General features: G+C 41.4%; 1 long non-coding RNA gene across 5 annotated transcripts; it reads right to left on the reverse strand.

Moving 5' to 3' along the window:
* Positions 1-13,262: 13,262 nt before the first annotated feature.
* On the reverse strand, positions 13,263-53,923 carry LOC308240057. Of its 5 annotated transcripts, none has more exons than XR_013959784.1 (6): positions 52,409-52,548; positions 37,677-37,765; positions 24,089-24,223; positions 19,211-19,419; positions 18,634-18,769; positions 13,263-17,685 (listed from the first exon to the last, which is right to left on the reverse strand). It is a non-coding gene; the product is annotated as an uncharacterized lncRNA (long non-coding RNA). The 5 variants fall into 5 exon arrangements; XR_013959785.1 differs by lacking the exon at positions 52,409-52,548 and adding an exon at positions 38,185-38,324; XR_013959786.1 differs by having other exon boundaries at positions 17,545-17,685; positions 52,289-53,923.
* Positions 53,924-72,089: the final 18,166 nt, after the last annotated feature.

The raw sequence follows: 72,089 nt of genomic DNA on the forward strand, positions 1-72,089 counted from the left end.
TCAAATTAACGTGTTTGGGGTCTCAGAAATGGGAGCATTTGGTTGATAACAGCATCCTCCTGTGCCTTGCTATCCTAAATACTGCTGCCATTTTTGTACCTTCCCTTTGAGTCTTATTTCCTCTAACACTGGCCATTCATCCAGCATATCTTATTCTATAGATGGAAAGTTAAAAAACCTCGATGGAGAAAAAAGTACACATGGATTGGCATTGGAAAGAGGGAGTTGAACACTGTCTCCGGCTCAATGTAAAAGACCCCAGAGAGCCCAGCTGGCGTGGTTCAGTGGTTGAGTGTCGACCTATGAACCAGGAGGTCACGGTTCAAATCCCAGTCAGGGCACATGCCCAGGTTTCGGGCTCAATCCCCAGTGTGGGGTATGCAGGAGGCAGCTGATCAATGATTCTCTCTCATCATTGATGTTTCTATCTCCCTCTCCCTCTCCCTTCCTCTCTGAAGTCAATAAACACACACACACACACACACACACACACACACACACACACACACACAAACACACACACACACACACTGGGGATCAAGCCAGAAACCCAGGCATGTGCCCTGACCAGGAATCAAACCCTGACTTCCTTGTTCATAGGTTGATACTCAACCACTGAACCATGCTGGCCGGGCCTGGCCAATTCTTTAGGAAAATGCTCACCACATGACTTCTAACCCCAAATCTCATAAGAAACCCATTTATAATGAGCCAGTGAGTCACCAAAAGGTAGTCTTGCCCAATTCAAGCACATAGCTAGAAAATATAAAATCTAGCATTAGCCCAGCCAGCATGGCTCAGTGCTTGAACATCGACCTATGAATCAGGTCACTGTTAGATTCCTGGTCAGGGCACATGGCTGAGTTGCTGGCTGGATCCCCAGTGTGGGGTGTGCAGGAGGAAGCCAAGCAATGATTCTTTCATCATTGATGTTTTTTTTTCTCTCTCTCTCACTCTCTCTGCCCCTTCCTTTCTGAAATCAATAATATATATATATATATATATATATATATATATATATATATATATTGAAATCTAGCATTAATTTGCTTACTGTTTGACACACACACCGTTGTGCTTACATGTATATTCTAATTTAAAGCCCACTACAACTCTATGAGATAGGCAACATCCCTATTTTACTGATGAAAAATAAAAACAAAGAGATTCAGTGAATTTGTATTAAGTGGCAATAGGAAAATATAAAATCAGTCAATGATTCCCAAGGCTGCTATTGCAATTACAATCCATGCCCTTGCACATTCCATAAGACTATATTTCCTGATAAGCATGATGATATGAAGTAGTCTCCTGAAGGTTAGCTATGATTAGGGAGAGTTATTCCCAACTAAAAACTACTCATAACTCACTCATTCCTGATAAGAATGTACCCCTTCTCATAAAAGAAACTATGTAGAGAATATATAGTAAGCAACAGTTTCGAAACTATGTGCTCTTACATCTGGGTTCACCTCAACAATGTTTATACTGACACTAAAGCAAGTCATGTTCTACAGATTTTAGGTGCCATATATACATCGTGTACATTTATATACAAAATTATGATTACCCTAATGAGAATTACATGGCTAACAACGTATGCACTAAAGCAAAATAAAGTCCAGTGGAATTTAACTGTAGTAAAGCCGAACTATGCTTGAGACTGCATAGTAATTGAAGATCAATTTCTTAACCTTCAGCACTATTGTCAAAAGTTTATTGAGTGTGGGGAGAGAGCACAATAGCTCATTGCCATAGATGCATTCCACACCTTTCTTTATTCTCATTATAACGCAGTTGGCCTTCCAGGGATATTGTCAAAATCAACTATGTGAAAATTTCAAAGAAAGGGGGAGAGGATTTATTTTAGGCCTGAGGGATATATCTAAATGGTTCTTATAGATTATAAAGTGAGGTTCTCACAACCCAACCTACCTTTAACATTCCTCTTCCACATATTTTTCTTCCCCAGTTTTTCATCCTACCTGCAAATTCTGCTTCCTCTCTGTTTCACAAAGTGACAAGAATCTACCTAAGTAGTAAACTATCTGCAAGTCCCATCAAATTCAAGTTCTTTTCCACCCTGCTTTGCATTGCCCTACTACTTTGATCTTCCCTTTTGCATTCAAATGATGAGAACTTTCACTCCAACCAAGTTATGATTTTGATTTAGAGTACACATGGAAAAGAAACCAGATTGGGTAAATGGAAAATCATTAGGAATGCTGGCAAGTGGGTGAAAGACTATGGCAAACCTAGGAACTATTGGCAATAAGAACCTGAAAGAATAAAACATTTTTTTCTTTTTCAAGCCCCGAGTAAAGAGCAGACAGAGCAAATAGTGCTCTGACAATGGGAACGGGACCCTTAAAGCTGTCCCAGGAAACAGCCCCAGACAGAGCAAATAGTGCTCTGACAGATAAGATATGAGATTACCAGATGGGACTGTTGACTGAAAACTTAAGCCCTGTCATTAAACATGTTATTAACGAGCCCTGTTGGAATTTCCTGGCGGCTTTGTCCTCTCTTCCTCCCTCACATGTGTGACCCCTCTCAATGTGTGATTTTTGCCTTTATAAGCCTGTAAAATTTTCTGCTCGGGGCTCGTCTTTGCTGCTCTAGTGTGAGTTACAAGTCGAGCCCCAGCGCACTGGAATAAATCCTCTTGCTGTTTGCATCAAGTGACGCCTCCTGCGGTTGATTGAGGTCGCTGTCCATCCGTGGGACAGAGTGAGGTTCTCCCTCCGGGGGTCTTTCATTTGGGGGCTCGTCTGGGATCTGACGGCCCCCCCTCATCTGCGGAGTCGACCTTGGAGGTAAGAAGGGGTACCCCGAGGTTGTCTGTCTTTGTCTTGTGTATTGTTAGTTGGTCTGGCTCTGTGTGCGCGCTTTCGGTTTTGCAGCCCTTCGGCGACTCGTGAGAGTGGCCGAACAGTGGTTGGTAGACGTGCCTGGAGGGCCACAGGTTGCAGCCCTGGGGGACGCCCCAAGGGTGGAGGAGAGCCAGGGACGCCTGGTAGTCTCCTACTGTAAGGGCGCTGATCGGGTTCTGTTGGATCAGAGATTGTCAAAATCGCGCCCATCTGATTCTGTTGCGTGTTTGTGGCGGACAAGGTGGAGTAAGTGGGTCCTCGTGTCTGTAATATTTTTGTTATTTGTGTTTCTGACGACGTACAAACTGACGATGGGACAGACTGTGACAACCCCTCTTAGTCTGACCTTAGACCATTGGACTGAAGTTAAGGGAAGAGGTCGCGACCTATCAGTTGAGATCAAGAAAGGTCCATGGCAGACCTTCTGCTCCTCAGAATGGCCTGCTTTTAATATAGGATGGCCAACAGAAGGAACCTTTGACCTATCTGTTATTTTTGCTGTTAAGGAGATTGTTTTTCAGAAAGAACCTGGAGCCCATCCGGATCAGCAGCCCTACATCGTGGTCTGGCAGGACCTGGTGCAAAATCCACCCCCCTGGGTTCGACCTTGGGTTGTAAAACCCAAGCCCCGGCCGGCCACTCAAGTTCTAGCCGTCCAATCTCCCAGTTCTGGGGAGAAATCCAGTCATTTGGACCCCCCCAAGAAGATTTATCCAGAAATCCAGTCTGACCTCCTTCTCCTTGACTCACCTCCCCCATATCCTCCTGCCCTGGTTCCCGTAGTGGGTCGGGAAGAGCCAGAAGCACCGCTGGCTCCTGCAGCTGCCCCCTCTGCTCCCCCTAACGAGTCTCTGCCGGGGCCTGCACAGGGCACCAGGAGCCGCTGCGGAATGACTCCCGACACCACCGTCGCCCTCCCCCTAAGGGCTTACGGGCCCCCGCTGGCGGCGACGGATGGTGGACTGGCTCCTCTTCAGCCCCTCCAGTACTGGCCTTTTTCCTCTGCAGACCTGTATAATTGGAAGACTAATCATCCTCCCTTTTCAGAGGACCCCCAGCGCTTAACCGGGCTGGTGGAGTCTTTGATGTTCTCTCATCAGCCCACCTGGGATGATTGCCAGCAGCTACTACAGACCCTTTTTCACTACTGAGGAGAGGGAGAGGATTTTATTGGAGGCAAGGAAGAATGTACCAGGAGCAGATGGACGACCCACCCAGCTCCCCAACATCATCGAGACTGCCTTCCCCCTCTCCAGGCCTGACTGGGATTTCAACACGGCAGAAGGTAGGGAGCGACTGACAGTCTATCGCCAGACTCTAGTGGCCGGCCTCCGTGGGGCAACGAGACGCCCCACTAATTTGGCTAAGGTAAGAGAGGTTATCCAGGGGGCCACGGAACCCCCGTCAGTATTTCTTGAACGCTTAATGGAAGCTTTCAGGCGCTACACCCCGTTTGACCCTACCTCTGAGGGGCAAAGGGCTTCCGTGGCCATGGCTTTCATAGGGCAGTCAGCAATAGATATTAAAAGAAAGTTGCAGAGAATAGAAGGGTTACAAGACTATACCCTGCAGGATTTAGTTAAGGAGGCAGAGAAAGTATATCATAAGAGGGAAACTGAGGAGGAAAAAGAACAAAGAAAAGAAAAGGAAACAGAGGAAAGAGAAAGCAAAAGGGATCGCAGGCAGGAGAAGAACCTGACACGGATTTTGGCTGCAGTAGTAGGTGAGAGAGGCCAGGAACAAACCCAGGGCAGGGCTAAAAAGTCAGGTAACCTGGGCAACCGCACCCCATTAGACAAAGACCAGTGTGCCTACTGCAAAGAAAAAGGTCACTGGGCTAGAGAGTGCCCTAAGAAGAAGAAGAAAGGGTCCTCCAAGAAAGTGTTAGCTCTGGAGGAAGAAGAAGACTAGCGGGGACGGGGCTCGGAACCCCTCCCCGAGCCTAGGGTAACACTAAAGGTGGAGGGGAAGCCAGTTGAGTTCCTAGTAGACACTGGGGCTCAACACTCGGTCCTACTCGAACCGTCTGGACCCGTCTCCCACAAGAAATCGTGGGTCATAGGAGCCACAGGGCACCAACAGTACTCATGGACTTAGGAACGGGACGGGTAACCCACTCGTTTCTAGTCATCCCTGAGTGCCCTGCGCCCCTACTTGGGAGAGATCTCCTCACCAAAATGGGAGCCCAGATTACCTTCACCCCTGATGGCCCGGAGGTGACCCAAAGCAAGAGAATGACTACCACCCTGACCATACTCCTAGATGATGAACACAGACTTTTTGAGGAACAGGGAGCAGAGAAAAGTCACATAAATGACTGGTTGAACAGGTATCCGGGAGCGTGGGCCGAGACAGCTGGAACAGGACTAGCTGCAGAAAGGCCGCCTGTGGTCATAGAGCTTAAGGCCACTTCGACTCCTGTGGCTGTACGCCAATACCCCATGACAAAGGAGGCCCGGGAAGGAATTAGGCCCCATATCCAGCGCCTCCTTCAGCAGGGCATCCTAGTGAAGTGTCAGTCGCCATGGAACACTCCCCTGTTACCTGTTAAGCCTGGCACAGGAGACTATCGCCCAGTACAGAACTTAAGGGAAGTGAACAAGCGGGTACAGGACATCCACCCCACTGTACCTAACCCTTACAGCTTGTTGAGCTCTCTCCCCCCGGATCATATTTGGTATACTGTCTTGGATTTAAAGGATGCTTTCTTCTGCCTACGACTACACCCTTCCAGCCAGAACATCTTTGCATTCGAGTGGAGGGACCCTGACTCTGGGACTACAGGACAACTGACTTGGACCCGGTTACCCCAGGGGTTCAAGAATTCTCCGACCCTCTTCGATGAAGCTCTTCACCAAGATTTAGCCCACATCCGTGCCAGCCATCCCCAGGTAACACTTCTGCAGTATGTAGATGACTTACTACTGGCCGGGGCCACAGAGGAAGAGTGCCAACGAGGCACGGGACTACTGCTAGAAGAACTTGCCCGCTTAGGATATCGGGCCTCCGCCAAGAAGGCCCAGATCTGCCAAAAGGAGGTAACGTACCTGGGGTACGCCCTCAAAGGGGGGCAGAGATGGCTAACGGAGGCCAGAAAACAAACTGTGACTCAGATACCCGTTCCTCGCTCACCCCGCCAGGTGCGAGAATTTTTAGGGACTGCGGGGTTTTGCCGCTTGTGGATCTCCAGGTTCGCTACCCTGGCAGCTCCCCTCTATCCTCTGACTAGAGAGGGTGCCCCGTTTGAGTGGGGTAACGGCCAACAGCAAGCCTTTGATGACATCAAGAAGGCATTACTGTCAGCCCCAGCCCTGGCATTGCCGGACGTAGCAAAGCCCTTCGTCCTATTTGTGGACGAGAGAAGGGCAGTAGCCCGAGGGGTGCTGACCCAGCCTCTAGGGCCATGGAAGAGGCCGGTAGCCTACCTCTCCAAGAAGCTAGATCCCGTTGCTAGTGGTTGGCCTGCCTGTCTGAGGTCCGTGGCGGCAGTGGCAGTATTAGTGAAAGATGCTGACAAATTAACTATGGGACAGAAGCTAACGGTCATTGCCCCCCACTCCTTGGAGAGCATCATCAGACAGCCCCCTGATCGGTGGCTGTCCAACACCTGCATGACACACTACCAGAGTCTCCTACTGAATGAAGACAGGATCCAGTTCAGGCCGCCTGCCATCCTCAACCCAGCTACCCTACTACCTGACACGTCCACCCAGGAGAGTGTGCTGCATACCTGTCAAGAGATACTGGCAGAAGAAACGGAGACCCGAAGGGACCTCCGAGACCAGCCCTTGCCAGACGCTCAGCTGACCTGGTTCACTGATGGAAGCAGCCTCATAATAGAAGGTAAAAGGGTGTCCAGGGCTGTGGTAGTGGATGATGAGCAAATTATCTGGGCAAGCAGCCTACCCAAAGGGACGTCGGCTCAGAAGGCCGAGTTACTAGCTCTGACTCAGGCTCTGCGATTGGCAGAAGGGAAGAAGATTAACATCTACACTGATAGCAGGTATGCCTATGCTACTGCCCATGTCCACGGGGCCATCTACCGGAGGCGGGGGCTACTAACCTCGGCAGGGAAGGAAATCAAAAATAAAGAAGAAATTCTAAGCCTGTTAGAGGCCGTTCACCTTCCTAAAAAAGTGGCCATTATTCACTGTCCTGGACATCAGAAAAGAGGGTCCAGGGTTGCCGGAGGGAACCAAAGGGCTGACAGAGAAGCCAAGCGGGCAGCTCAGGAACTCAACATCCTATCTTTGTCTGGGGAAAAACCGGGGTCTCACCCTGAGGATGCGGTATATCCCTCTATCAGGAACTTTGAATATTCAGAATCAGACCTTGAAAGAATGGACAGATTAGGATTTCGCCTGGTGACTCCAGAGGGGATCCGGGAAACTACAGAAGGAAAAAGAATCCTCCCTGCAAAGCAGGCTATCATTTTCCTCAGACACCTTCATAAATTAACTCATCTGGGCCCAAAACATTTAAAAACTATAGTCCAGTCTTCACCATATTATATCATGAAACTAGGGGAGCTCGCAGATACAACTGTAAAAGAATGCAAGCCTTGCCAGATGGTGAACGCCCAGCCCAGCAAGCTATCTCAGGGCAAGCGGCTCCGAGGAGACCGCCCTGGGAGTTACTGGGAGGTAGACTTCACTGAGGTAAAGCCAGCCAGGTATGGATACAGATACTTATTGGTATTCATAGATACATTTTCAGGATGGGTTGAAGCCTTCCCTACCAAGAGGGAGACTGCTCAGGTGATGGCCAAGAAAATACTAGAAGACATCTTCCCGAGATTCAGAGTGCCCAAGGTAATCGGGTCAGACAACGGCCCTGCGTTTGTTGCCCAAGTAAGTCAGGGACTGGCCAAAATCCTGGGGCTTGATTGGAAATTACATTGTGCTTATAGGCCCCAAAGCTCAGGACAGGTAGAGAGAATGAATAGAACTTTAAAAGAGGTCATGACTAAATTATCCTTAGAGACTGGCATAACAGACTGGACAGTCCTCCTTCCCTTTGCTTTGTTTCGGGTACGCAATACCCCTGGCTCCCTCAAGCTAACTCCTTTTGAAATTCTTTATGGGACTCACCCCCCACTCATTACCATCCAGCACCTCCCTTCCCCAGAATCTTACTCCTCTCAATCTCTGTACGCCAGATTGAAAGCCCTTGAGACTGTGCAGAGGGAGGTGTGGAATTGGTTGGCCGAGGCCTACAAGCCAGGAGACCTGCAAGTACCTCATCAGTTCCAGGTCGGAGACTCGGTGTACATTCGGCGCCACTGTGCGGCCAGCCTAGAACCGAGGTGGAAGGGACCATACATAGTGCTGCTCACAACTCTGACTGCAGTCAAGGTCGATGGCATCGCAGCCTGGATCCACACTTCGCATGTCAAGCCCGTGCCACCACCAGACCCAGAGTGGAAAGTGGAAAAAATGGACAATCCCCTCAAGCTCTGCATTCACCGTGTTCCTGCTCCTGTTGGCACACCTCCCACCGATAAGTGGTCCTAACCCTCATATCCACCCTGATGGGTCCCCTTATTATACTACTTTTAATTCTCACTTTGGGGCCCTGCATCTTAAATCGCCTAGTCACCTTCATCAGGGAAAGAATAAGTGCTATGCAGGTATTAGTGCTCAGACAGCACTACCAGTCCCTCCGACAGGGAGACAGCCTCGGAGAAGGGTACATAGAGACAGAAGTTCCATGATTAGAACTTACCAAAAAGCAAATGGGGGAATGAAAGAATAAAACATTTTTTCTTTTTCAAGCCCCGAGTAAAGAGCAGACAGAGCAAATAGTGCTCTGACAATGGGAACGAGACCCTTAAAGCTGTCCCAGGAAACAGCCCCAGACAGAGCAAATAGTGCTCTGACAGATAAGATATGAGATTACCAGATGGGACTGTTGACTGAAAACTTAAGCCCTGTCATTAAACATGTTATTAACGAGCCCTGTTGGAATTTCCTGGCGGCTTTGTCCTCTCTTCCTCCCTCACATGTGTGACCACTCCCAATGTGTGATTTTTGCCTTTATAAGCCTGTAAAATTTTCTGCTCAGGGCTCGTCTTTGCTGCTCTAGTGTGAGTTACAAGTCAAGCCCCAGCGCACTGGAATAAATCCTCTTGCTGTTTGCATCAAGTGACGCCTCCTGCGGTTGATTGGGGTCGCTGTCGATCCGTGGGACAGAGTGAGGGTCTCCCTCCGGGGGTCTTTCAAACCCTTCATGAGATTGCTTTTATCAACCTAAGGAAAGCAATACAACTGAGGTTGAAGGTGTGAGACCTAGTCATTTGGTTGCCAGGCCATGTAAATGTCTTGGTGCATCATTTGGTAGAATTCCTAGGAACTGTCTCAAGGTCCTTCAATTGTTTTTCCTGATCCCCTTCATTTTTTTTTAGAAGTTGCACCTATAACTATCAGCTTTACCACCCACTCATAGACAGCTAACAAAATGGCTGATTCAATATTAGAGCCAACCTATATTACACAACTTTCAAATTCAAATGGTGTTAGCTTGCCTAAGTCCAGTAGTCCCAAAGAAATCAGAGAAAAACTTCTCATGACCAAGAGCTGAGTAATAATCTGACTGGAGGCACAAATTAATCTGTGGGGGTGGCTTAGCATGGAAAAAATATAACTAGGAGCACTGATCACCCCATCTTTAACACATAGAAAATACAAAAGCTGAAAGAGTACTATCAAATACTTTATTTTCTAAATATTCCTGCTGTCCTTTTTAAAATTGCTGTCTGATCTTTCCTCACTAAACAAAAAAAAAATGGTGCTTGTCATTTCCTTTCCATTCCAGGATTACAACTAAATGAGCATTTTGAGGACCAAAGGTACCACAAACTAAACAGTAAGTATAAAATGATAAGACTGGAAGTCCACCCAAGGAAATAGAAGTTGCCAACAAAGGAATAGAAACTCTTGTCTATAAAAACTGCACTGAATCACATGACTATGAAGTCATCAATCTAACATTTGGGTCTTTAGTCACTCAGAATTCAAGGAACACCAATGATCCCTGTACCTACTGAGGCATTAGGCCTGTTCACTTTATTAAGTGATTTCCTTCCTGAATACATGCTACTTGTCACAAACTTACAAATAGTTTTTCATGCCCTAGTCCCATCCTGACCTTTCCTCAAAATGTCTTTGGGTCTCAGTTTATTGGGTTTGTGCTTCTTGGTATTCCTGAGCAAAGGAAATGAAATTAGAAATGAGACTGAAATAGAATGTGGGAACCAGCTAGTATTGTAAGAAATGTTAATCATGCTCTGTCAACCATTTTTTAAATGGCAAAGGCACTTCTACCCTGGCTGGAGCTGAACTGGAGTTGCAGCCCTTCCCCCTCCCTCAGTCCCATCCCCATTTGGAGCTGCCTATTATCATGGAAAAATTAACAAAGATTTGTTACAGAAACCAGAATGCCAGCCCTTTGAAGATCCCCAGCCCTTTCTGCATACCTGCAGGCCTTTGCAAACCTGCTTACCTGTTAACTGCCCATCTGGCACTCCCTTTGGCTATTTCCCCATGTAACCCCAGCCCTTGCATATCACTAAGCCCTTTAAAGACCCCTAGTCCTTTTGCATATCTGTAAATGGCCCTTTTGCCTACTTTTCCTTTGTGCTTTTCCTATATAAGCCGCTGACTTATGGTGAGCTGCAGAGCTGATTTTTGTGGCTAAGCTGCTGCTCTCCCACACTGCTGGTGCCAGCAGTTTTGGAATAAACACTCATATATGATTCAACCCTGTCTCTGCTTCACTGGCTTGAATAGACAGGCAGCACAGACCCATTATTTGTCTGGTTATAAGACCACAAATAATTTATTAATCACCCAAATTAGTAAAAGGGGGGGGGGAGGAAATAACATATGAAGAGACAATGAGGCAGAACTTGTCACATCAAAATAGTTTTCAAACATTAGCTTTTATTTGACATTAGAAAAAATACTCCCCAATTTATCTCAGTTGTGTTATGTGATGGCTTTATTTTGCTTTTTGATGTCACTCATGCTGAGCAAGATTTGTCAATTTTCAAATCACCCAAGGCTGAGATTCTCATTTCACATCTGTTCACAAGTCAAAGTGTTTCTTTCATTTAATGGAGCATTTTGGCATATATTCCCTTTGAGGTAGAAGGGTGGAGATAAAACCATCCTTACAAAAATGGATGTTTACTACTTTATTTATGCCCTCAAAAAATCAGATGATGGTAGTATGTTCTCTTATTCTTGTTTTATCAGTAGTGGTAGTCTCAGGATGCCAGAAACTGCAAAAGGAAGGCTTGTAGTTACTTTCTTCTTTGCACTTTCCAAAAATGAAGACCCACCCTCAACTGAAGAAAGCAGTGTTACTGAGTCCAGTTTATACCACATATTAAAAGTCAACATTACAGATGTACCTGATGGCAAAATTAAAATGTACAAAGCAAAAATCAGAAAATCATCCCAAATTCTCAAATGTGCTACCTCCACATTTATTTTCTTCTCCACTTATGCATGTTATTGATAGCTTGCCATATAAACTCAAGTATATATTGTTTTAAAGTATTATAAACTACATTGAACTATAAAGTTCTCTTCCTTTACAGTGAACTTTGCTTTTAGATTTAACACTACTTTATGATGGAGGCCAAATTGATTTAATTGATTAATCACATTAATTATCTAACCCAAGACTTAGTTGATAATATAATTCAGCCAAAAGAGTGTTTCTCAAAAACTTAAAGACCAATCCAAAAATAGGCAGGCTGCCCTTAGAAACAGGTTTGACCTTTTCTTTCACTCTTCCTCCTATCCCACCCTCTGTGAGTGATTTAAAAATAGAAAAGGTCAAAGCCCTGTGGGGCCTGGATTTAAAGGTTTGGGTTTTTAATTTTTTGTTTGGTATTTTTCCCTCCAATTTTTGCCAATTATTTCTCATTTTTATTACTCTTAAAATTTAAGCATGGTAAATTGTTAAGCCACTTTCATTCACTGACCATATTCCACCATACATAAGTCCTTTCATGACCAGGTTTTGATACTGAGAGGCGATTTCTAAAGTTTAAGACAAAATCTGTTGTTAAAGAGAAATCATGTCTCCATCTCCAATCTTGATATGTACTATCTGAGGATTGTTCCTCAGATCTATTTAGGCAGTGTATATTTGTCAGAATGTAAAGGATAAAGAACTGAAAATAGACAAAACTGTTAAATGTTTTAAAACCAATTGTGGCTTGAGTATGAATGGTTCTCCAACGCTGGTACCATTGACACTGAGGTTTGGGAATTAGTTGTCATCCCTCCTTCTATCCAACAGTAGCCAATCATTTTTCATGAGCTAGGAAAAATGAAGTGTCTAAAGAGGGTTCCTGGAACTTAAGGAGCTATTTCAGTGGAAAACCCTGCTTATTGTAGTGGCCAGAGTAATAGAAGAAATATGGAGTAGGAATTAAACCACACAATGTTACTCAGGGTCTAAGTCAACCCCTAACAAGAAAACAACCCCAAAGCAAAGTTTTTAAAATTTTTCTGGGAAAGCATACATTTTTCATGTCTCTTGGGCCAAGTGAGAATCTAACAAATTACTTTATATAAAATAGGCACTCAAATATACCTGTAGAATGAATGAATAAATGAAAAAAAGCGAATGAAAAGTAACCTTTTATATTCTAGTCTCCAAGCTAGTTAAAAACAACTGTCTTTTAGTTAAGAACTTTTTGTTTTCTGTCTAGAAATTAGCACAATGCCTTGAAATAGATACTTCTGTTTGTTTTATCCCATTCCTTGTTTTTTATTGCATCTCCAAGATAAAATGCCTTTTGTACCATATCTATTTCTTTTAGCATCATCTTCTTCAATGTTTGTCTGAATGAATAAATTAGAAGCTCTCTCATTCCCACTCTACAAAACATGTCAAAGAGAAGGCGATCTATTTAATCATTCCTTCTCAGTGTCTTCATATCACAGCTGCTCAATGAAAGACCTGCAGTAATAAAATTTGTTCTTGGTGTTTCAACCATAAGCTAGTGAAATGACAGTGCAGTTTGGTCTTTGGAATCTCTTAACTCTCCTCAGCACGTAAGGATAGCACTTTATTCAGAGTGAATAAATGTTTACAGAAAAAATTGTTTTTATTGCTCAAGTGGCTTCCTGACTCTAAGCTAGGCCAATGAGCAAATATTTTTAAAACCAGTTGTTTCATCTTAATTCTTGTCTTAAAACTATAATAAAAGCAGAAACTTAAATTAATGAATTAAAGGAGAAATCCTGAGCCCTTTTAACAGTCTACTGGCTTTGATTTAGGTCACTGAGCATGTGAAGTTGAGACTATCCAGAACTAGGGAAAATATCATATTAAAAGGACCATGACTTTTTTCTTCTTCTTCTTCTTTTTAATCTCCAAGGCAAGTCAATGGGATTTCTGAGCCATACCTACTAGACTCATTAAATGAGCATAGTACTTCCCAGAAAACAGGCACTCAAATATTTACTAAAAAATCAAAAAAGTTTTCAGATCCGCAGCTATGATCTGTGTTCAATCTAAAGACCTTTGGACTAGGCCCATTTCACTACTCTTATGCTCAGGACCTAGAATGATTTATTGCACATAAAATATGCTATGCTTATCAAATGAAATCTAAATGCACTGCTGAGCCATTTATTTTTACTTCTTAAATGTCTTTAAGCCAGGCCAAGGTGGAGCTCATTCACCTCCATCTTTATCATTCAGCATTTAAAAAACTGATGGAGAACAAGAACACCGTGCTTTAAAAAAAAAAAAATCCATCTCTTCAATTAGGCAAGGGAGCAAGTAGTTTTCTGGTCTGGATTGTATCTTTCCATGTAGCTCAGCATTTAGCATACTGCTTTGCACAGTTCTATTTTCCTGATGTTTTTATCATTAAATAAGCCTAGCAGTAGTTAAGTACTTTTTAGTCTGGAGCTCATACTTATTACATTATTTCCTTCTATTAGCATCCCATAAGGATGAAATCATATTTATATATTAGGGCATGTGTAGTTTTAAGCCTCATAAAAAGTAATCATTCATCATTCATTAAGCCAACAGTTAATTCCTTATATCTATATAGAACACTTGGATTTCTAAATTTACACATAGATCTCTGTTACAAGTTCAATAATAAGGGTGATGAATTTTTACCTCACTAGTTGTTATCTCTGGGGATGAGAGTAAATAATCAATATTCATACAACAGATATTGCTTACATATGTATGGCAGTTCAAGACTTATAAATTGACTTCATACATTATGTTCAGCTATCAAGGACACAATAAATATGTTTTATCTTCAGGTCCTCAATGCCTAGCAAAAAGACTGGCACATAATAGACAATTATTATCCAGTCTTGCATTCATCATAAATTTAATCTTTTACATATTATATTCAGAGTGTTCAATAGTTAATACTTGAAATTTTTATCGTACTTTGCACCAAGTGAGAAAAATCAATAGTGACATTTATATGGTGGCTTTAGAGTTCACAAAATACTAACATGTATTGCCTTATTCTGAACTGTAGGCACAATAAAATTATAAATGTGTGTATCTCTTTAGTGCCTGTAACAGTGGATTCACATAGTAGGCAACTGATACTCTTTTATTTAACAAGTATTCAAACCCTCAAGTTTGTATAACTATTTATACTACCTCTCTCATAGTGGGTGAATTTTATAAACAATGTTTATCTCACGAAAAGTTTTATTCACAGAGAAAATGCCTAATGTCGTATTTATACAGCACTTTATAATTTAGAAAGCTCAATGTCATTCATTACATTTTCCTGTTATCAGTTAATAACATGATATTACTGTAAAGTCTTGCTTGATTGATTAAAATAAGCATTATCTAATTTCCTTACAATATAAACCTCCCTCTTATTACTTGGGAAGTATTACCTTAGATTTCACAGAACCCAAAACAATAGTTGGCACATAAAAGGCAGTTAATATTCATTCATTCATTCATAACATTTAGCCCATTGATATTTAGTGCTTTAGTTTACAAACCACTTTAAAATGCATTTCTTATTTGAAAATTTTACTTCTATATTGAGATTGTGGGTTTTTTTCTGTTATCCGTAGTGTCTAGCATGTTATCTGGCCCATTGTAAGTCATCAAAATAGCTTAATCCCTTCTGTTTGCTGTATATTTTACAGTTTAAAAGCAGTTTCTATGTGTTTTCTTTTCTGCTACTTGGAATACTGTATTTACTCAAAATCACCAAAGCAGCAAAAACACAATGGCTATAAATATATGAAATTTTCATTGATCAATAACTTAATTCCTAATATCTGCATAGTATTACATACTGTTGATATGTAATCAATATTTACCAGCTCTGAAACTTATAAGTCTTTAAGCACTTTCATAGTTTAAAAGCATATTCACATATTTTTATTTAGGTCACCTGAATGTGATGATAAATAATCATTGAGTCCTTAGTGCCTAGAACAGGGACAGACTCATACAAGGAAATTAATATTATTCAGCATTTACATCAGGGGCAACTATGGCCCACAGACCAAATTCACTTGGCTAATGAGATAAGAATAGTTTTCCTTTTTAAAGATTGGGGGTGGGTGAAGAAGCAAAATGTAGAGACCATAGGCCTGCAAAGACTAAAATATTTACCATTTCACCCTTTACAGAAAGAGTGTGATGATCCCTGATGTACAAAATGCTTCAAAACTGACAATACACTATTAATGAAAACACCTTATTTTCATATATATCTCAATTATTTAAATTATCTTTCCTCATGATAAGGGGGAGAAAATCAAGTAAAGATTAAAACCTAATTACTTCCAAATTCTGTCACCTTTAAGCCCAGAGGTTGATATTAAAGCTTAGGGCAGGGTTGGTTCAGTCTATCAAATTATTAGGCCACTACTATGAGCAGGGAGTTCAGGCTGTCTCCTTGGGGCATCACTCTGTTCCAGGACTACTCATTCTTTTTTCTAACAATCACTAGGAATCCCAAATTCCAGGAATCTTGTTCATCCAAGCTCAAAGAAATCATATGTTACTGGCTGGTGCTTCTCAGCAGGCTGGCACATCTGTGTATTTTCTATCTAAATGTTCATATTGGCCTGGAGAATCTCTTCACATTTTCTCTACATAGCCTGACACTTTCCTCTTCTCATCAGCCTAGAGCTTCTGAGGAAAAGGGAGGACTGAAATACAATCTCACCGATATGTCTCTCTCAAACGGAGTGGAGATGAAAAAATAAATGAAGTTTAAAAAAAATACCTAAAACTTAATAAATGACTCAAAACTATAATAAAAACCTTACACTGGTCCAGGCATAATATTGCTAATCTCAAGATATCTCTTCAAGGTAATAACAACATCAAAAAGGATATCACAAAATTAGTGGGCTTAAATGGAGATATAAAAACTGGAAAGGAAGAACTGAAAATGTTCAAGTGTAGGGAGGATAGTAGAATAGAGCTGAGGTTTAGGGTCCTCATATTGGAATTTCCTCTGGTCTTGGGGTTTCCAGCCTTCCTAGATTCAGGGTCATGGAACTCCAGCTTTCCACCTAATTTAGTCTTAAGATATCTGTCTCTCGTGTGTTTTCAAGTCCACATAGAAAGGCTTGACTCCTGGGTCTTTATGTGTGTGTGACACTTCTTATCCTTGGGTCTTCGGTGTTCAAGCTAAGTTTTTTTATCTCAGGTCTTGTGACTCAGGTCTCAGGCTTTTCATGTATCCCCACTCATAGGCTTTGTTCTTTCATCTTGGGTCTTCAGCCTTTTGTCTAACTCAAGACATGAGAACTTCCATCCAACTCAGTTGTCTGACAAGGGCCACCTTCTTTATGTACATAATGGCTCTAGGGCTTCTAATGGTCTCAAGGCTGAGGTTTCCATCTATCTTGGGACACAGGTTTTATACTTTAGTCCACAGGTCTCAATTCTGTCTTCTGTGTTGGGAATTATATCCATTATGGGCCTTCCACCTTCTGTACATCTTAGGTCTTTGGATCCTTGGGCCTTCTGCTAGTTTTGAATTATCTCACAGGACAGCCTGGCATAAGGAACAGCTCTGCAATGTTTATTTTGATAGCAGACACTCTGCACCTATTGGGAAGGGGTTATGAAGCCCCTTTGTCACAAACATGCACACATGGGTGTACACACACACACACACACACACACACATACAAAAAATATGCATGGAGAGAGGATTGCAGGAAATCAAAGGGGAGATACGCAGACTCATGAAGAGGCTGAAATACCCAAAGGTGGGTGGATGGAAAAAACAAAAGAACAAGAGAACAGAGAGAAGAAAGGTGAAATGGAAAGACACAAAGAACAAAGAAAACACACAGAGCAGGAAAAAGGAAAGAAAATGGCCCAAGAGAGGCAGAAAGGACATGTAGAAGAGAGAAATCCAAGATGAAGAGTAGAAACAGCAGAAAGGAGGCCAGAATCAGAAAAAGGTAAAATGTCAAACTAACAAAATAGGAGAGAATGATGAACAATCAACAGTTCACAAAGAGAGAAAAAAAAGAGGTGGACAAGACAAGGAATGAGCAAAAAGCATACAGCATGAGACTCGGAGACAATGGGAAGAACAGTGAAAAAAGAACAAGAGCTAGGAGAACAAAGACAATTAGTAACAAAATGAAAAAATGAGAGACATCTAAGACAACTCTTATGAACAAAAAAGAAAATGAGACAAAGATACACAGAAGAAATAAGCAAGAGAATCATAGAATTGGGTAAGACACTTGAGAGAACAAAGACCAAAGACATTAAAGGAAGAAATAGATAAGCAAAGAAATACACACTTATGAGTGAAAGAGATAAGGCAAGGCATTAGAAGTAGAAGAGACAAGATATAGTGAGGGGCACAACAGCCATGAGAAACATCACAAAGAGAACAAAAGAAAACCAAAAAGAACATTAATAACTACAATAAGCTATGATTAGTACCAATACTACTTACATCACTATCAACAATTATAGTAACAACAACATGAGTGGCAGAGGATTTAAACACAGAATATGTGCCTCTTAAATATTCTACTACAACTGTTTATAAGAAATTTCAAGAGCCAAATGAGATGCCACAGGTGAGTGAATATTATTATAAAGGGCCATTAGAGAGGTCCTAGTCAATGCCCTCATTTTTTATCTTCATCTTTCCCCACCCCTTTAGAAAACTAACTTGATTTTCCCACCCATCACAATTATAACACTGGCTTTTCCTTTAACACTACTGCAGATACATTCTCTCACAAGAGGATATAAGAAAAAGGGCCACCCTTCCAGCAACAAAACAAAAATGTTGTTTTAAGTTTCTATATATTTAGGCCTCTAAGAGTGGCAAAGAATTTATGCAGTAAAGATAAAGAACAGATAAGGTGAGACTAATCTTAACACAACTGGTATAGATTAATTAATCATTAAGTTGCTTCATTGAACCCAGTTGGCAATACAGGCATAACTTACCTCATTTTACTGCACTTGGCTTTATAGTGCTTCACAGATGTTGCATTTTTTACAACATCCTCTACCAGCAAAAAGCTTACAACTCACTTTATTGCTGTATTGTGGTTGTCTGAAACCAAATTGTAATATCTCAGAGGTAGGCCTTTGTAGGTTACTGGTCATTCTCCCATCTCACATTCAGGCCCCTCCTGCACAAAAACCACCATAGCCCATTGCACAAAAACATCCGACAAACAGCTATTAGCTCCAAACAGGTCCTCACATAATTACAACACCAACTTACTTTATTCTGCTATTCTAAAATGCTAGAGTGCCAGGCATGTTGATCTTCCTTTGGTGTGTTCAAATTTCTTGTTCTCTGGATTGCTTTTCAGAAGGATGAACGATTTGGTAGATACTATAAAGGGAATAAACAGGAGCTACAAAAAAGGGGAAAAATAACAAAGGAAACGATATATATGCCATAAAGAAGTATTAACTGAGTACTCACTAGAGTTATGGGAAGATTCAAATTATGAATTATAGAAACTATCTCTACAGAGTTTAGATCCTTAGAGGTAAAACTAATACAACTTCCTCACAGAATGGGAAACTATGGCATAAACAGGAAAATGTCTTGTCCTTTACAATCAGGATTTACTACACTTGGATCATCTCCCAACCTGCAGCCACCTAATCAGCCTCTGTCACACCACCATTTTCACCCATCTCTTACACAGTTGCTTCCCAGGAAGCTATTTTTACCAAAAGCAGACACAGTTCATAATGATCAAAATAATTTCAGTGGAAATCTAAATGCAATGTATACTGAAAAATTAAAGACAGTATCCTTATTGTGCTTTTAAGAACAGCTTACCCACCTCTGATGTGTGGAGGATGTCTTGAGACTTCACCTTCCTATCTGGGCCCAGGAAAGAATCTTGGTGGAACCTCCTGGCCTAGGGTTGTTGCCCAGTGGTAATGAGCTATTCCCCTGGAGGATCCTCATGCCCCATCTCCACCTAGGGATCCTCAAAGGGAACAGGTCACTAACACTGTAAAGCAACAAGCCTATTCTTCTGAGGAAGATCTGGAGAAGAGATAAAAGAAAAATAAATTACTGAAATGCAGTATACTGGGAAAGTCTATCTCAAAGAGCAACTAATAATTAGATTAAGTGATGTCTAACCTTTTTTTCCATGTGGATTGAGGGGTGGAGATTAAGAACTGTGGAGAGCTCTATATTCTAGCTACCAGCCTAGAGAAAAGCAAATGCTTCTACTACTCATTCCAGCTTTTCCCTTGAATTTCACCTCATCGCAAAGAGAAATTTAGAGGTGAATTATTACCAAAACTCTCATACTGTACTTTATTCTCTAGTTTCTACTAGTGAGCAGTCTTCTGTATTGTGGATTATTAATGTTCTAGTGTTCTCACCATAAAATAAAGTCAAGGGTCAAAAAATCAAGGGGTTGAAAATAGAAGGAACAGATAAAGCTTTCCCAACCAAAAGAGCTATCAAGCTACTTAGAAAAGCTCCAATATTGTTTAATCCTATGAGTTCTATAAGAACTCTTCTTCATATTGCCTCAGGTTTCTTTTATAAAGCACTCTTTTAATAACTGAACAATTTACCGCAAAGTGTCTCTCTCACCTACTTTTGTAGGATTCTTCTCTTTTAAAATATATTTTTAGCCCTAGCCAGTTTGGCTCAGTGGATAGAGCATCAGCCTGCAAACTTAAGGGTCCCAGGTTCGATTCCAGTCAAGGGCACATGCCTGGTTGTGGGCTCATTCCCCAGTAGGGGGTGTGCAGGAGGCAGCCGATCAATGATTCTCTCTCATCATTGATGCTTCTATCTCTCTCTCCCTCTCCCTTCCTCTCTGAAATCAATATAGATTGACGCTCAACCACTGAGCCATGCTGGTCGGGCAGGATTCCTCTTTTAATTCATGTTAGTCAGATGCTGGAGCACTGCCAATGGAAACAATTGTTTCTACTCAATCTACATGGGACATTTCTTGAACAGCTTACATAGATGGGACATGACCAGAGTCCCAAGATATTCAGAGAAACCAATAATCATTACAGTGATATAAAATCTCAGTTGTGCTGGTGTGGCTCAGTGGTTGAGCATCAATCTACCAACCAAGAGGTCACAGTTAGATTCCTGATCAAGGCATATGCCCAGGTTGTGGGCTCAATACCCAGTAGAGGGCATGCAGGAGGCAACCAATCAATGATTCTCATCATTGATGTTCTATTTCTCCCTCTCCTTTCCTCTCTGAAATCGATATATATCTACTAGTATATATACACACACACACATTATATATACACACACACACACACACACAATATATATACACACACTATATATACTATATATATATATACACATAATATATATATACACACGCACTATATATATAATATATATACATACATATATATATATATACATATATATATATATACACACACACACACACACACACAGACACACACACACATATACACACACTCAGTTATGACAGCTAAGGAAATCTACACAAAAGTAAAAACAAGGTGCAGAAGGCTAGGAATCTGGTAAATAGCTTAACACAGGCCCTTGAGTCTCTTATTCTACCAGGGGTCCTCAAACTTTTTAAACAGGGGACCAGTTCACTGTCCCTCAGACCACTGGAGGGCCGGACTATAGTTTAAAAAAAAAAAAAAAAGAACAAATTTCTATGCGCACTGCGGGCCTGGGACGAGTTGACTGCTAAGTAGGACAGGCAGTGGCACCCAGCGGGCCGGAAAAATGTCCTCGGCGGGCCATATGTGGCCCACGGGCCGTAGTTTGAGGACCCCTGTGACTACACCTTTTAGCAATTTCAAGTAACAAACCCTCAATTTATTAAAATAATAAGGGAATGATAGGGACAATGAAATTAGGTCTGCCAAAATAAGGCTATGACAGATCACGTTGGTACTCATTAAAAAATGCTTAGCACTTAGTACCAGTCTGCCAAAGGAAAGTAGAAATAATTTTTGAGGCCTGTTCATCAGAAGGCATAGGTTTGTTCTCTCTCCTAAGTAGCTCTGAGATTTCAAAGGAAGCAATTTATTGTTTTGCATCTCTAATTCTTTATTTATAAAATGGGGACCAAGTATGCTTGCTGTTATAGACCTCACTGGAGCCTACTTCTGAAGGATGGGCTCAAATTCATTCTGTAAATTCAAAATGTGTGTGTGTGTGTGTGTGCGCGCGCGTGTGTGTGTGTGTATATATATATATATATATATATATATATATATAATCTGTAGGATTTGAAACTGGCTCCTATTCTGTTTTAAAAAGGAGCTCTAGAGGATCCAAGATGGCGGCGTAGGTAAACACCTAAACTGCTGCCTCGCACAACAATTTCAAAACTACAACTAAAAGACTAAACGTCTGTCACCCAGAACCACAGGAAAGCTGGCTGAGTGGAAGTTCTACAACTAGAAGGAAAGAGTAAACAGCATTGAGAGATGCACGAGCGCTGAAAAGCTGAGGTACGGAGGCGTGCTAATTGGGCTGGCGACGGGCGACTGGGAGAGCTGCTTTTTTCAACCCGAAGGGAGACAAGCTCCCAATTACTCCAAACTCCAGTTTCTAGGGAGATGCGGGGTACCCAAACTCCTCTGGGGAGAAGCTGGACTGTCTGCCGTGGGGTCGGAAAGTGAGGGTGGCTTGCTTGCAGGGCTGCGCGCAGGAATAAAGGTTTACTGTGCTGGGGCGTTGGACACGGGGATGTGGTAGGAGACTCAGAGCCAGCTAACTGGCAGCCATCGCTGTTTGCCACGCCCTAGCCTAGTGACGCCCTGAGACCCGCCCCCGCACAACCTACAAACCCACTCAAGCTCCAAGCAGCGGCTTTAGCATATGAATGGCCTGCCCTATTGCAGCTTAACCTAGCAAACTTGCAGCCCGGGTCAGACAGCTCAAAAACCTCCAAACCCCAAGCAAAGAGGAGAAAACTGTAGTTCTCGCTGTAGCTCCTGCTGGGTGGCCTCAGACAGTAGCTGACCTGCACCCCATTGGAGATCCAGAAGCCAGTGTACTTAGTGGTCAGTGTGAGACACCAGATTTCAACTCCTCACATCCATAAGTGACACATTCAAGAGGCAGACTCAGTGAGCACCAAAGCCCCACTGAAACAAGTCCTGCACCATAAGCATGTCTCCAGCGCAGCAGTTCTTCCATTATAGACACAGTGGGTCCTCACAGCCAATTGGCCTGGGGGTCAATTCCTCCCAGTGTACCAACAGCAATCAAAGCTTAACTACACCAAGACTTTGCACTCAGCCCACAAAGGGGTGAACCAAGAGCGTCCACCTCAGGTGATTGGGGAGGCTGAGCTACTGGCCCCTATAGGTCACCTACCACAAAAAGCCACTCCATCAACACAGTGAAGCAGCAAAATGCGGAGACAAAGAAACATGTCACGAATAAAAGAAATGGAGGAAAGCAAACTACTGGACGACATAGAGTTCAGAACCACATTTATAAGGTTACTCAAGAATCTTCTAAAAACTGCTGAGGAACTTAGTGAGACCTTTAAGGATCTTAATGAGAATGCCAAAAAAAATGGAAAAGGACCAGTCAGAAATTAAGCATACACTGTCTGAAATAAAGAATATACAGAAATTCAACTGTAGATCAAAGGACCCCAAGGAGCAAACCAAAGATCTGAAATATGAGGAAACAAAAAACACCCAACCAGAAAAACAGAAAGAAAAAAGACTCCAAAAATATGAAGATAGTGTAAGGAGCCTCTGGGACAACTTTAAGCGTACCAACATCCAAATTTTTGGGGTGCCAGGAGAAGAGAGAAAGCAAAATATTGAAAACCTATTAGAAGAAATAATGACAGAAAACTTTCCCTACTTGGTGAAAGAAATAGACTTACAAGTTCAGGAAGCGCACAGAACCCCATACAAGAGGAATTCAAAGAGGACCACACCGAGACACATCATAATTAAAATGCCAAGGGCAAAAGACAAAGAGAGAATCTTGAAAGCAGCAAGAGAAAAACGGTTAGTTACCTACAAGGGAGCACCCATACGACTGTCAGCTGATTTCTCGGCAGAAACTATGCAGGCCAGAAGGGAGTGGCAAGAAATATTCAAAGTGATGAACAGCAAGAACCTACAACCAAGATTACTCTACCCAGCAAAGCTATCATTCAGAGTTGAAGGTCAGATAAAGAGCTTCACAGACAAGAAAAAGCTAAAGTTCATCACCACCAAACCAGGATTACATGAAATGCTTAAGGGTATTCTTTAAGAAGAGGAAGAAGAAAAAGGTAAAGATAAAAATTATGAACAACAAAATGACATCAAATACATACCTACCAACAAGTGAATCTAAAAATCAAGTGAATAAAAAATCTGAAGAACAGAATGGACTGGTGAATATAATAGAATCAGGGGCATAGAAAGGGAGTGGACTGACAATTCTCAGGGGGAAGGGGGTGTGAGGGGTGCGGGAAGAGATTGGACAAAAATTTTACAACTATGGATGAAGACAGTGGTGGGGGCTAAGTGCATGGGGTGGGGTGGGGAATCAGGTGGAGGGGAGCTATGGGGGGAAAAAAGAGGAACACCTGTAATAATCTGAACAATAAAGATTTATTTAAAAAACAAAAATAAAAATAAATAAAAAGGAGCTCTTGCAGGAAGTTAAAGTCCTTAAAACCAAAGACAGAATAACCACAACAAACTCCCCAAACTACCTTTTTCTTCAGATAGTCTGCAAGCCATCCTTAAATTAATTGGAGCTTGTCCAGATTCTCCAAAGGAAAGATGTAATGAATATGGAACTCCTTAGAGTTTCTTATAGTCCTCAGGTCTCACATGCCCAGAATGTCCTTGGAAAAAAACACACAAAAAACAGGGCTCAGTAGGATAGGATACCAAAATGGTTGAAAAAGTCTCAACAAAACATAAAAAAACCTAGGAAATATGAACCTGAATCATTAAATATAGGTGTGTCCTGTCTCTCATGTCTAGCCTGTCCAGTTTCCCTCAGGTCCTGTTAATGGCAAGCACTGGTAGTATCACTGAAGGTTAGGCAAGTGTAAAAAAAAGAACTAAATGAAAATATGGGTCAAAACAATACCCACCTTAAGGGTGACTAAATTTGTGGCTTAAAGGTCATGCTCTTGCTGTAAATACTTCAAGATGTAATGTAACGGAGAAATTGCTACTACTGCCTCAAGGTACAATTGCCTTAACTATTTTTAATACTTAGTAGCTGTCTTTACTAAAGGATAGGAGCTCACGGGGGCAGGTATAAGCCAGGTTTGCAATCTTGAAAGTATTTTGCATAGTGTGGAAAGAATCAAATACGGCTTCCAGATTTCTGATCAGGAATTGCCATGTTTATAAGGGACTTGATGTCAACATCAAACAAATTCTAATAATAAGTGAAAGATCACTTACTCAACTCTATATTCTCCAGATAAAATGTCCAGTAAATTCAAACTGGTACTCTATGATGAACAGAATATAAACTATGTTCTCAATATGAACAGAACAAGCTTCAAAATCTCTTAGCAAATCCTTTCCCATCCTTACATCCTTACTGTATTTAACCTAAGATTAGATACTTCATCCCCAAATACAGGTGTCCAGTTATACATTATACATATTTACTGTGTTCCTCCTGAAACCCCATCAATAATGGTAAATAGACACTCCATGTGAAAACATTTTTTCCTCAAAAAACTTAAATGGATCAAAACTCATATCTATTTATAATGTCTAGTTAAGATACCTAAAAGGAAACAACTTTTCTGGTCTCCCCAGATCTTCTGAGCTACCATAGACCATATTTACTAAGTATGGCTGCTTTAGCATCAAAGCCCTGCAGTGTTCTTATGTAATTAAAGTAATGACATATACAAGGATCATTTCCTTTCCCTTAAAGGGAATCTAAGGCCAGAGAAAGTAGTTACATTTTGGATCAGAATAATACATTTCATTATGGTTCAATATTCATTGGCAAGAATTTTTAGACTCTTGATCCACATCCCATAGCCCGACAAAAATGTCAAGGTACTTTAGACATGAAAACCAAAAGCCAACAGGAGCTGGTTCAAATTCTCCAACACTAGACAAATCACAGAATTGTCACAGTTAGGAAGAATTACAGCTGTGCTCACCCCCTGCCCCAACTGATGTAATCCAGTATTTTCATTCTCTATATAAAGAAACTGGGAGACCAGTAAATGTTATACAGTGTTATATAACTAGTGGGTGGTGGAGTGATAATTAAACCCAGGTCTTCTCTCAACTCAAAGGTATTTTCACTCTGGGGTCTGGGCACGGATTCTCAGGGCTACAAGAGCTTTCTACAAAATTTTTACCATACTTATATTTCACCATAATGATAGTCCGGGTCAGCTAGATGACTGCCTCATAATGGAGGACAGCATTGCCAGATTGGTGGCAAATGGTATTAGTTTTGTTGTCTGGAGCGAAAGAACAGAGGAAAACAATATATAAATATGTTTTGTGCCAAATAAGACAAAAAGTGTTGAAATGTGCTGTAATAACAAGATTTTGTAGCAGTTTGAAAAGAGCAATTTGGTTAAGTACATTATCACAGCATGTGACAGTAGAGACATCCTATTCTGCAAAGAGGGAACACCTTAATAGTAGTACTATTTTTACATTTTAATAGCAATTTATTCACTACTATTCTGTACACTTGCTCTGTTTTATAGTTTTATTACAGATCTAAGCAAATTTTTTTTTACTATTTTGTTCATACACTTTAGCTTAAAAATTCTTTCCATTAACTTAAAGTGTACACATAATTTTTCTTACGAGTTTAATCAAAATATTAATTGTAGAATCTAAGAGATCATAATCAACATCAATAGTGATGTCATGTCTCATGTCGATAGTATAAATTCATAAGAAATAAGCATGGCAGTCTATGTCTGTGGTCTTCTTCCCAAATTCATAAACCCAGTCTAGTCATAAGAACATCAGACAGCCCTAACTGGTTTGGCTCAATGGATAGAGCGTCTGCCTGCGGACTCAAGGGTCCCAGGTTCGATTCCGGTCGAGGGCATGTACCTTGGTTGTGGGCGCATCCCCAGTAGGGGGTGTGCAGGAGGCAGCTGATGGATGTTTCTAGCTCTCTATCCCTCTTCCTTCCTCTCTGTTAAAAAAATCAATGAAATATATTTAAAAAAAAAAAAGAACATCAGACAATCTCAACAGGATGCTTTGCAGAATACTTCATCATTAGTTCTCAGACATGAGAAGGTCATCAAAAACAAGGAAAGTCTGAGACAGAAACTGTCATAACCAAGGAGCCCAAGGAAGACATAACTAATAGATGCAATGTGGAATTCTGATGGAATCCTGGAATATAAAAAAAGTACTAGGGGAAAACTGAGGAATTGTGAAAAAAAGTATGGATTTTCCCTAATATTAATGTTTCAATATTGGCTTACTAATTATGACAAACATACCATAGTACTGTAAGATGTTAATAATAGGGAAAATACAGTGTGGGGTACACAGGACCTCTTTGTAATAACTTTATAATCCTATATTATAAAGGGGTAATATGCAAATTGACCCTCATGCACTCACACAAGATGGCCGCCCATGTGGTCAAAGATGGATGCCACAAGATAGCCAGCAGGGGAGAGCAGTTGGGGGCAACCAGGCCGGCAAGGGTGGGCAGTTAGGGGCGACCAGGCTGGCAGGAGAGGACATTTGGGGGTTACCAGGACTGCAGGGGAGGGTGGTTGGGGGCAACCAGCCCTGCAGGAGAGGGCAGTTGCGGGGGGAGGGGGGGAGACCAGGCCTACAGGGGAGGGAAGTTAGGGGCAACCAGGCTGGCAGGGGAGGGCAGTTGGGAGTTACCGGGCCAGCAGGAGAGGCAGGGCAGTTGGGGGCAATTGGGCCAGCAGGGGAGCAGTTAAGCATTGATCAGGCTGGCATGGGAGTTGTTAGGGGGTGATCAGGCAGGAAGGTGAGTGATTGGGAGCCAGCAGTCCTGGATTGTGAGAGGGATATCTGACTGCTGGATTGGGCCTAAACCAGCAGTCAGACATCCCCCGAGGGGGTCCCAGATTGGAGAGGGTGCAGGCTGGGCTGAGGGACACACCCCCCAGTGCACAAATTTTGTGCACTGGGCCTCTAGTTATTCTATAAAATTCTAAAACCGTTCTTAAATAAGAAGATTTTGTTTTACATCTCTTGACCAGAAGCTGAAGGCTTATGAAATGCAGAATTTTGTAAAAGCAAGTGAAATAGAACTTGAGAATTCTGGATTTTGCTGCAGTTGGTACCTTCATTGTTTGCAAATCTGGCCAAAAAGACTTGCTCTCTTTCTTTTCTGTTCATACAGATTTACTTGTTTTAACATTAAAATACATAAGCCCAAACATTCAATTACCCATTAACAGCAAAAGAATTATTTTAAATGGTAGTGCACTAATAATTTTCCATCAAAGGGGACATGTAAGGCTGGAAAACTTTAATGATATATAGACCACAGAATAATTGCACACCAACACTGCGCAATAACAATCATACTAACAAACAGCATAAAAAAACAGTATGCCAAAGTTTTCAAAGCTGTGGATAAAGTAACCTAGACATTTTATGAAACTCAGTAATGTACACTGACCTCCCAGCCATATCCTTATTTTGAAATTATCTGCATAAGCATTTTGATTACATAGGTTATGTAATGAGGGTATTACTTTGGTTTGCTGCCTAGCCTCTAATATTTCTGGACAAACTAGTCAAACAAAATATATCATCTAAGAAATCTGGCACTGGTCAAATTTAAATTTTGCTTCAATTTTTCATCCTAACATGAACAAATCAAAAGCTCATTTCCAATGTAGGCATGAAAATAGTAAAGAGGAGAGAAACCAAGATGGCGGCATAGGTAAGCACCTAAACTGCTGCCTCGCACAACAATTTCAAAACTACAACTAAAAGACAGAACGGACACCATCCAGAACCACAGGAAAGCTGGCTGAGTGAAAATTCTACAACTAGAAGGAAAGAGAAAAACTCACAGAGAATTGGAGGTACGGCAAAGGGTCTTTGTGCGCGTAGAGAGGAAGGGTGGCTGAGAGCCTGGCTGACTTTCTCTGGTGGAAGGGGGAAGGAAGCCCCCAACCGCACTGAACCCCAGTTCTGACTGCACTGAACCCCAGTCCCTAGCGAAACCCCGTGGACCCAGGCTCATACAGGGGAGTCTGGACTGTCAGTTAGAGAGAAAGGCACCCGGAGACTTGGAGACCCGGGGGAGATCCAGGGGAGCCCTGGCAGGCAGGGTTCTGGAGGCGCGTGCGCTCCAGTGTGCACAAAGGCTGTGGAGGTTGCCACAGGCTTTCCCTAGCAGAAGGGAGTCCGAAGCTCCTGACTGCACTGCACCCCGATTCTGACTGCACTGAACCCCAGTTCCAGGCAAGCCCCTGGGGACCCGCGCTCTTACGGAGGGGAATCTGGACTCTCGGGCGGAGACTCGGGAGCCGGGGAAGGCAGAGGTCTGCAGGCGCGCGCATGCCAGTGCGCACAAAGGCTGTGGAGGTTGCCACAGGCTTTCCCTAGTGGAAGGGAGTCAGAAGCTCCTGACTGCACTGAGCCCCAGTTCTGACTGCACTGAACCCCAGTTCCAGGTGAGCCCCTGGGGACCCACGCTCTTGTGGGGGGAATCTGGACTCTCGGGCGGAGACTCGGGAGCAGGGGAAGGCAGAGGTCTAGAGGCGCGCGCAGGCGCGCACGCACAAGGGCAAGGCTGACTGGAGCCAAGACTGTCTGCTCCGCCCTGAGACTCCACTCCATCCAAGCTGAGCACAGAGGCTATTGCAATCTGGCAAGTCTAATCCTATAAGGCTGTCTCCAGCACCGAACTTCTCCCAGCGTAGACACAGCTGATCCTTATAGCCAACTGGCCTGGAGGTCAATTCTTCCCAGTGATACCAACAACAATCAAGACTTAACTACAACAAGGCTGTACACACAGTCCACAAAGGGGCGCATCAAGAGTGTCCACCTCAGGTTAACTGGGGAGGCAGACCCACTGGGCCATATAGGAAACCTAGCACACAAATCTACCCTACCAACTCAGGGAAGCAGTGAAAATGCGGCATCAAAGAAACAGATCACAAACGAAAGAAATGGAGGAAAACAAACGACTGGATATAGAATTCAAAACCACGGTTATAAGGCTTTTCAAGAATATCCTAGAAAAGGCCGATAAATATAACGAGACCCTGGAAGATATGAAAAAGGACCAACTAGAAATTAAACATACACTGACTGAAATAAAAAATATTATACAGAGACCCAACAACAGACTAGAGGAACACAAGAATCAAGTCAAAGAATTGAAATACAAAGAAGCAAAAAACACTCAACCGAAAAAGCAAAAAGAAAAAAAAATCCAAAAAGTTGAAGATAGTGTAAGAAGCCTCTGGGACAACTTCAAGCGTACCAACATCAGAATTATGGGGGTGCCAGAAGAAGAGAGAGAGCAAGATACTGAAAACCTATTTGAAGAAATAATGACTGAAAACTTCCCCCACCTGGTGAAAGAAATAGACTTACAAGTCCAGGAAGTGCACAGAACCCCAAACAAAAGGAATCCAAAGAGGACCACACCAAGACATCATAATTAAAATGCCAAGAGAAAAAAACAAAGAGAGAATATTAAAAGCAGCAAGAGAAAAACAGTTAATTACCTACAAGGGAGCACCCATACGATTGTCAGCTGATTTCTCAACAGAAACCATGCAGGCCAGACGGGAGTGGCAAGAAATATTCAAAGTGATGAATAGCAAGAACCTACAACCAAGATTACTCTACCCAGCAAAGCTATCATTCAGAATTGAAGGGCAGATAAAGAGCTTCACAGATAAGAAAAAGCTAAAGGAGTTCAAATCACCACCAAACCAGTATTATATGAAATGCTGAAAGGTATTCTTCAAGAAGAGGAAGAATTAAAAACCTGAGGAACAGAATAATCTAGTGAATATAATAAAATCAGGGGCATAGAAAGGGAGTGGACTGATAATTCTCAGGGGGAAAGTGGTATGGGGGGCGTTCAGGAAGAGACTGGACAAAAATCATACACCCATGGATGAGGACAGTGGGGGGGAGGTAAGGGCAGAAGGTGGGGTGGGAACTGGGTGGAGGGGAGCTATGGGGGGAAAAAAGGAGAAACAACTGTAATAATCTGAAAAGATTTATTTTTTAAAAAAAGAAAATAGTAAAGAGTTCTTTATTGAAATTATTTGTACAGGATGCACAAGGAAGCTAACATTCCAGTGTCTCAGTGCTCTAATTTAGAGGTCAAAGAAGAGCAATCAAGTAAAACCAACAAAAATATAGCTAATTCAATGGCACCAGTGCAATGATATATAACTGCCGGGGGCCATAAAAGAAGAATTTGGTCTTACTTCCTGGTCAGCCCTACTTCCTGAATCAGCTAGGACAGATACCCAGTCCCCAACCAATCATCCCATGGCAACTCCTTATCCTACCCCTCCCCTCTTGAGTGCTTATATACCGCAACACTCGAATAAAAAAACGAGGCTTGATCAGGATCCTTGTCTTGCCTCCGTTCTTCGCGTTCCTTGTTTGTCTCATTCTCTTAGGTGGTTCCTGCGTGCCCTCGTTGCTGCCCCGCGGGCCGGGGCATCTGGCGCCCAACGTGGGGTGACCTGGGGACCCCCGACGAGAACGTCTACCGGAGAAGCCCTGGCCAGGCACCCCCCCAGAGTCGCCGCGAGGACCCGCGAGTGAAGACTCAGCATTAGATCGCCACGGTCCCACCCGCCGTGAGACAGATCGGAAGAAGGTAGGTAGACGATTTTTCAAACAAGATTTCAGAACATTTCACCCCTTTTTGCTCGACTGCTATTATTGGCTCTCTTGGTCGATTCTTTCCTGCCCACTAATAAGCACTCATTTGCCGATTTGAGGAAGAGTGAAGGGTACCCATCTCTGGCTGTGAGAACTCTGATTCACTTGAATTAGTACCGTCGCCCGGCTTTCTTGTCGCGAATTCTCTCCAATTAGATCTACTCTTAAAACCTTGAGCTTGCTTTGAACAAAAGGTCGTTCACCTCACAGACTCAACAAAGGGAATTCCTACTCCCTGAAAAGGGCAAAAGGGGTCTTCCCGTCTGTGTGGATCCGTGTAGGCGGATTATACCTACCGACTGTTTCACGCAAGCAAGGGAGTAAAGGGTAGAGTCGAAAAGAGAGTAATTTCGCCTGAATCCCTGGGTTGACGGGAAAATTCAGGCTGACCTGGAACGGGGATTATACGTCCCAGAGGCTTACGTGGGGGAAGGAGTCACTCGGAGAGCCATCCAGTCGACCAATAATGGGGAATTCTTTGAGTGCCCATGAAATGTTCCTTGACGGTGTCAAGATATCCCTCAGAGCGCGAGGAATAAGGGTTAAAAGAAAAGACCTTAGGCAGTTCTTTGAGTTTGTTCATGATACCTGCCCTTGGTTCCCCCTAGAAGGAACTATTAATCTAAACTAAAACTAAAGCCCCGCCCCAGGCCCTATCAGCTAAAATACAATGCTAATGAACCTTGTTAAAAAAGTTAACTTTTAAGGCCTAGGAGAACATAAATAAATTTGTCTCTCTTATAGAATTTATCCAAAGTGAATGCTTGAAAATAATTATAATTGACTCTAGAATCTCAAAGAAATTGTTGAAATATAGATAAATAATGTATTAATTATAAAGAGCTAAGTAGCCCAGGTAACTGGCTACGCCCTTTGTTAATGGAGGAAGGGGTAGACGCCCTTCCCCTAGAAGACAGGTAATCTAGTTTCCTGCCAGGAACGATCTTTGAAAAATGTGGTAATTTACATTAGAATAAACCAAACCAAGTTTTACAGAGCTACTGGCAAATAAAAAGTAAAGTTTAAATTTGCTTCATAAAAAACCTAGAGGACAGAATTGAATCTATTAATTGATTATGTCTTGTATTTTTCTTAAAAATGTAAAAGTATTATTGATTTGAGAAATGCTAAGTATTTAATTTGCTACCTAAAATTTGAAGCTCTGAAAGTTTAAGGTCTCTTTTCTCGCCATGAAAAGGTTTTAAAGCTAATGCCCTTTGTTAATGGAGGAAGGGGTAGACGCCCTTCCCCCAGAAAAACAGGTAGACCAGTTCCTGCCAGCAGCCATCTTTAAAGAATGATAATTTGCATTTAAATGGCTACAGGTTTGCTAGCCGCCCTTCCCTGAAAAGGTCAAGCGGCTAGGCCAAAAAACCTGTTTTGGTAGCCTAAAAGTTTTTCCTTTAAGTGGCAAACTCTTAAATAAAAAGTGGCTCCTTTTAAATCAGCTTTCCGCCAGTAGCCATTCTTTAAAGGCCATTTTACATTTGAATACCTACAAGTTTGCTTCTCAATTGCCCCGGGCAGAAAAAACATGGTCCATTTAAAGTTAATTATTGGATTTTGAAATATATTCTTAAAAGTATAAAGGGTTATTAATAAAGAATTACTAAATATTTGACTTGCCAGCTCTAAAATTTCAAGGTTCAAATTAAATTGGGAGAAATTATATAAATGTGGTAATTAAATGCCTAAAATATAAAAACGTGTTTTTGAGAAAATAAAATACTGTTTTCTCTGATAATTAGGAATTCAAAAAATATTACTTATTGATCTGATTTTAAAAAGAGGATTAATTCTGTGATTCAGTATAGATTTAATTGATATTCTTTAAGATAATTTAAGCATATAATCTTTAAAACATCTTAAATATAACCAAAAATTTCAACAGCAGTAGAATTTCAAGAAAGACAAAAGTTACAAGCAGCCTGCATTTTGAATGGGCTGGGGTAGAACAGTGTTTATGCTTTTGGATCAGACCAATAAGTATCAGACTTATAATTTTTACTGAATAAGTTTCTTTGCTTTTTAATTAAAGATACCTACTTAAGTTAACTTATAAATTAGCTTTTATATTATAATCAAGGTCTCATATAAATTAAGTTACATAAGAAGCCAATGTTTTTATAAGTAATTGAATCCAAGTAAAATTTAAGAACAGATTAGAAGCCACCATTTACTGCCTGACTGGTAGCCGCCTGCATTCTTAATTAAGCTAGAGGCGGGGCAACATTTGCTGCTTGTGAATCAGACATAAACATTTACTAAATTTGCTTTGCTTTTTAAATGAAGATACCTACTTTAATTACTTAAATAAATTAGCTTTTTAAATTATAATCAAGGTTTTCAGCTAAATAAAAAGCCAATATTTTTATAAACAATTCTAATAAAGACCAGAAACAGCTAGTGAGATTTTTGTTTGTCTGCAATATAAATTTGACTGTCTTTTAAAAGAACAGATTAGACAGCTGCCATGATGGCCACATGGCTTGCTGGTATCCTTGGAAGCCATAGGGGCCAACCCTTTCCTTTGGAATAAGCCAATGTCTTTGTAAGCAATTTGATTAAGTATTCTAAGAAAGTTACTGAAGGCTTCCCATGATCCCTCTGTATATGCAAATTAGCTAATGGGGATACTCTTAAAAAATAAAATTCCAGCTTAATAAAAAAGGAGAAATTTGAGAGGTGCAGAAATGTAACTAGACCTTGTCTATACAAAAAGAAATTGACAGCCAGTTTGAAATTGAATTGTCATGGCTTAGAGCAAAGAATATCCTTACATGATATTATTCTACAATGTCATTATAATTTTTGATATTTTACAAACAGCATATTGTACAATTAATCCAAACAAACTTAAAAATCTAAAATTTTTTTAATGTTTGGCAGCAATTTAAAAGGGACATGAAAGGATTCAATTCCTTCCACTGTGTGAAAGGCCCCTTGGGAAGGTACTTGAGCATTCTATATTGGCCCTTTTTGTCAAAAGGAACCCTCTTCTCACAATTCAATTGCCCACAGCTGTTGCTTGAGTTTTCAGTTCATTCTGAGGTTGAAACCTCATGTTGGATGGTACCATAGATCTGTCTCTCGCACAATGGTGTGAGCTGGGTCCTCCCTGGAGAAGAAACCTGGGTTCCCCAAGATATATGATCAATGTCGGGGCCCCCCACCAGTGGGGGGATCCCAAGGCAGGTGCTGGGCATGGAGGCCATAGGGGCATAGGCTACCAAGGAGACAGAACTGAACCTCACATCACCCTGCTTGGCCCCGGAGGATGGCTGGTTAGTCAATGACGGGTAAGACTCCTCAAGGGAGGGGCAACCTAAGACAGGCACAGTCGCAGGGGGCCATCAGGAGAGAACTTGGGGGTCAACAGAGGTGTGGCACAGATCCTCACCCCCCCAACATTACAGGGGCTTGAACACTCGCCCCTTCTGAGGGAGGTCTCCTGCCCCATGGCTGCTTCGTGCTTCCCATGCCCAGCTCAGATTGGGACCCAGGCAACAAACAGATTTGGCCCAGCTAAGACTGAGACCCAGGCAACAGAGAAGTGGTTGATGGCAGCTGCCCTATACCTAAATCTAGCCTAAATCCAGGAGTGCTCAGGGCTTTCTCAAGGATGCATATAATCTTTTCCATTAACTAAAATTGTTGTTAAAGTATTAAATTTGACAGTAAAATGGTCAAGTTTTCATATTAATTTAAATTGGCTAAATGAAATAAGGGAATATTCAAGAAAATCTAATTGTACAAAAGGCTGTTCCTAAAGTATTAACCAAAATTTCTATTTGTAGTTCATTTCATGGTAAAATTGCTTAACATGCAATGAACCTAAAGCAGTCATATTTTTGTGCAAAAAATTAAAATTTAAAGTTATCAAGGCTGCATTATATTTTCCAAAAGCCTCCTAATAATTAAATCAAAAAAAGTGGGGATAGTGGAGTAATATTATGTAAGGAAAAATGCCTTGTAAGGAAATTACATCTAGAAAAATTTTTACTTTGAAAATTAATTTTCATTTGTTATGCTAACAGCAAGACACCCATGAAAAACACACATGGTGTCAAAATAAGCCAAAGGAAAATTAGTTGGGCAAAAATAAAAAGGATCCCAAGTCAAATTTATAGAAAAGACACCTTTATTAACTTTTGGTCGAGAATATGTTTGTATATTTTCAGAAAAAAAAACTCCAGGACCATGTGGATTCCTGCAACAGAGAGGAATTAGCAGGAAATAATTCAGCCATGAAGACAAGAGGAGACAGTCGTTACCTGTGGGCTTGGGAAACCCACGGGAGGAGCCGGGTCACTACTCCCTCGCTCGGTGAAAGCCCACTCCCGCTTAAAAACAGAAAGGGAGGAGATGCCGGGGGCCATAAAAGAAGAATTTGGTCTTACTTCCTGGTCAGCCCTACTTCCTGAATCAGCTAGGACAGATACCCAGTCCCCAACCAATCATCCCATGGCAACTCCTTATCCTACCCCTCCCCTCTTGAGTGCTTATATACCGCAACACTCGAATAAAAAAACGAGGCTTGATCAGGATCCTTGTCTTGCCTCCGTTCTTCGCGTTCCTTGTTTGTCTCATTCTCTTAGGTGGTTCCTGCGTGCCCTCGTTGCTGCCCCGCGGGCCGGGGCATATAACTGTGCATGGCCACTGAAGTTTAATTTGCTAATTCAGCAGGTCAGCTAAGTCTCAAACAAATAGTTGAGATCCAACTTGAGTTGGATTTTAAAAGAAAACAGTGTTAAGTGCTATCCCTCTGTAGTCAAAAATACTGTAGTGGGAAAAATCGTTTTCTTCAAATTCAGTTTGTAAGAGTTGAGGTAGAGGAAGGCATCAGCTCTGTAACCATACATGTCAGTACTCCTTGACATCCAAGAGTATAAGATTTGGGGAAACAGCTCAGTTCAGACAACAGTTTCATTCTCTTTAAGCTAGTAAATTTTTTTTTCCAGAACGGTTTCATAAATAACATTATCTTAGCCTGGCCATTGTGGCTCAGTGTTTGAGCATCAACCTATGAACCAGGAGGTCACGGTTCAATTCCCCATTTGGGTTGTGGGCTCAATCCCCGGTAGGGGCCATGCAGAAGGCAGCCAATCAATTATTCTCTCTCATCATTGATGTTTCTATCTCTTTTTCCCTTCTCTTTTCCTCTCTAAGACCAATAAAAATATATTTTTAAAAATTCTTTACTTCAAGTCACAAACTCCCATCTAGATATACATTGGATAACCAGGGCCCAGTTACCCTAAAAAGAAATTATGTTTAATCATGGCAGGTCTGAACTGGTTAGAGAAATAAGTTACAGAACAATAGGTGGAAAAGCTAAAGGGGGATATGGAAAAAGATGCAAAAAGTAGGGTCAGGAATCTTCCCCCAATCCTATATATTAAGTTTCTATAAAGAGGAAAGTCAGAAAATCAGAATAACTATTTAGAGAAATGCCAAAAAAATTTCAAGTGCTTTTTTAACCCTTTGAAAATTTTCCAAATGACAAAATGTCATTTCAGGGGCTGAGGTATTCAACTCAAGTCCCTGTCTTAATTTATCAGTAGACTCTAGAGACGAAGGTTGACATGGATGGTGATTTGATCCAAGGTTAGAGCCAGAACCAAAGACTAGCTGTTCTTATTCCCAGTTCACAACCTTTTCATACTTTTGCCAGCATCCACTTCTTCTGGCCCCAAACTCATGAAAAACAGCAATCCACTCCATCTAAGAGAACATGCGCTTCATTAAAATGCACTTGCAAGAAGTAATCAAGGGTGGTGCCTGTAAGCCCTCAGCTCACAGGCCTACTTTCCCCTGAGACTACTGACCAACGTGCTCCCTAAGGACACCATCACTTAACTCAGTAAGTAATTCCACCCACTCTTCTTTCTCTGTCCCACAGAACTTCCCAAATTATGGTACTCACCAAATTGCCCAACACTATAATGATTTGTTCATTTCTGCATCCTCCATGAGAGTAAATTCCTTGACATAAAACATGCCTTTGGTATTGTTATTTATTCCAGTACCTGGCCCAATAACTCAACAATATCTGTTGAGTTAACACAAGTTATCTCAATTTTGAAGATGCCCACATTTCCAGAGTATCTCTTTTTTTGTTAATCCTCACTCAAGGCTATTTTTCAGGGAGAGGGAGGGACAGAGAGAGAAACATCAATGTGGGAGACACATAGATTGGCTGCCTCCCTCATGCCCTGGGACTGAGGCCAGGGATTGAGCCTGCAGCCAAGGTACATGCCCTTGACCAGAATCGAACCTGAGACCCCCCCTCAGTCCAAGGGCTGAGGTTTTATCCACTGAGCCAAACTGGATAGGGCCAGAGTACCTGTTTGTACAGCTACTAGAGATTTTATTTCAAGCAATGAATTGAAAGACAACTTCAAAACTCACCTTTGGATGCTTTCTAGTGCAGGCTTCAATCCACCTACAATTGGCCATCATTCCTAAGTAGTGGTTCAGAACTGGCTCAGAATTCATCCCTTTAAAACAAATTCCAATAAATAGTTATAGTTATATATTAACACCGAATGATCATTTGATTAGTAGCAATAAAAGATTTCATAAGCATAGACCAGTGTTTCTCATATTGGGGTGATAATAACCCTAGAGGTTTGTGGACATATTCTCATGGATCCCCAACTACGTAAATCATATAAAACATTATATATATATATACACACACACACACACACACATATACATATATATATACACACACATATATACATATATATATATATATATATATATATCTTTCACAAAGATATATTGAACTAGGGAAACATGTTTACATTTCAAATAACTTTCTTAAGTCAGTGTTCCTCAAAACACATGTTCTTTATGATCTCAAAGAATTTTGTTCCTGTGGAACTTCAGTTTGAGAAACAATGGCACATACCATGCTTCCAAAAAGGCTCAGGAATATTTGTATATTACTCCCAGTCAATCAGACAAATAATGTCTTTAGGCATTTAGCTGTGAGGAAATATGGATATGAATTAAAATGGGCAGTAAGAGAAGCCCAGCACATTATGATTCTGCTTGCTCTTGCTAGGATATATTGATCTGAACAAAAATTGTTTCAAAGTTGATGTTAATATTTTTCAGCTGCACTTTTGTGTTTGTTTTATATCAGGGAGGCTAAGCTTTTTTGCTTACCAAGCTACCTGTTGAAAAAAGGCAAAGGGGAAGAAGGTATATTAACTCCATCATAAAGTAGGCAAGATCATGGTTTTTTAATAAAAGTTATGCTTCTCCATTGCCTTCTTGCCAAACAGGTTCCACAAATCTCAAACTAAAAAGGCATCAGAGCTACTCTCATCTGTTCTGGGGCAGAGATAGAATAAAAAGGTACAAAGAGCCAATATATCAGATTTATATCCCTAATCCCAGAACCTTGAAAAGCTCAAACCTATGAGATTTAACAACCAACAATATGGCATGTAGCCAAACACAATGACTAGGCCTTATCTCTTTAATCAATTTCCATGCCTCCAAAGGAAGTAAAAACAAAATGGCATTAAATAAACCAACTGAACTACCCAGATGGCTGCAATATTAATCATATCCTGAACCAAAGAGAAAAAATAAACTCAACTCCTTCTTTAAATTTACCCTGTCAACTTCAAACCCTGGTGGGTTCCCTTTATAAAAGTTTAACATAATTCATACAAGACAGCACTTGATTATCATTTTCTAAAATTATTTCAAGTGTGCTTACATTAGCTCAACAATATAACCATCTAGGGCATGAGATTATATATAGGACTATATCATTTCTAACCCTCACTTAAGTGTAACCTAGCATAGGACCAGGTACACAATATTAATTCTTATAATTCTGTTGGTTAACTCATATGGTGAGACTGTATTTGCAGATGAGGTGAGAATTGGAAAAGAGACTTAACAGGAAACCTCTGGGTAGCATCTAAGAGAAAACAGAACAGGGGAAAGATTACTTAGTAACTACAAAATAGTACTTACAGAATTCTAAAGAGCCAGAGACTCTTCTTACAGCTGTCCAAGGAGCTAGAAGTACAAACTGCACCCTGACCTGGGCTGACCTTTTAATATCCTTCTCAGAGGAATAGTATTCTTTTTCAGTGATTACAAAGAACTACTGTTGTAATGACTAGTTATTTGCTTCAGTAGTTCCTTATTAAATACTTCTCTGCCATCAAAACCTGTACACTAGAGGCTAGGCTAATCATTTTTACCAGGCAGCTCACTGTCAAACAAGTTTATATTCAGAAGAATGGCTAGCTTACTATTCTTAGCTTACTATTCTTTTGATATAAAACAGGGAAATAGGTCCCATCATTTTTAAGTCCTTATTATGTAATAGATTAATCAAATAAGGTGATCTGTGGTTTTCAAAAGCACCTCACTATATGTTGTCTCATTTCATCCTTTTACAGTTATCTTCTTGAAATAAGTAGGGGCTGGTTGGTGTTCCAGATGAAGAAATTTAAGGATTAGGAAATTTAGGTAGTTTTTCTAAAAGTGAATGGTGGTAAAACCCAAATGGCATGGTTTTAGAATGGTGGTAGAGCCCAAAGATATTGGTCTTGAGTTCCATTCTAGAACTCCTTTGGTATAGCAAGAGTTACAGTGGTCTACCCACAGACCCACCACCCTTAGTAAAATGAGAGACACTGGTCATCAGGTACATGGTATAAATGGGTTTTTAACTTCAAAAATTTAATGCCCAGTTTATCAATTCCACCTTGCAATACAGTTGTCTTTCTTAATAAAAATTAGCAGTAACTTTTGGTTGTATCCTGGCAATTGACTCTGTAGAATAGCAATATACAAAGAGGAGAGATTCTCAGCCAGGCAACCTGCTTTGGAAGGAAAAATGCAGAGACAGTGCTAACCTTCCTTCCTGGGAGACAACTCTCAACTGATACTTATATAGTGTATATTGAAAATCCAGAATGTAAAGGGTGGCAATCCAGCTCCTTGAGCTTGCCTTGCGTTGAGCATTTTGCCCAGTAAAGCAGTAACAGAGGTGGGCAGAGATAACTCCTGTCCCAAGAATAGGACAATAATTGGAATTCGGGTTATTAACAAATGCAAGAAAAGGAGTGAAGGCCCATCCACCTAGTTCAGGCCTGCTTTTGGTAATCAACACTGCACAAACACAACATCAAAGTGGTAGGGAGGTCTTGAGTTGATGGGTTGAAAAATGGGACAATCAGTACTGTGTTAAGTAAAAACACAGAAGGGCCTTTGGGTAGTCAGCATTACTTAAAAGCAATGCAAAAAGGGAAATGGAGGGGTCCATGTCAGATGGGCAGGACCAAGTAAAGTGCAACTGAAGCACCACAGCAATATAAACTGGGTAAACCAATGACATCTGGGATTGTTAACATTTAAGTCCAAGTGAAAGGGCCTTGCCCAGTCAACATTCCCCACCAGCAATGCAAAAGGGCGGGGTGAGGCAGGGCGGGGGCAGGAAGGATGAGGGACCACAATACTATCTAATGGCTGGATACATGGACACCCTGAAATTGTGATTGTTAATGGTCTACAGAAGGGTCCAAGGACAGGCATGAGGTAGGGAGAGGGAATATAAGGGTAGGACCATGACTACTTGAAAATGTATGCCCTGGAGCATTGCAAAAGGAGTGGGAGTATGGGTTGCTATTTGAAGGGCATACTGCAATGTTTACACTTTATAATGCCATGAGAAATTGGGGCTGGGAGTGCTTGCCTAATAAGATCAGGGAGGACAAACCCATTGCTAATTGCCATTGTGTCCATTAAGATTTGCAGAGGTTTTGTGTGGTCAGCAGCCCCTGCAGTAATGCAAAGGGGGTATAATGGAATGGCATCCTATTCTAACAGAAGGGGGCATACATGATGTATACAAGGAAAGTATGGGGTCCTATCTAATCAAAAGAGCTGAGGTCATGGAGCTCCTCAGCAGTAATTCAAAGGCAGTGGTAAGGGCATAGAGCACAGCACCTTTCCTACTGCATAGGCCCACTGACAAATACAATTAATTATGCACATTAATGATCTCAATAGAAGAGCTCATTCATAGTTAATATGGCCCTAATACAAAGGGGGAATGAGGAGAAGCAATCCTACTCCAACAGAAGCAAGGACAATTGCAATTATGCACATTAAAGTAAAAAGGGGAGAGGGGCCCATTGAATAGCATCTCCTTGCTCTAAAGCAAGGAGGGCACAGTCATTCTGATATAAGACTTACTTACAAAATTACATTTGTGCACATGAAACTTCCAAGTGAGCAAATCTTTTGAGTAGTGGGCACTGTCTGATGAAAATGTTAAGGAAGTAGGTGATGCGCTTATCTAGTGCAGAGAACAGGAGAAAATGTAACTGCAGATATTAACAGTCCAAATGAGGGCTTTGGTTGATCAGCACTCTGCTGTACTGCAAAGGAAAGTGGGGGGAGGGGGAGCGGGGGTGTCTACTGATGAAGACAATAGACAATTTCAATATGTATAGTACCAATCCACTAGAAGGGGCCTTGGAGAAAAAACAGTATCCCCCGCAGTAGTGCAAAGGAGATACGATATAGTCCTGGAAGTGATAGGGATATGGAAAACAGCAATTCTGCACATTAACTGTCCAAATGTAAAGGTCTTAGTAGTGGGTACTACCTACTAGAAGGCAAAGGGAGTTGAGGGTATGTGGTGTGTCAGTGTCCTTGTCTAGTGAAAAGAACCCAGACAAATGCAATTATGCACATTAACAGGCCAAGAAAAGGGGACTTAGGGTTCAGCAACTATAGTATACTGCCAACGAAGGGCAATAGGGTAGGATGAACCAAGGTGAAATTATGTACATTAATGTCCAAGGGATATGGTGTAGCTAATTAAAACCTTGTACCTTGTACCAATATAAAAATCTTAAAGTAGTGGGCACTCCTTGCTAAAAGGCTAAGGGAATAAGGAGAGGGGTGTCCTTATCTAGTGTACAAGAACATGTACAAATGCAATTATGCACAATAAGCCATGAAAAGAGACCTTTTCATGTGATCAGTACCCTTCTATACTATAATAGGGATCTGAGAGGATATAGGATCTTATTCAAATGGGATGAGCCATGTGCAATTACACACATTAATGTCCCAGGTGTAAGGCTGTAATCAACTATAATTTCGCACCTTGACTGTCCAGGTGTTAACAGTCTTGTGGAGAGGGCACTCAATGCTGAAAAGGGAGTAGGGAAAGGAGGTATTGTCTAGTACAGAGGAACCCAGACAAACACAATCACATTAACAGGCTAAGAAATGGGTCCTTCAGAGTCAGAATCCCTGTGGTACTTCAAAGGTAGTAAAAAGAGGAAGGATTCTAATGTAATTATTATACACATTAACAGTTCAAGAAAGGGGCCTTAAGTGGACAGTGCCCCACCCAGTAAAGCAAAGAGGGTGTGAAGAGTCAGGAACCCATGTTAATTCGAAGGATTATGGACAACTAATTAAACATATCCGCAGTCCCAAGAGAGGGCTTTTAGGTCAGTAACCTCTGCTTCCATAAGTGCAAGAGATTGAAAATGCACAGTAATGGACAACTAAGAGTGTGTACAAGATAAAAGTTGTGTACATTAACTGCATCAGTAAGGTCTTTAGTAGTAGGCACCTCCTGCTAGAATATAAATATGATGGGGGAGTGGCCTTACCTGGTGTACAGGTACAGGAGCAAATGTAAGTATGCACATTAACAGTCCAGGAGAGTGAATCTTGGCTAGTCAGAAGCCCTTGCAGTAATATAAATGGGGCAAGGAAATGGGATCCTATTCTAACATAAGGGAGCATGGATTACTGTAATTATGCACATTTAAACTATACAAAAGAAGCAGCCATAATTGGTCAGCTTCCCTGGTGTAAAGGAAATATGATGAGGATGAGACGCAACTACAATTTTCCACTTTAATTATCCAGAAGACTTTAGGTGGCTAGTACCCCAGCTACAGTACTAAGAAATCAGGGTATTAGCTTATCAGGAAAGAACATGCACATTAAAAGTCCCAAGAGAATAATTTTCAGTCTCTAGCATCCCCTGTTACAATACAGAAACAGTGGGGTATTAGTTTAAAGGGAGGGACCATAAATGCTGGAATTCTGCACATAAACAATCCCAGAAAAAGAAATAGTAACAGGTAATTAATACACCTTCTTGTAAAATGAAGAGGGTACAGGGATCTTTCATAAAAGACATAATTGCGGTCAACTACTTATGACTCATTTTTAACTATATTAGTACAAAGGTCCTTAGTAAAGGGCATCCACCGCTGAATGTAAGGAAAATGAGTGAGGCCTATATCTACTGCAGGGGAGAAAGGACAAAAGCAATATCCCACATTAATGGTGCAAAAGAAGGGGTTTTGGTGTTCAGATCCTCTTGTAAAATTTAATAGATGTGACAGGACAAGCCACACCTTCACAGTTCCAAGAACCCTATGTCGTAAGGCAAATGAGGCAGGAGAAAAAGAAATCTTAGGATTGACAAAAGGGACCACAGTTACAATTAGAACTTTATCTACAATGACTTCCAGATGATGTAAAGAAACTGAAAAGTCATTATGTTCCTAAACTAACAAAAGGGACCACATTGGCATTTAACCACACTTGCAGGCCCAAGTACTTTCTATGGTAATGCAAAAGCTGTTTAAGGGCCTGGATGGATCCCAGACTAAGGAAAGGGACTATAGCTGCCTTTAAGCACATTAACAGTCCAAAGTATGCGCTGTTGTAATGCCAAGTGAGATGGGGGAGAGGGGGGATGGGATCTTAGACTAATGGAAGGAACTGTAGTTCCAAGTGACCACTTTTAACAGTTCCAAAAATGCTCCTAGGTAACGAAAAGGGAAAAGGCAGGATGTGATCCTGGAATTACAGAAGGGACCACAACTTCAATTGAGCACACTGACAGTGCCAAATGCCCATCCAGGTGTTGTAAAAGGGCTAGGACGTAGATGGGAACCTAGACAAAAGGGACCACTGCTGCAATTAGGCAACTTCACAGAACCAAATATATGTCTAGTAAATCTAAACTGCCTAGGAGTGCATGGGATCCTTTAATTAAGCCTATTAACAGGCCCAAGTACCCTCTGCTATTCTGCAAAGGGAGTGGGAGGAAATGGAAAGAGACAAAAAGAAGGTGCTATAGCAGACAAATAAGCACTTTTCAATAACATATCTGCTCCCAGGCAATGCAGAGGGATGGGAGGAAACAAGTTACCAGAGTAACAGTCCCAAGGTCCTTCAGTTTTAATACAAAGTGAGGATAGATGGGTTCTATAGTGGCATTTAAGCACCCTCTGTGTTTTTTTTCCCCCCTTAGGACCCTATTTTAATTCAAAGTGAGGATAGGTGGGTTGCAAAGTAAGGTAAGGACAGTAGTGGCATTTAAGCACATTACCTGCCCCAAGGATTGTTTTAATGCAAAGTGAGGATGGGTGGGTTCCACACTAAAAGGCACTAATGCACAATTTAAACACATCAACTGCCCCAAAGACCCTCTGCTTTACTGCAGTTAGGATGAGTGGGTTCCACCTTAACATTAACTGCCCCAAGGACTCTTTTAAATCAAACTCAAAGCGAGTATAGGTTCTATAGTGACATTGGGACACTAGTGGCATTTATGCACATTAACTGCCCCAAGGACCCCCTGTTTTAATTCAAAGTGAAGATGGGTGGGTTGCAAAGATAAGGACAGTAGTGGCATTTAAGCACATTAACTGCCCCAGTACTGTTTTAGTGCAAAGTGAGAATAAGTGGGTTCCACACTGAAAGGCACTAGTGGCATTTAAGCACATTAACTGCCCCCAAGGACCCCGTTTTAATGCAAAATGCGTATGTATGGGTTCTAGAGTGACATAAGCACAGTAGCTGCATTGAAGCATTAACTGCACAAGTACCCTCTTTTAAGGCCAAGTGAGGATGGATGGTTTGCAAAGTAAGATAAGGACAGTAGTGGCATTTAAGTACATTAACTGTCCCAAGAACTCTTTTAAATCAAAATCAAAGTGAGTATGAGTTCTATAGTGACATAAGAACAGTAGCAGCACTTAGGCACATTAACTGCCCCAAGGACTCTGTTTTAAATCAAAATCAAAGTGAGAATAGGTTGTATAGTAACATAAGGACAGCAGTGCAATTTATGCACATTAACTGCCCCAAGGACCCCCTGTTTCAATGCAAAGTGAGGATATATGGGTCCTATAGTGAAATAGCACAGTGGTTGCATTTAAGCACATTAACTGCCCGAAGAACCCTCTGTTTTAATTCAAAGTGAGGATGGGTGGGTTGCAAAGTAAGATAAGGACAGTAGTGGCATTTAAGCACATTTCCTGACCCCAGGGAGTGTTTTAATGCAAAGTGTGGATGGGTGGGTTCCACACTAAAAAGTAGTAATGGCATAACTTGAACACATTAACTGCCCCAAAGACCCTCTGCTTTAATGCAATTAGGATGGGTTAGTTGCACCTTAACTTAAGAGCAGTAGTGGCGTTGAAGCACATTAAGTGCCCTGAGGACTCTGTTTTAAATCAAAATCAAAGCGAATATGGGTTCCATAGTGACATAGGGACACTAGTGGCCTTTATGCACATTAACTGCCCCAAGGACCCCCTGTTTTAATTCAAAGTGAGGATGGGTGGGTTGCAAAGTAAAATAAAAACAGTAGTGGCATTTAAGTACATTACCTGCCTCTAGGACTGTTTAAATGCAAAGTGAGGATATGTGAGTTCCACCTTAACATAAAAACAGCAGTGTCATTTAAGTATATTAACTGCCCCCAGGACCGTGTTTTAATGCTAAGTGAGGATACATGGGTTCTAGAGTGACATAAGCACAGTAGTTACATTTAAGCACATCAACTACCTTAGGGACCCTCTCTTAAGACCAAGTGAGTATGGGTCAGTTGCAAAGTAAGGTAAGGACAGTAGTGGCATTTAAGTACATTAACTGCCCCAAAGCCTCTTTTAAATCAAAATCAAAGTGTGTATGGGTTCTATAATGACATAAGCACTTAAGCACATTAACTGCCCCACGTTCCCTCTGTTTTAATTTACAGTGAGGATGGGTGGGTTGCAAAGTAAGGTAAGGACAGTAGTGGCATTTAAGCACATTTCCTGCCCCAAGGACTGTTTTAATGCAAAAGGAAGATGGGTGGGTTCCACATTAACATAATAGCAATAGATGCATTTAAGCACATTAAGTGCCCCAAGTACTGTTTTAAATCAAAATCAAAGTGAGTATGGGTTCTATAGTGACATAAGAACAGTACTGGCATTTAAGCACATTAACTGTCCCAAGGACCCCCTGTTTTAATGCAAAGTGAGGATAGATGGGTTCTATAGTGACATAGGGACATTAGTGGCATTGATGCACATTAACTGCCCCCAAGGACTCTGTTTTAAATCAAAATCAAAGCGAATATGGGTTCTATAGTAACATAGGTACACTAGTGGCATTTAAGCACATTACCTGCCTCTAGGACTGTTTAAATGCAAAATGAGGACATGTGAGTTCCACCTTAGCATAAGGACAGCAGTGGCATTTAAGTATATTAACTGCCCCCAGGACTGTGTTTTAATGCAAAGTGAGGATACATGGGTTCTAGAGTGACATAAGCACAGTAGTTACATTTAAGCACATCAACTGCCCCAAGAACCCTTTCTTAAGGCCAAGTGAGGATAGGTGGGTTGCAAAGTAAGGTAAGGACAGTAGTGGCATTTAAGCACATTAACTGCCCCAAGGACTGTTTTAATGCAAAGTGAGGATGGGTTGAAAGGTAAAGAATTTTGTTTACTTTATCTTATCTGGGCAAATCCTGAACTTCTTAACTCCAGAGATTAAAAAGCAACAATAGAAAATGGAGCTTCAGAAAAAAAAGCAAACCCTAACTGAAAGAGTAAAGTTTTTTTACAGCTGTCCGTTTTATCTTAAATCTCCAAGGTCTTCCCCCTTCGCCAGTGATGGGAACAAGACCCTTAAACCTGTCCCAGGAAACAGCACCGAGCTAAGAGCAGACAGAGCAAATAGTGCTCTGACAGATAAGAAAAGCAGGACATGAGATTACCGGATGGGACTGTTGACTGAAAACTTAGGCCCTGTCATTAAACATGTTATTAACGAGCCCTGTTGGAATTTCCTGGCTACTTTGTCCTCTCTTCCCCCCTCACATGTGTAACCCCCTGATGTATGGTTTTTGCCTATATATACTTGTAAGACTTTCTGCTCGGGGTTCGACTCCTCGCTCGTGTGAGCTACGAGTTGAGCCCCAGCGCGCTGGAATAAAGCCTCTTGCTGTTTGCATCAAGTGACGCCTCCTGCGGATGATTGGGATTGCCGTCGATCCGTGAGATAGAGTAAGAGTCTCCCTCTGGGGGTCTTACAGGGTGGGTTCCACACAAAAAAGCAGTAATGGCATAACTTAAACACATTAACTGCCCCCAAAACCCTCTGCTTTAATGCAGTTAGGATGGGTGGGTTCCACCTGAACTTAAGGGGAGTAGTGGCATTGAAGCATGTTACGTGCCCCAAGGACTCTGTTTTAAATCAAAATCAAAGTGAGTATGGGTTCTATAGTGACATAGGGACACTGGTGGCATTTAAGCATATTAACTGCCCCAAGGACCCCCTGTTTTAATGCAAAGTGTGGATGAGTGGGTTCCATATTAACCTAAGGACAGGTGTGACATTTAAACACATTAACTGCCCCAAGGACTGTTTTAATACAAAGTGAGGATGGGTGGGTTCCACCTTAACATAAGGACAGCAGTGGCTTGAAGACCCTCTACTTTAATGCAAAGTGAGGATGGATGGATTCTATAGTGACATAAGCACAGTACTGGCATTTAAGCACATTAACTACCAAGCACTCTGTTTTAAAAAATCAAGGTGAGTATGGGTTCTATAGTGTCATAAGGACAGCAGTGGCATTTATGCACATTAACTGCTCAAGGACCCCTTGTTTTAATGCAAAGTGAGGATGAGTGGGTTCCACACTAAAAAGCAGTCGTGGCATATAAACACATTAACTGCCCCAAGGACCCTGTTTTAATGCAAAGTGAGGACATATGGGTTCTAGAGTGACATAAGCACAATAGTTACATTTAAGCACATCAACTGCACCGAGCATCCTGTTTTAATTCAAAGTGCGGATGGGTGGGCTGCAAAGCAAGATAAGAACAGTAGTGGCATTTAAGCACATTAACAGCCCGAATGACTCTGTTTTCCATCAAAATCAAAGTGTGTATGGGTTCTATAGTGACATAAGCTCGGTAGTTGCATTTAAGTAGATCAACTGCACCAACGATCCTCTTGTTTTAATGCAAAGTGAGGATAGATGGGTTCCACACTAACCTAAGCACAGTAGTAGCATTTAAGCACATTAACTCCCTCTAGGACTGTTTTAATGCAAAGTGAGTATATGTTGAGTTCCACCTTAACATAAGGACAGCAATGGCATTTATGCACATTAACTGCCCCAAGGTCCCCCTATTTTAATGCAAAATGAGGATGGGTGGGTTCCACATTAACATAATGGCAATAGAGGCATTTAAGCACATTAATTGCCCCAAGCACTCTGTTTTAAATCAAAATCAAAGTGAGTATGGGTTCTATAGTGACATAAGAACAGTACTGGCATTTATGCACATTAACTGCCCCAAGGACCCCCTGTTTTAATGCGAAGTTGAGTACAGATGGTCCTATAGTGACATAAGCACAGTAGAGGCATTTAAACACTTTAACTGCCCTAAAAAACCTCTCCTCTTAAGGCCAAGTGAGGTTGGGTGGGTTGCCAAGTAAGGACAGTAATGGCATTTAAATACATTAACTGCCCCAAGGCCTCTTTTAAATCAAAAACATCATGAGTATGGGTTCTACAGTGACATAGGAACATTAGTGGCATTTATGCACATTAAGTTCCCCAAGGACTGTTTTAAATAAAAATCAAAGTGAATATGGGTTTTATAGTGACATAGGGACACCAGTGGCATTTAAGCACATTAACTGCCCCTAGGACTGTTTTAAGGCACAGGGGAGGGGATGAGTGGGTTCCATACTAACCTAAGCACATTAGTGGCATTTAAGCACATTAACTGCCTCTAGGACTGTTTAAATGCAAAGTGAGGATCTGTGAATTTCACCTTAAAGGGAGCAGTGGCATTTAAGTTCATTAACTGCCACAAGGACCCTGTTTTAATGCAAAGTGAGTATATGTTGAGTTCCACCTTAACATAAGGACAGCAATGGCATTTATGCACATTAACTGCCCCAAGGTCCCCCTATTTTAATGCAAAATGAGGATGGGTGGGTTCCACATTAGCATAATGGCAATAGAGGCATTTAAGCACATTAATTGCCCCAGGCACTCTGTTTTAAATCAAAATCAAAGTGAGTGTGGGTTCTATAGTGACATAAGAACAGTACTGGCATTTATGCACATTAACTGCCCCAAGGACCCCCTGTTTTAATGCAGTGAGGATAGATGGGTCCTATAGTGACATAAGCACAGTAGAGGCATTTAAAAACATCAACTGCCTCTAGGACTGTTTAAATGCAAAGTGAGGATATGTGAATGCCACCTTAACATAAGGGAGCAGTGGCATTTAAATACATTAACTGCCCCAAGGACCCTGTTTTAATGCAGTGAGGAATAGGAGTTCTAGAGTGACATAAGCACTTTAGTTGCATTTAAGTAGATCAACTGCACCAAGGATCCTTTGTTTTAATGCAAAGTGAGGATAGATGGGTTCCACACTAACCTAAGCACAGTAGTAGCATTTAAGCACATTAACTCCCTCTAGGACTGTTTTAATGCAAAGTGAGTATATGTTGAGTTCCACCTTAACATAAGGACAGCAATGGCATTTATGCACATTAACTGCCCCAAGGTCCCCCTATTTTAATGCAAAATGAGGATGGGTGGGTTCCACATTAACATAATGGCAATAGAGGCATTTAAGCACATTAATTGCCCCAGGCACTCTGTTTTAAATCAAAATCAAAGTGAGGATACATGGGTACTATAGTGACATAAGCACAGTAAAGTCATTTAAACACATTAACTGCCTCAAGGACCCTCTCTTAAGGCCAAGTGAGGATGGATTGGTTGCAAAGTAAGATAAGGATAGTAGTGGCATTTAAGCATATTACCTACCTCTAGGACTGTTTTAATGCTAAGTGAGGATGAGTGGGTTCCACCTTAACATAAGGGAGCAGTGGCATTTAAACACATTAACTGCCCCTCCCTATGCTCTGCTTTAATGCAAAGTGAGGATGAGTAGGTTCTACAATAAAAAGCATTAGTGGCATTTAAATACATTAACTGCCCCAAGGACCCACTGTTTTAATGCAAAGTGAGGATAGATGGGTTCCTCACTAACCTAAGGACAGTAGTAGCATTTAAGCACATTAACTGCCTCTAGGACTGTTTAAATGCAAAGTGAGGATATGGGAGTTCCACTTTAACATAAGGACAGCAGTGGCATTTAAGTACATTAACTGCCCCCAGGCATTTAAGCACATTAACTGCCCCATGGACCCTCTGTTTTAATGCAAAATGAGGATAGATTGGTTCTACAGTGACATAAAGATGACACTAGTCGCATTTAAGCACATTTACCGCCCCAGGACTGCTTTATTGCAAAGTGAGATTAGATGGGTTTTACAGTAACATAAGGACAGTAGTGCCATTTAAGTACATCAACTGCCCCTCCTAATCTCTTCTATTGTAATGCAAAATGATGGGTGACATAAAGTAACATAAAGATAGTAGTAGCAGTTAAGCACATTAACTGTCCCAAATAATCTGTTTTAATGCAAACTGAGGATCCCTGGGTTCCAAAGTGAGATAACAACAGTAGTGGCATATAAGCACATTAACTGTCTGAAGAATCCTCTGTGGTAATGCAGTTAGAAAGGGGATACAGGCTAACAGAAGGGAGTTATTGGGGATTGTAATTTTGCACGATTACAAATGCAAGTATGGATAATAAATATATTAACTAAAAAGAAGAATCTTTGAGTAATGGGACCACATTATACCTACCAAATGGGATACCCTGGACCTTTTAAATGGACAGTACTCCAGATACCTAAGTGAAAAATGTCTCAGAGCTGAGTTCTTGAACAATAGTCACTCCTAGACAGTGTGATGGGGTAGGATTCCTTTTTTTTTTTTTTTTTTTTTTTTGCTCAGGACTAAAAGACTTGGGCTTTTCTGCATCCACGATTAATGCAAAAGTGTTTTTGACTGGGATATAATATGATGGGCAGGATTATGGATAATTAGAATTTCACTCAGTGCAAAGACTAAGTGGTCAGCACAGTATATGATTTAGGGAGCAGGGCTGAAGGGGATAACTGGGGCTGGGGCTGGGGCTGGGGCTGGGGCTGGGGCTGGGGCTGGGGTTTAGGCAGGGATGGGGGTAGGAGGTAAGGGCTGGGGCTAAATGTAGGGGCTGTGAGAGCAGGGGTGGGGAGAGTACCACAATTTTGATTATGTGGGCATTTAATACTCCAAGATAAGTTTGAATAGAGGAAACAAGTCCACAGCAATTCAAGTTATCTGATAGGTTAGACAGTCAATTAGTGCAGCATTAAAGATGGGAACAAAGCAAGGCCTGAAGTGGAATGGACCTTCAAATATTTTTTATATTCAGTCATAAAGTTAACTTTTTAATTAACTTTTTATGTGCTAGAAGACTTGAAAAATCCAAAGTGAAGTAGTTTATTAAGTCAGTCTGAAAGGAAAAAAGATTAGTAAAAAATGTTAATGCCACCAAATTATTTGACTTTGGATATCTTATAGACAAAAAAATAAGTATGCCATTTTTATAAAAAAGAAATAAAAAACTTTAAGGGCCCCCAAAATGAGCTTATTACATCTAATTGAAATCTACAAACAATGCCATAATAGTCACTTGAGGCTTAAATATCACCCTAGCAAACTACATAATTGAACTATTTATGGCTGACATCCAAGAAATAAGTAGAATTCAAAATCCAACCCCAGCATTAGCCACAGGGTAGGTGTTCCTCTTGAAGAACGGAGGGATTCCTCTTCTGCCACCTGTTGGCCAAAGATCCATTTTGGTCCTTGCCACGACTCACCGCCATGTTGAACTCACCGCCATGTTTACACGTGGTAGGCATGGATCCCTGGCCTGGCCCACAGGGCGGAAAAGCAAAGAGGCAACGCTGGAGGGGAGGGAGCCGGTTAGAGGGGAGGGAGCTGGAAAGGACAAATGTCCTTGGAACGACCTTGAGCAACACCAACTGGGAGCAGATGTTATGTAAGTGGCCTCTCAGCTTCTGCCTCCTGAAAAAGAGGACAGCCAGGAGCCATGCTAGATTGGTCTAATTCCATACTCGATTAATTGGCTGTACCCAGTTGTACCACCCTGTCTGATTGGGTGGGTCAGGCGGCGAAGATCATCCCACCTTTCACTTTTTGCAGCAAAACGGAAGTGTACGCCATATTTAACAATGCGGCAGGCCCACAAGGAGCAAAGCCCGCGCAAACACCAGGATGTCCTCAACCAAAGACAAGGCCTCCCTTATATGTCCCTGCGGCAAAACCTGTCCGGAAATGCTTGCTGCAAAGACAAAGGCCCTCCATGACCTGTCCGGCAATGCTTGCGGCAACCACAAAGGTCCGCCATGTTTAACACTGCGTCAGGTCCTTGCGCCGCCATCTTATACCATGTAACAGAATATTTCCAACGCCATGCTGTGCATTAGAACAAAGACACTACCATGATGTGGCCTTCCACAAAACTGGACCCGCCATTTTGGACACTAACAAAGCAGACCGCCATGCTGAACAATACCAAAAGTCAAGCCGCCATAAGCAGACCGCCATGCTGAACAATACCAAAAGTCAAGCCGCCATTTTGACCCCTCCCTGTAAGTCTTCTCGATCTCATTTTCAAGTAGCCCCGGGTAATGTGGCACAGGATAATCCTATTCTTCTACCTCAGGAGACCACAATGCATGCAAATCAGGTCATTCAAAATATGCAGCTCAGGCCTCTTGCCTCTCTAATTTATACGAAGCACAAACAACTACCATCAGCTGAACTCCGCAGCAAACTTAGAGTCGCCATATTTCCTCCCTAGCCTAACCAACCCCTTAGCCTAACTGCAGTCATCTCCCAGCCAAAGCTATAGGTTCACTCACACAACACCAAAGATTAGCAGCAAAAATTTGCAGACATTGCAGATAGTATAACAAACCACACAAAACAACAAAATTTCGAGCGATTAAAAAAAAAATCTAAACAGGTATCCGCGGCCCCGATGGGCAAGAAAAAAAAATAAAGCAGGTATCCGAAGCCCCGATGGGCAATAATAATAAAAAAATAAATAAAAAATCAGGTATCCTAGGCCCCGGTGGGCCAATGGTTTGGGGAAAAGGGGGACACAGCCGGTATCCGAGGCCCCGATGGGCGAAGGAGGAAAAAAAATTAAAAGCAGGTATCCGCGGCCCCGATGGGCACATTTTTTAAAGTAAATAAATAAAACCAGGTATCCACAGCCCTGATGGGAAAAATATAGAAAAGTGGAGTAAATAGAGAACTAAATCACAAAACATAGGACTCAACAAAAATTGTTGCAAAAATTTCTTTAGAATGAAAAATGTCATAAAAATATCCCAAATACCTAAAAAATAGGGAGGTGTCAATAAAATACTGGAAGAAAGTATAGAATTTTCAAAATATTTTATAGAATTTTGGTGAATTTTTTAAAAGAAATGCGCCATAAAGAGTGGTTCAGAGCTGGAAAATGTTCCAGAAAGAACCACATGGCTGAAGACCTCTTCTATTAGCAAGACTCCATTACACCTCAGGAGAAGAAGAAATATGGCGGTGGCAGCAAATTGCTGGGCTTTAAAAAGCAAGGGGGTGGAGACTGGGTGCAGAGGGAGTGGAAGAGGCGTGGCTTAAAGATTGAAAACTAGACATATTTGTGGTTTAGCTGGCTTAAAATTTAGAAAAAGGAGATTTCGAGAAAATAGCAACATGTCTGAAAGAATACTAGACTGTAAGTAGGCTTCATTTCTAGTCCAGGAACCATAACTTCAATGGGTCGCCATGGGTTATCATCTATAAAAAGGGGACCTTATGTAAATAAGATTACTGATGCTAAAATTCTCCACAAAGAACATAACAAAAGAAAACATTTTAGTTTAGTTTGGTTTTGAAAAGGAGGAAGGGCAGGAAGAGCTTTGATATGTTAATAAAGTATCCAAATGTATATAAGTCCCCCATCAAACTTTTGAACCAAAGAAGGTAGGAAGGGTCTCCAAGGTTAGAACCTTCAAGGGACTTTCTCTTCAATTATCTTATAAGTCAGATGGTGAGCAACAGAGAAGAAGGGAAAAAATAAATTATTGGCCCCTAAATAATCATGGAGCACTATTTGTAAACTGTATCTCACAACTCCTAGAAAGTCAAAGGATACATTGGCCTACTACTGTCAACTGGAAAGTAATACTATCAGAAAAGTATACCCTCCAGTCTCCAGATAAAGTATGCAAATTTTCATCCTTAAAAGGTACATTCCATCTTCTAAGTGCTCTTAGTTCACACACAAAAAAGTAATCTGACTTATTCCAAATGAGGAATATTTTGTTACAAAAGTGGTACCCTGGAGAAGACAATGCTTAACACAAAGATAATTTTCCACAGGAGCCTTCCTGAACACCCTAAAATTGAACTATATGAGAAAAAGCCTACAAATAAGGACTGCTATAAGATTTCACCCTAATTTAAGTTTTCACAAAGTTCTAGTGAAATGAATCGGGGTTCGTTCATTGTATAAATTGGTAAATTGAGATTGAGGGATGTTGACTTCTATTTGGTTTAAAAACCTAGTAGCAGCACGAGGATCCCAGGGTAGAGATCCTTGGATTCAGATAATTTTGGTTGCAGTTTAGTGAAATAACTCTGTTGATGAGACTACCTTGTGTGTCAGATCTCTCTAGTGAGAATTCTGGGATTTGTATAGAGTTTAAAATTACTGTAATAATCATGGTATATTTGAATGATACCTATAAAAGGTAGTAGCTACAACAACTTTGATATCACTCAGTCATCAGGAAAGAAAAGGATTATAAACAAGTAGTATTCCCTTAACACCTGGGATCTCAGCCTAGACTAACCAGGAGGACCTAAAAAGCAAACCAACTACCACCAGCAGCAATACTATCAGGCCACCTGACAAATCTTAAACTCCTTCTCTATAGGCCATGAAATAATGGTATCACTAGGAGTCTGACTCCACTATAGAATTTAACTTATTTCAGCTTATTGTGTCTTTAACACAAGTTATCAATTATTAAGGTAACTAGGTTTGTCAAATACAGCTCTGTCCAAAACAATTTTCTACAATTGTGGAAATAGCCCATATTTTTTAGACCTTGGCTTATGGAAATTTTTCTTACCATTCAAAAGGCATCAACCACAAAAAAAAAAAAATTACTTTAAACTAAAATATTTTGTTCCGTAAAAACACCCTCAAAGGTGAAAAGATGAGTAATAAACTAGTTGCCCTGGGGTTCAGCGTCCAGGCCCTGGTTCCGGGAGAGTGGTCTGGCAGACCACTTCCATTGGTGGTCACATTAATTTCTTTCATGAGATTCAGTGAGATTAAGCTGCCAAAATCGTGGTGTCGTGATGATTTTGGGTGACTCTCGCTCACATCGGACACAGGCTCTAGGCCAGGGGTGGGCAAACTTTTTGACTTGAGGGCCACAATGGGTTCTTAAACTGGACCGGAGGGCCGGAACAAAAGCATGGATGGAGTGTTTGTGTGAACTAATATAAATTCAAAGTAAACATCATTACATAAAAGGGTACGGTCTTTTTTTTTTTATTATTTCAATAGTTTTATTCATTTCAAACATTTTAACAAGAAGAATGTAAACACTAATTATTATAATTTGAAACTTCAAAAAATGGAGGAATCATAGCACAATAACATACCTTATATTGAAGATGGCAAAGGCAAAATAAAATTGCCTAGCAAAGGTACAAAAGCCTTTCAAATTAAACTTAAATATAATAAAATAATTTAAAACTAAAACAAATAGAAAAGAACAAAATGTGTAAACAGTAAATTAAACATTTTCTTTAGTGCAACTTCCAAATTATGCCCGGGACGTAGATGTAGATGGCAATGTAGACTGGGTTGAAAGGTTTTTGGTCTTTAAAACATCAACTTCAGTGGGAACAGTGTTGTTGGTCTCCTTTTTAGCTAATGCTCTGATACTGTGCTCTCCAGGGGCGTGTCTCCCTACATCACCACGATAACGTGTCTATGCATTCCCAGGGTGATGTCGGGGGATGCGTCTGCGGGCATTACAAGGAGCCTCTGGAAGATTGAGAGGTTGTTCCTTCTACTGAATGGGTGGATATAAATCCGCCCACTCAGAAGAAGGAGCTGTGGCCGTGTTTCCCGACGTTGCCATGTTAACACTGCTGCTGGTGAAGGAGCGGAGGGGAGAGCAAGAGAACCCTCCGCTCTTTCGGCTCCGCGGGCCGGATAGAACAGCCGAACGGGCCGGATCTGGCCCGCAGGCCGTAGTTTGCCCACGGCTGCTCTAGGCTATCAAGGTCTACTGCAGATACCTAGGCTAAAAGAACTGCAGAGTCAAGAAAGCTCTAGTTTTTAGGTACAAACAGGTTCCAAAGAATAGTTGCATTGGAAGTAGCAACAGTGTTGCTACCTTTTATATTAGGTAGGGTTCATTTGACACACACAAAAAAATGGTTTTTGGACCTGAAAAAGGACATTATGAAGAATTTTCACATGAACTGCTGAATAAATATGTAAGTATATCTTCTGTGCCCTTTATTGCTAAATTACTATACCTTACATGAGCCCATGAATTTTATAATATATTTTAATCAGATTACTTAAATAAAAAGGGACTCCAAAAAAATATTTGCCTAGGACCCTGCATCATAGCTTGGATCATCCCTTCTCTCTCCTGCCATTTATCACCTTCAGGCTTTACTTAACCCAAACGCATGACATATAGCAGGAACTATATGGGAGGAAGAATTTAAGTTCTCTTTTATTTTACTTACAGGTTTATAAATTTGTTAAACTGTGCTTCCTCGCAAAAAAAAAAAAAAAAGCAGAAATGACCTGATTTAACCACCAGATGGCAGCATGAAACTATCAAAGAAACAGCCAGCCTGAAGGGAAGGAGCCAATGTCTTATAGGAAGGAAGCCCAATTAGGGTCTGAGTTGAAGGGGAAAATGCCTCATTTACACCAGTTCAGTATCAGAAGAGAGAAGGAAAAGTACTCAACTTCCTCTAATTTGAACACCCCCCACCCCAGTGGAAGTTTGACCTTGGTTTTGATGAGTGCCATTTAAAGAGGGCTTTGATAAAGCATTCAAAATCAAATTAAGCAGGCTAATGGGGGGCCATTATCAGTGAAAAGCAGTTAAAGTAACAAAGACATATTATAGAAAAAAGAATACTTGGAAAAGGGCTCTTACAAACATAAGGACAGTCTGCAGTGGGAGAAAGAGCCTTATTTTGTGTAACTCTATATAAATATCTGTAAATAAGGGTGCCTGAATACTCTTAAGTTGTCCAAAGGTGGAACAGACTGTTTCCAAAACTGGTGAGATACCAATCATTGATGGTATGCAAGCCCATGGTAGATTTTGTGGGGATAATATGGAGATAATGAATGAGTCATGGGAATACGTTTCCTTGAATGAATTTAACAAGACCAATTTCCAATTGTGGTTCTATTAACCAAGACTTTTACTGGAATGTCATGTCTGAGAGAGACATGCCCAGACTCTGGGTGTCACTAGAAAGCTTTAGGAATGAAAACTCACTTTGAAGCCAATGTAAGGGCCTTCTAGAAATAGCCTGGTACCTTGCTTGGTCACGTGGTTCATTGCAATCTTTCCAGGTAAGGAATGAAAATTGCTTTCCTGAGAGATGGCAAGGAAGGAAACTCAAGACATCATTGGGGACCTCACCCAACTCTACAGGTATTGCAGGCAAACCTGATGGCAGCTAGGTGGCTCAGCTGCTTTGCCCTGAGTGGTTAATTAAAGCTCAATCATGAAATACCAGCAAAGCAGACTTTTTTTAAAAAAAGGCCTATATGATCAATATTCTTATTGTGTTCATGCAAATGATCAGGCCAAATTGAAACTAGACTTAATACAGTAAATAAATTGGTATTAATTTGGATCCTTAATAAAAATTAGGGTGGTTTTAGGGTGGAAATTGTGTTTCAGTAGACTCTATAACACACAATTGTGAATATTAGACTCAAAGCTTTATTTTTCACCTATGAATTGAACTAGATCCTGAATTTACCTCTAGCTTTTACCCCAATAATAATAAAATTTATAACACAGTTTGTCTCCACCAGGTTACAAGTCCTACTCGCAATTAGGAAATACCACCTCTAGAGACCATTGCCACCTCCTTCCGTGTCCAGGCCTCATCGGCCCTCTGACAGAGTACATTCTAACCTGGTTGAGAGTTGTAAGTCCTGGGACAAGGGAGCTAACATCAGAATGAAGGCCATTCTCCTTTCCTGAGAACTGTCTAATATTATGGAAAGACTTACAACCTGTGGCTAAAACAATCTAGTACCAGAGGTGCCTGCCTTTTGCAACCCCCAGCCTCTATTGCCTGTAATCTGGTCCCACAGGTGCCTGGAGGCACCCGCCCTCTGCGACCCCCCACTCCCACCCCCAGTCCGCATTGCCTGTAACCTGTCACCATTATACCTTGCCTACTTTCCCATGTCTGTAATTCTTACTCTCCCACCTTATCTTTCCCTCCTACCCAATATAAGCAGTTGGCTTATGGGGAAGGGCAGATCAGAATTTTGTGGATGATCTGCTGCTTTCCCATACTGCCGGCATTATTGGAATAAATACTCATATATGATTCAATCCGGTCTCTACTGAATTGGCTCAAGTAGTGATAGGCAGCCCGGACCCCTAGGTTGTCCGGTTACAAAAGTTTAAAATCTTATAAAGAATATTGAATTATATTTATGATATATACATGGGAGTATATATGGAAGTCTGCAATTTACTTTGAAATGCATAAAAGCATAATATGAGTTAATGGATTGATAGATAAATGGTTATATGATTAAAAATAAGTATAATAGCATGTTAACTGTAGAACATTTGTGGTGGGTCTTCACCGTACTATTCTTTTATTCTTGCTACAGGATTGAAAATTTTTATAATCAAAATGTAATGTTGGGGGCAGGTGACATCACTGAGAATGAAGGAAGAGGGAACTCCAAGGATTCATCATCTACTGAAGCAAACATTAAGCTGAAGAAAATGGTCAGAATTAACTTTTTCAGACCTCTAGAATCTAATGATAAAACAACTACAGAAAGCAGAGGAGTGCTTAATGAAGAAAGACTGCTAAAATACAGTAAGAGAGCATTGTGGCATTTTTGCTTACCATGCCCCATTTCTTAGCTGAACTGGTGCTGTGTGGATGGCAGCCTGCACTCTTACTGTGGTTTACTGGTGCCAGAGGGGACAATTATAGATGTTTTGTAATTTAAAAGAATTTACAGACATTACTACAACAAAACAGACACAGTACTATTATGATCAACTGAAGGCTAAAAATTTAGATATTCTAGATCAGTGGTCAGCAAACTCATTAGTCAACAGAGCCAAATATCAACAGTACAGCGATTGAAATTTCTTTTGAGAGCCGAAAACCTACTTCTGCGCATGGGTCATGAAGTTTCAATCACACTGTACGTGCGCGCCCACACGTGGTATTTTGTGGAAGAGCCACACTCAAGGGGCCAAAGAGCCACATGTGGTTCGCGAGCCGTGGTTTGCCAACCACCGTTCTAGATGAATTGGACAATTCCAAGACACATACAAACTACCAAATCTGGCTAAGAAGAAACAGAAAACCTGAACAAACCTATACCAAATAAGGAGATTAAATCAGTAGCATAAAACCTCTTAACAAAGAAAAGTCCAGGACCAGATGATTTCACCAGTGAAATCTACCAAAAGTTTGAAAAATAATTAACACCAATAGTTTTCAAACTCTTTCAAAAAACAAAAGAGTAGGAAACATCTCCTAACTCATTCTATGACACCAAAGCCAGACAAACATACTACAAATAAAAGAAAGCTACAGAGTAATATTCCATATGTGCATAGATGCAAAGATTCTCAACAAAAACTAGCAAACCACATCCAGCAGCACATTAAAAGGGATATAAGAGGGGTTCCAAAATAGCAGCGGAGTAAGTGGAAGCTACACTGACACGCTCCCAGGACCAAACTAGAATTACAACTAAAATACAGAAATACCACCTTGAATAATCAACTGAAGACTCGCTGGAGAGAACCCTGATAACTGAGGATGGAAAGTAGAGACTGGTAGGAGGGGCAGAGATGCAAAAGGGCTGGCCAGGCCCCCACAGACAACAGCTGAAGTTCTGGAGAGATATCTCAGCTGTGGGGGATTGCTATTGAGAACTCTGGGGTCTATACCCCAAGCTGGGCTTCCCAGCGGAGAGCACCAGAACTGAGAAGGATACACACATAACATATGGCTGTGAAAAGCAACAAGATTGCTGTCTACCAGGGAGAGATGGCTGGAAATGCAGGCAACCTCTTAACAGGCCAATACACAGAATTTCATGTGCAGCCCCAAACCCTCACATCTTTGTGTTTCCTGAACAGGTAGACTACCTGCAAGTTCTGGGACCACACCAATCCCTTCACCCCAACTGATGGCATCCTTCTCAGTGAAATTCTTTTGCCTTGCCTCTTACAATTTCCCCCTCATCCCCCACCAGCTAGACTTCTCATTGTGTGGTGAGGAAGGGTGACCCTGGAATTCCATTGCTCTCTATCTCACAACCACAAACACATATTCACAAGGCATTTCCTACCTGCCTTCCTCCCAGCACCACAATCTTAATGTTCCTGCTAAGTGGATAGTCCAGGATGTGATACTCTAGAATAAGCATCAATTGAAAGCTGGTAGAAAACTAGGACATGGCTGAGGTGGATATGGGCCACATGGCTTCTGAACAAAAGGGGCCAAGAGCCAAAGATCTCTCAGAGATTTTGTTGCTGCCACTGCCACTTCTTTCGTCAAGTGTCTCTTTTTTGCTTTCATCTTCTGTATCCAATCCCTCTCCCCTGCTTACAGCATCAGGGGATCAAGAATGTATTTAATGGTTTCCCCCTGCAAGGGTAACCCTCTTCTCTGATTGATGGCAAAGTTGCAAGGAATAAATTTTTATCAATGGAAAGCTGACTTCTCTAAGTCTGAGTCAAGTCAAAGTTAAGTTGGGCTGTTCCCAGGATCAGAGACAGGAGGGAGATCTGACATGGGTAACAAGAAATGAACTATCATTTGTGAAGAAGCCCAGACTAGTTTCCTTGAAGATAAAATAACATGTGGAAAGAGAGACCCAGCCGAAACCGGTTTGGCTCAGTGGATAGAGCGTCGGCCTGCGGACTGAAAGGTCCCAGGTTCGATTCCGGTCAAGGGCATGTACCTTGGTTGCGGGCACATCCCCAGTGGGGGGTGTGCAGGAGGCAGCTGATCGATGTTTCTCTCTCATCGATGTTTCTAACTCTCTATCCCTCTCCCTTCCTCTCTGTAAAAAATCAATAAAATATATTTAAAAAAAAAAAAAAAGAAAGAAAGAGAGACCCAGGTGACAGCCAACACTAATTACCAGGCATGACGAGGCCATCTGGGAACATCTAGTAATCACTAAAGCTGTTAGTAGTAATCAACCACTAAAAATAATAATAATAATAACAAGAAATGGAACCATCAGTGCTCCATCTTCCTCACCCCAGGTTTAAATACAGAATGTCTCAGTTGAAGGGTATTTAGGGAATAGAGTCCGAGTCCTTTATTTTTACAGTTAAGGAAACTGAGGCTCAAAGACTTACTGCCCCTTGCTGGGCAGGATATTCAGGAATAAGCATGTGAGAAGTCAGGGTCAAAGTTGGGGTAAATTCTTGGTTTCTAGTTTTCCTATCCAATATGGTTCTCACTACCCCTTCCAGGCTCCACTTTCTTTAAGTAGAAAACTTGCAGAGTTGGAAAGGAATTAGGCTGGGTAGGTGCCAGTTAGCCAAGAAAGAGACAAATGAGCAAACTAAGTGCCTTTTTAGGGTTACCTTTTGGGTAAGTGGATAGGTCTTTAGAGGTTTAGCATTCAGGTTTAATGTTGCCTCAATTTGTAAACAAAAATGTCATATGGAACATGCATTCTCTAGTTGACATAGTCCTTAATAGGCTATTTTTTTTGTCTGCTGCTTAACTCAATTACTCCTCTGGCCCCTAGGAGATATTTGATTGGCCAACTACAGTTATTTGAAGGCTGGACCAAATTCAGTATCTTTATCTCCAAATGGGAAATGGTAGGGAGAAGACATTGGGAATTCCCATCCAAGTACCTCAAGGCATCATTCTGTGACTGCCTTTCACAACGTTTAAAGACTATTCTTACCATGGCCAGTATGGCTCAGTTGGTTACATGTTGTTCCATGCACCAAAAGGTTGCTGGTTTGATTCCCGGTCAGGGTACATGCCCAGGTTGCAGGCTCAAACCCCCATAGGGGGCATGCAGGAGGCAGCTGATCGATGTTTCACTTTCACATCCATGTTTCTCTCTCTCCCTCTCCTTTCCTCTCTCTCTAAAAATCAATTTAAAAATCTTTTTAAAAAAAGGACTACCCTTAACTTTCAGTAAAAATTAATCTCATCTGGATATAAGTGTGTGTGTGTGTGTGTGTGTGTGTGTGTGTGTGTGTGTGTGGAGAGAGAGAGAGAGAGAGAGAGAGAGAGAGAGAGAGAGAGAGGCTTCCAGAAAAGAGAATGGAGGAGACAAAGACTGATTTGTGTATTAAATACTACCCTCTCATGAACCTGGAGTACATTATGCTAAGTGAAAGAAGCCTGCCTGGCCAGCGTGGCTCATTGGTTGAGAGCTGACCTACAGACAAGGAGGTCACGGTTCAATTCCAGTCAGGGCACATGCCCAGGTTGTGAGCTTGATCCCCAGTGTGGGGCGTGCAGGAGGCAGCCAATCAATGATTGTCTCTCATCATTGATGTTTCTATCTCTCTTCCTTTCCCTTCATCTCTGAAATCAATAAAAATATATTTTAAAAGAAAAAGAATGAAGCCAGACACAGAAAGACAACTACTACATAATACCACTTATCTGAATAATTTAAAATAGTCAAACTTATAGAGAATAGAATGGTGGTTGGCAGGGGTTGAGGAAAGGAGAAATGGGGAGGTCTTTGTCAAAGGGTGAAAAGTTTCGGTTATGCAATATGAGTAAGTCCCAGAGATCTATTGTGAAACATAGTGCCCATAGTTTAAAATACTGTATTGTATTTGCTAAGAGGGTAGATTTTATGTTAGATGTTCTTGTCACACACACAAAATAATAAATAAGAGGATGGGAGGAAAGATTTGGAGGTGATGGCTATGTTTATTGCATTGATTGTGCTGATGGCTTCATGGGTGTATATTTATCTCCAAACTCATACAGATTTTTTTTGTTTTAATCATACCTCAATAAAAATGGTTTTTAAAATTGGTAAATAAGGCGGGGAGGGGAACTGCCTTATTTCCTTCCTGAGTTTCTTGTTGTGGTAATGGTGGCAATCAAAGGACACACCTATAACCTGAACCACAGAGTTTGACACAATAACAAACTCTAATTATGTGGTACTTTAGTTTGTCATTTTACATTTTTTTCCCATGTGTAAATCATCTCACTTATCTAAACTACTACATAACCATATGAGTTAGGGGGAGCAAGGAGGAGGAAACATGTTCAGAGAGGTATTTGTTCAAGGTCACACATAAGTGAGTATCCAACAGGTTCCCAGCCCTACTCCCGACATCCAGTCCTAGACTCTCTTCTACACTAAGCTGATATTCTTCTGAAAGTGTTTCATTTCTGAGAATGCCTTGTCTTTGCATTGAGTCTATGATTTTTTTTAAATGATTTCAGAAAGGAAGGGAGAGAGAGAATCATTGATGGGCTGCCTCCTGCGCATCCCTTACTGGGAATGGAGCCCGAAACCCAGGCATGTGCCCTGATCAAGAACCAAACCATGACCTCCTGGTTCATAGGTTGATGGTCATCCACTGAGCTGCACTGGCTGGGCAAGTCTATGACATTTTGAAGAGCAAGAATCATGTATTACTCATCTTTATATCCTTTAAAGCAGCAACCACAGAGTCTTGGATGAGGTACTCAATAATTGTTTGTGGTTGATTGAGTAGCCAAAACATCCACTCTGTCCTGCTCCCAATACTGGACACCATTTCTTTGTAAATTCTAGGTGTCTGTGTTTAACCTTTCATTTTAGTAAGTCTTTGCTGGGTATGAATATATATTTTCAGGGCACTATGCTAGGCCATGATTTGGAAATTAAAGCTGTAAGCAAGGTAGTGTCTATACTCAGAAAGCTAAAATTTTCTTAGAGTTACATAAAGTCAGGAGGAATAGAGGGAAGGGGAAGGCCCCGAGATCCTGTCCTCTCTCTTTTATTCCAAGTATCAGGTTGGACTCATTTCTGCGAGTTACTGTGATAGCAGAAAAAGTTTTAAATTTCTATTAAAATCATTGTCCTTGCCGAAACCGGTTTGGCTCAATGGATAGAGCGTCAGCCTGTGGACTGAAAGGTCCCAGGTTCGATTCCGGTCAAGGGCATGTACCTTGGTTGCAGGCAAATCCCCAGTGGGGGTTGTGCAGGAGGCAGCTGATCGATGTTTCTCTCTCATCGATGTTTCTAACTCTCTGTCCCTCTCCCTTCCTCTCTGTAAAATATCAATAAAATATATTTTAAAAAAAATAAAATAAAATCATTGTCCTTCTATAAATAAACATTTTAAAGATTTGGGCTTTGCCTTTCCACAGGGATAGAAGTGGGGGTTCAGAGACATAATTTGATGAACAAGAATAAATCCAGAGACAAATGGTAGGGGAAGGGGGATTAGAGAACAACCAAAAGACTTGTATGTGTGCATATTAGCATAACCAATGGACACAGACACTGGGGCTGTGGGGGCTTGCCCTGGGTGGGAATGGCTGGGGCGGGGGTCAATTGGGGGAAAAAGGAGACATATGTAAAACTTTAGACAATAAATAAATTTAAAAATAAATAAAATTTTAAAAAAATTTAAACAAATTTTAAAAATTCAGAATGGGCAAATCCACAGAAACAGAAAGAATACTAATGATTGCTTAGGGCTGCTGGGGGTGGGGATGGGGAACAGAGGGGAAAGAAACAAAAATGGGGAGACATGGTCTCAAGTCAGTGGTATAACGTCCTAAGGACAACCGAGCCAGATTTACTATAGAAATTTGTCTAAGAGGAAAATTTAACCCTGTTGTGGTTCTTCTATCTAAAATTGCTACCTAGAGGACCGACCAATGTGGCTCAGCTGTTGAATGGCAACCCAGGAAGTAGCTGGTTCAATTTCCGGTCAGGGCACATGCCCAGGTTGCTGGCTCAATCCCCAGTGTGGGGTGTGCCAGGAGGCAGCCAATTGATGATTCTCTCTCATTGACATTTCTATCTCTCTCTCCCTCTCCCTTTCCCTCTGAAATAAAAATATATTTTTTAAAAAAATTAGATTCTTAAGTCCCTTCTGATCTAGATGGAAAGAAAAGACTAAAGTGAATAAAAAGCAGGTTTCAGCCCTAGCTGATTTTGCTCAAAGGATAGAGCGTTGACCCATGGACTAAAAGGTCCCAGGTTCACACAGACAACAGGGGGGTGAGGGCATGAGTGTGGGTGGGTGGGGGGTAATGGGGAGATGAGGACACATATGTAATACCTTAATCAATAAAGAAATTTAAAAAATAGCTTTATGAGAAAAAAAAATAAAGGGTCCAGGTTCAATTCTGGTCAAGGGCATGTACATTGGTTGCAGGCTTGATCCCCAGGACATGTGTCTCTCTCATTTCAATGTTTCTCCTGCTCTGTCTCTCCTCCGCCCTTCCACTCTCTCTAAAAAGAGAAAATCAATGGAAAAATACCCTTGGATGAGGAATAATAACAATAAAAAAAGCAGGTTCCATACAAAGCAGTTGTATTCCAAGGGCAAAATGGGTGGTACTGGTAGTCAACAGTATAGTTCAGAAAAAGGGAAAGATTGCTGTGTAATAAGATTTCAGGACTAAATTCTTGAATGATGGGTAAAATTTGAGTCATGAAGAAAAGGGGTGCAAGCAGAGTCCAGGCAAAAGTATAGCTACACAGAATGGGTATGATGGGATATTGTGTAAACTAGTTTTAGGTGAAGTAGAGAAAGAGAGTAGTAAGAGATGAGGCTACAGAAGACATAGACATACAAGGATAGTTTGACTTCTAGGCCAAAGAGCTTGGACTTTATTCAGAAAGCAATGGCAGCTGTTTGGTATTTACAGCCTCAGTTTCACTGTTATTTCTATATTTTCCAGCTCCTCTACTGGACTCTAAACTACTTTAAGGCAAGACTGGTATCCTTCATTTTTATAACTCCAGAGTGCTAAAAGTGTAAATGAAATATGAAGGAGGAGTTGGCAGTAGGTTTACAAACTTAATTCCTGATTTTGCTTGTGGCCATATGTTAAATTAGCTATGTGAGACAGAAAAGGTCCCACTAGCCACTTGAAAATTCAGTGTAAGTGAAAAACAACTGAAAACATGAGTTGAACTTGATAGAGAGACAGACAGACAGATGGAGAGACAGAAATGGAAAAAGTTTCCTTGTTTTTGTATGCAATCAAGGTCTTTTCAGGGAATGACAAGTGTCCTTGAGAAATTCAAGTTCTGCTCTCAAGGCCCTATCTAAAAGTGATGAGAGATCTTCTGACTTGAGCATTAGTAAACTGTTATATGAAGTCTCTTGTAGATTAAAGAATGTTCCTGCAACCTGTAAACAATATAAACAGAGCCACTTTATTTTTTAACATATATTTGTATTTACAGAGCGGAAGGGAGAGGGATAGAGAGTTAGAAATATCAATGAGAGAGAAACATCTATCAGCTGCCTCCTGCACACCCCCTACTGGGGATCAAGCCTGCAACCAAGGTACATGCCCTCGATCAGAATCGAACCTGGGACCTTTCAGTCCACGGCCTGATGCTCTATCCACTGAGCCAAACCAGTCAGGGCAACAGAGCCACTTTGAAATAAAGTTGGAGCTGCCATTCCACAGGAACTGCCCTGCATGGTCTTACGTGTCAAAACTTCGGAATGCAGCATGCTTTCCCTCCAGGGAGCAAGCCCATGGTTGGTGCTATTCCCTTCCCTGTCTCCTTCCCCAACAGGTACATATCCCTCAACCTCTAAAGGACTCCATGAGACTTGCAACCAGGAGGGCAATGGGCAGTGGCAGCTTCTCCCAGGCTAACGCCCTGAGCCTGTCTCCAAGTCTCCCATTTCAGGCATCTTCAGACTACGGCCCGCGGGCCATATGTGGCCAGCCGAGGACATTTATCCGGCCCGCCGGGTGCCTCTGACTGTCCTGCTTAGCAGCCGACTCGTCCCGGGCCCGCAGTGCACATAGGAATTTGTTCATTTTTTTTTTAAACTATAGTCTGGCCCTCCAACTGTCTGAGGGACAGTGAACTGGCCCCTGTTTAAAAAGTTTGAGGACCACTGCAACTTGTCAGTGAGCCAAAGCAGCCCAGTTTAGGCTTTCCTGTTGTTTTTTCTATACCCTTCTTTTTTTCACTGTCCTAAGTATATTTTTGCTGCCTTCATGGACCCAATACCCTTTGGTTCACTGCTGTGTAGCCCTTCCCTTTGTATAACCTCAACGCCCTTCCCCTTTTCTTTAAATAAATTCAATTTTTCTTTACTGTCTGAGATGGCTATTTAGCCTGCCCATGCACTAATGACTTTAACCTTTCAGAAATGTTTTAAACTGTCTTTAAAGCTCTATAGACTAAATACATTTTACCCTTACTGAAAAGCAGAGACTTACAGAAGTGAATAAAGCTTTTTAAAAGTGACTAATCCAAGGAGGGGCAGTGCTAACAGGAGAGAAAATCTAGGAGGTTTCCAAGAGGAACCCTCCACCCAAAAACTTCCTATAGCATGTCTGTGCCCAGGAAAGATCCTGGGTGGGTAGGCACAAAGATTTCATGGAAAGTAGTTCCAGGTGGTTATTTTCTGTTCCCTCTCATGTAAAATATCCACAGACAAATAGAATCTTTAAAAAAACAAAAACTTTGGAATGCTAAAACAGGGCAAAGTAACCTTTGAACTTAGCCTAAGCATCCTGTACCTTGCAAAAGAATGGTTTTGTGTGTGTGTGTGTGTGTGTGTGTGTGTGTGTGTGTGTGTGTTTGTTTGTTTTTTTAAATTGTTCAACCTTTTTTTTTATTAATTTCTTTATTGATTAAGGTATCACATATTTGTCCTCATCCCCCCATTCCCATCCCAAACCCCTCCCCACGCATGCCCCCACCCCCCTGTTGTCCGTTAGGCTTATATGCATTCATACAAGTCCTTTGGTTGATCTCTCCCCTTACCCCCACCCTCCCCTACCTTCCCTCTGAGGTTTGACAGTCTCATCGATGCTTCCCTGTCTCCGGGTCTGTTTTTTTTCACCAGTTTATGTTGTTCATTATTTCCCCTAGATGAGTGAGATCATGTGATACTAGAAATACACTTATAAGAACCGAAAATGAGGCAAGCAATAATGATTATGCTGAGAGGCAAATGAATCAGTCTGTAGTGAGTTTCTTTCTGGGCCAAGAGTTCTTTTGAGTCCCAATTTCAATGTCAAACAGTTCCTTATGTGTACATGTCAGCAATGATATTTCAGTTCTGGATGGTGGACAAAAAGAATGTTTTACAAAGACAATAAGAAAGTAGCTATTATGACTACTGGAATAAAATTAAAAACATTATTTAGAAATAATATCATTATGTTTTGTTATTTGCTCCAATAGAAATGCCTTCCTTTTATTGATGTTGTTATTCCCCTTCCCTTTCTCATAAATACCCATTGCCTTTCTCTCCTAACTTGAGCTTCTGCCTGAATAAATGCATCAGAATAGCTATACTTACTGATCCCAAGAAATGTCTGTTGCCTCTCATTTTGAAAGGCCCTTTCATTTTTAGGTTAACTAACCTCTGAAATTATATTTTTTATTTACAAATGCTTAATGCTTGATTCAAAAATAATACCTCTGCCTTCCTCTCCCTTAATTCTCACCTTCTTTTCCAAGGCCCCTGATGTCACTGGCAGTTGAACCATTAAGAAGAAAATAAAATGAATTTGCAGAAAATCTGTGGGAGGAAGGGGCATAACTATGATAAATAGGAACAACTTAGGAGACATGAAGAAGGTAGAATTTAGCTTCCAAATAGGTCTTGCCTGACCACATGGTGGTCCACTGTCCCCAAATAATATTTTCTTTTAATTTGTTATTTTTAAAATATATTTTTATTGATTTTAGAGAAGAAGGGAGAGGAAAAGAGAGATAGAAACATCAATGATGAGAGAGAATCATTTATCAGCTGCCTCCTGCATGCTCCACACTGGGGACTGAGCCTGAAACTGGGGCATGTGCCCTGACTAGAAATCAAACCATGACCACCTGGTTCATAGGATGATGTTCAACCACTGAGCAACACTGGCTGGGCTGTTCTTTATTAATTTGAGAGGAGATAGATTCATTGTTCCACTTATTTATGCATTTATTGGTTGCTTCTTGTGTGTGTCCTGACTGGGGATTAAACCCACAGCTGTGGCATATTGGAATAACACTCTAACCAACTGAGCTCCCTGGCCAGGGCTGCCCCCAAATAATCTTTACCAAATGGCCTAAATTATTCTCAGTAATTTGTCATACTGCCTGAAAATAAACTATATGGGAACACATTTAGATTAATTAGCACCTCTTTTCTATGTATACAAACACTTCTAGGAGGGCTGGAGAAGCTACCAGACCTTAACTTACTAGTGTTGATGTGCAAAATGAAGGCCCATTGCCTATAGGCTAATAATCACCTTACATTTCCCTATGACACATGATTATTAGGATCTCTGGGGCTGGTAGTTTGGGTTCTGGTAAAGAAGGTAGACCACTCTGTGAGGCCTAGCAGGCTATAGTAGTATGGTAGGCAGAATTCCGAGATGGCCTCTAACATTCCTGGATCTCTGTTGTACATATACCTTCTTCCATTATTCAGTCTAGCTACTGCAATGTGGATTGCGCAGATAAAATTAAGTTCCTAAAATACTTGACCATAAAATAGAGAGATTATCTGGATGGACCTCATCTAATCAATGAACTCTTTAAAAGTAGAAAGTTTTCTCCAACTAATGGCCAAACAGGTGGTCAGAGGTTTGAAGTACTAGTGGGATTGACGGCACAGAAGTTTTTTTGTTGTTGGTTTAAAAATGGAGGAGGAGCCGAAACCGGTTTGGCTCAGTGGATAGAGCGTCAGCCTGCAGACTGAAATGTCCCAGGTTCAATTCCGGTCAAGGGCATGTACCTTGGTTGCGGGCACGTCCCCAGTAGAGGGTGTGCAGGAGGCAGCTGATCGATGTTTCTCTCTCATCGATGTTTCTAACTCTTTATCCCTCTCCCTTCCTCTCTGTAAAAAATCAATAAAATATATTTTAAAAAAATAAAAATAAATAAAAATGGAGGAGGAGAATCACTTGGGGAGGATCCAAGATGGCGGCATAGGTAAACACCTAAACTGCTGCCTTGCACAACAATTTCAAAACTATAACTAAAAGGCAAAACGTCTATCACCCAGAACCACAGGAAAGCTGGCTGAGTGGAAGTTCTACAACTAGAAGGAAAGAGAAAAGAGCATTGAGATGTGCACAAGCACTGAAAAGCTGAGGTACGGAGGAGCACTATTTGGGCTGGCGGCAGGCGTTGCTTTTTTCAACCTGAAGGGAGACAAGCCCCTGATAACTCTGAAATCCAGTTTCTGGGGAGACGCGGGGGACCCAAACTCCTACGGGGAGAAGCTGGACTGTCTGCCATTGGGTCAGAAAGTGAGGGTGGCTTGCTTGCAGAGCTGCACGCAGGAATAATTGTTTACTGCGCTGGGGCGCAGGACGCGGGGACGCGGTTGGAGACGCAGAGCCGGCTAACTGGTAGCCATCACTGTTTGCCACCCCCTAGCCAGGTGACACCCTGAGACCCCACCCCACACAACCTACAAACCCACCCAAGCTCCAAGCAGCGGCTTTAGCATATGAATGGCCTGCCCTATCGCAGCTTAACCTAGCAAACTTGCAGCCCGGGTCAGACAGCTCAAAAACCTCCAAACCCCAAGCAAAGAGGAGAAAACTGTAGTTCTCGCTGTAGCTCCTGCTGGGTGGCCTCAGACAGCTGACCTGCACCCCATTGGAGATCCAGAAGCCAGTGTACTTAGTGGTCAGTGTGAGACACCAGATTTCAACTCCTCACATCCATAAGTGACACATTCAAGAGGCAGACTCAGTGAGCACCAAAGCCCCACTGAAACAAGTCCTGCACCATAAGCGTGTCTCCAGTGCAGCAGTTCTTCCATTATAGACACAGCGGGTCCTCACAGCCAATTGGCCTGGAGGTCAATTCCTCCCAGTGTACCAACAGCAATCAAGGCTTAACTACACCAAGACTTTGCACTCAGCCCACAAAGGGGTGTACCAAGAGCGTCCACCTCAGGTGATTGGGGAGGCTGAGCTACTGGCCCCTATAGGTCACCTACCACAAAAAGCCACTCCATCAACACAGGGAAGCAGCCAAAATGTGG

Source organism: Plecotus auritus, assembly GCF_963455305.1.
Source record: "Plecotus auritus genome assembly, chromosome: X".
Classification (NCBI taxonomy): Eukaryota; Metazoa; Chordata; class Mammalia; order Chiroptera; family Vespertilionidae; genus Plecotus; species Plecotus auritus.